Here is a 72089-nt window from a genome sequence, read left to right as displayed (position 1 = left end):
CTAACTTATAGTCAGCTCTTTTATTTTATGGACATTAGATCAACCTATTATGAAATGCTTGATACATGACTTCGAATTAGATGAGTCTTCACAAACCCCAAACCATATGTACAAAACCCATTTCTATTCTTAAGTACCGCTCTCTACGAGAATAAGTAACCTAATACATAATTATTGCTGAACCATGGTGCTTCATTTCTTAATGGGTTTAAGGTGGGCAACGTTCAATACATTCAGATCAAGGTGGCCTATAGAACGGTGGATCGGGCCTCCAATGGTGGGTTGGAGCTGGCGGCTTCAAGGGCAGAGCTGGCGGCTTCAATGGTGGAGCCAGCAGAATCAAGGGTGGAGCTCGTGGAATCAAAGGTGGAGCTCGCGGCCTCCGGTGTTCATAATCATCAAAACACTTTCGAGCATATGGATTATTACACCCACCTAAGATATGAGATAAAGCTATAAGAGTACAACCAAATTGAATAGATTAACAAGGAAAATTGTTTGTTCTGTTTAGACCCCTATAAATTAGATTCATTTAACCTAATTAATTAGCTAAGTAGTTACTTAGGTTAATTATTCAAATCTAGATTAAATTCATGCAATCATATTAATTTGTGTGGAAAAGTAAAGAAGACAGTAATATGATGATCTAAGATAACCAATGAAACCAACCGTTTTAAGGTAAAAAAATCTGGGGAAGATTTAACCTAGCTATCCTCAAGGTAAACAAATTCACTATGATAGAATGGAAGTTTACAATAGATTTTCTCCCTAAAATCTAAAGCTACCTCTTGTAGAACTTACTAACACGATCACATGTAGCTCCGACTCCATGAACTCTTCTATCTTGAATTTATTGAACACAAACACCCACGTTTTTTACTTTGAGATCCCACTCAAAAGTTTCAAATTACCATCAATAGTAGATCTTTATGTAGCAACTTGTTTTCACTAGTTCTTGATTGTAGATCTCATTCTGGTAGATGCTCGTAGGGTTAGAAGATTACAAAAACCTCACGGATCTCACAGGAATAACTCATAAGACTTTCAAAAGCACCTAAAACGTAATTAGAGTTTTCCTTTTATACCTAGTAGTGTTAGACTGAAACCCTAAACGTTTTCACAGGCTTGAGCCATATTTGAAATCTGTAGAACACAACTTTCGATCAGTCAAACTTCACAGTAGCTTGCTTCTTCTTTCTGCAGCTTGACTGTTCTTGAATCTTAATTTAAACAATCTTGAACAAAGCCTAACACCTAATCTAGATCGACACGTTTTTGTTTTCAGTTTGCCAACCTACATAAATTAAGAATCTAAACATTTAATCCTAAATATTTAGAACCTAACAAAATTAAGTTGCAGCAATGGGAACTAAATTCCATACGTTGAACTATGTGATAACTAACTAGTATTTGGTTAGAATTTATTAGAAACACACTAGCTTTTGGAGGTGAAAAAAATGATTAACTTTTAGTCCTTATTTCAATATTAGTATATAAAATTAATTAATTTTGAATTATTCATTCTAGACCAACAATTTAAAGCAAGCTTATATATATACAAAATATTTTCCAACATGAATGAGCAAATGCTAGTATGTAAAATCTTACTCAATGAATTGCTCTCAATGAAAAATGAGGAAGCCAAGAGAAGGCAAACAATCAGAATTGCCTTCATTTCAAGAGTTGATATTTCATACTGCTGACTTTCTATACCCAGATCTTATTTATAGACCATGCATCCAAGTAGGGGCATGTGTAATGGAGTAATATTAAATTCTTTGGTACAAGACAAACTGAGGAAGGATATGATGAAAGGAAAAAACTTATTTATAATTGAAAATGTTATTTAAAATCACGTTTTCAAGATATAAAAACACAGTCTGTGTAAAAACATAATATGCAAAACAAATGCCCTAATTGCAAAGTATTCAATAAGTTTAGAGTCACAAGACTCACAACAATTTTTATAAAATATTTCACAGTTGTTGAGGTAGCAAGTTATGAGTGGTAATTGATAGAGTAATTTTATTAGTGGATCCGTATAATAATTAATAAAAACTTGTCAACTAAAAAGTTGTAATATTGTGAACATTCTTAAATATATATCATTAGACTGAGTATATTGTGAAAGTGGGTGTGTAATTAGAATTATTGAAAGATAATTATAAGTGGAGGATGAAAAATGTAATTAAGGTAGAAGAATTATCAAATGACTTGGTCTTTGCTCTATTAAAAAAAAAAAAAAAAAAGACTTGGTCTTTACGTTCTTTCCTTCGTTTCTTTTCCTAATCAAGTATTATCTTTGAACCCTTATTCCGAATCCTCCTTGATTTAGACAGGCAATTTCAATTTTCTTTAGAAATTCCATTTGAGGACCACTAACACATATAGCAAATGGTTTGATTATAAACACACTATTGAATTAATGCGCACTAGTGTCGTATATATATCCTTTTTTCACGATTATGCTGAGAGATATTCGAGCACTTAAACCCCACCATGACCATCCCACACACTTGACACTACTTTAGTGGACTTTAGAATTTACAATCATCTATTATACGGAGGAAAATACAGCGAGATATACATGTCTATATATAAGAAGGGAAATGTTAATCAATACTTTAGTCAGCAAAGGATAGAGGGTATAAAGACCTTTCCATTATATATTAATCCAAAATGCAAGCCCGTCTCATTAAAGACTCCCTTTAACCAAACAAAATACACCATAACAAAATCCATATCATAAATTAATTATAAGGTGCACTAAAATGGCCAAATATTAACATATACATGTGGTTATTACTATATACTGTATTCACTATTATTGGGTCTAACAAATGCTCGTTGATATTAACTCCAACTAATTCAGATATTTATTAGATACACAAAAATGACTATGCAAGCCCACAACAAATAAATGCCAACAGTCCCAAGATGCTCGATCGTTAGAAGTTTCGAGTACTTTTTCATATTGACTTGGGATCGATCAACAGATTTAACACTCAATAAGTCAATATGTATGGATAAATATGGTGTGTCCTGTACCTCATACACCAAGAGAAAGAGAGAGAAAAAAAATAAATAAATAAATAAACTGTATATGATTTTTTGGAATGTCCATGTTTAATTTGTTGTAAATTATCTTAAAACAAACACCCTCTTCATTATAGTTTTATTCTATTTCAATAACCAAAAGATTAAGTAGAGTGCAAGGCTATGAAAGAAACTGCAAAAAAAATACAGATAGTTAATTGAAGTTATGCAAATTCATGTGCCCCTGATTGTTTTCTCTTATCGAACTCTTTGCTTTTGGGCAAAATAGACTCTGCTTCTATTGCAAGTCCGCAAAGCCCCTATTTGTTTTCTAAATAGAAATATATAATTTTTTTTTTTTTTTTTTTAGATTTTCGATTGATTTTACCATTAAGAGATAGTAGAGTTTCAAGTTAAATTCTAATATAAAATCTCAATCTCATCAAATTATTCCCTATGATCTAATCTAAAGTTGCATATATATTTGAAGATAAATATGAAAATAAAAATTTGTTGAAATTTTATACACAAAAAAAAAAAAAAAAAGACCAAACATTGCTGGAGAAAAAAAAATTGATAAGAACCTAACAAATGATATAAACATAGGAGATGAAATTATACAAAAATTAATAGTAAAAAATAAATTATCAAGTTTACGAAGAAGCATTGTATTAGAAAAAATTGTCTAATTTCTAACGTGAATTAATTGTTAATCTCTATCCACACTTTCTTAAAACAATATTGTGACTTAATAATTTTCTTTTTTTTAAGTGAAGGAAGAAGTTGATAAGAATAAATGAACGGCTGCTTCTATCTAAAAAGTTATTGCAATTTGGTTAAGGCACTCGATGCAATCACAGCTTTTAAGTCTAACTTTTACTATATAATATATAATATGATATGATATGATACAATACAATATGATATGATATAATAAAAGTTGGGCTTACAAATGGGAATGACTTGCTTGATATGCAACACGCAGGAATTCAACTAATTTATGACTAAAATTAGGCTTTTTTTTTTTTTAATACCAATCAACAATAATGCTTGTGATAATATTATCTTTGAATTTGGATAAAATAATTTATCAGCATTTTATTAGTAACATTATCACATGTTGAAAACCAAGATCCATTAATTAAATTGCATAAGGATGAGCTAAATTGCGTTTGAAATTTATTCAAGGTTTTGCTCTTTATTTTAGTTTATGATTTTAATCTTGAGAAATAATTGTGGTGTTCCAACAGAGGAATCAAGGCCAGCTTTATTGGTAGGCAATTTAGGCAATTATCTAAGGAACTTTAGTAGAAAAAGGCCCCTAAAATAGTTTGCAATAAAATTCTAGATTGCTTTCACCACAAAGGGAAAGAAAAGAAAAGAAAGATAGAGAGAGAGAGGTCCCATGTGTTATTTATAATAGATAGTGGCTATTTTATTAGTAAATATTTTCTAGTTATAACTATTGAGGATCAGGAAAAAAATATATATATATATATGAATGAATAAATGAAAAAAAAAAAAAATAAAGCCAGAGAGAATAAAAGAAAAAGGAAATAGTTTAGATACAAAATAACCTTACTCAATATCTTTTTATTAGAGATGAATTTTGAAATTCTACCATTGGATTACATCTTTTTCTTATATCCTCCATGCTTGCAAAATTTCTAGAAAATTAAAGATCAATAGCTATGCTATCAATAAATTATTTAAATTGCTAGTTTTTGTAGTTTAAAATTATGCATAAAATATAAGTTTATAGATCATATAATATATAATATCCGATTGACATAAAATTTGACATGTGTATTAAGAGTATAAAGAACATGCAATTCAATTGTTAGATTTTCAAAATATGTAATAATATTTATTTTATTGAGTAAGGTTGTAGGTTTAGGCTACAACCAATTTTGTAGCTAAATTTTGTCCAAAGAAAAATTAATTAAATCTGATATAGAATCTCTTGATAAGTTTTTCTTACTTGAAATAGGGGGAAGAATAAATAATAGAGATATCTTCTTAATCACGACTGTTTCTCAAACATAATATTTATTATTATATCAATATTTTATATTAATTTTCAGAGTCAATTTTTGACAAATAAAAAATAAAAAATAAAAAATAAAAAATAAAACACTCTAATTGAAGTATTAATTGACGTATTAAATTATAAGAAATGCTTTCTTTTTAAAAATATTTATGTATCAATTACTAAATATTACTGACAATACCTAATATAATTGCTTTTATAGTAAAAAAATCAAAATTAAAATAGATAAAGTCCTACTTATAATTAAACAAAAGATTTAGAATCATCCTCATTATCAATATATGTGTGTGTCTGTTTGTTAACAAAACTAGAAAACAAAAACTTAACAAATAAGAAATATCTAAAAAGTGAGAAGAAAGTTGTAGGGATGAAGGGCCCAGATAAGGATATTGGGCCGTGAGCCGTGCCTGAGGATGTCAAATAGCCCGAGGACATATAAGTACTAGCAAAGGCAGATAGATTATTGGGCCGAGAAAGAGATCTGGTCATAATGAGCAGGTGACGTTGTCCGAGGAGCAATCCCTCCTCGGCCAATAGAGTGGAGGCCTAAAGTCCGATCACCCATCAAGTACTGGACAGTAGGCAAACATGCTTGGGAGGATAAGCTTTAGAAAGAGATGAGTCAACAGAGAATTGAGAAATATCTGGGAAGAAAGATGCTATTACCACATTGAATGCTCTGCATCTAATCCCCTGGCCACATTAATGTGGAAGTGATACTTAAACAGTAACTTTCAGCCTTACAACTACCCACAAAGATTTCAGGAAGGTGCTAATGGGACAAGTATCAAGGAGATTAGTAATCTGATCTACACCTGGAGGGCTAAGATGAAAAAGGGGAAGGGAATATAAAAGGGAAGAACTCCCTTACAAAGAGGAGGAGGAGAAAAACCATGAAAAAAATCACTGTGTAACTAAGAACTGGAGTTTTGTATAAGTCTAAGAGAAATATATAAGAACATAGCTTTCTCGGACCTAACCGAGGAGTATTTTTCTTTTTCAAATTGTTTGTCTTGTTCATTCTAATACTAACTAGCCTATTGTGATCAATATTCTAACTCATTGAACGTTCAGTATCAAACTTACTCTCTAACAAATTCATTGTTTTGGGCTCATTGGGCCATTGTCCAAACCACTTAGGCTGTGGATCAAAACGTGTCCTTACAATTGGCACTGTCTGTGGGAAATTGAACATTCTTGAGCTTGTTCAATCATGGTGGGTTCAAGGCCAAGCCGTGAAGAATCTGTGGGATCCCAATGTCAAGATTATTTTTTTAATCTTGAACGAAGGAGAGACCATGAAGTTAGTGTGCACACAACTCATACCAGTAAGAGTCAGTCCAGAAGTGGGAGTCATGTATCTCATGGAGAAGATACCAAAAACTTGCAACTGGAGATAGATCATTTACGTAGGAAGCTACACCGTAAGCAAAGGAGAGGGACTCCTTTGAGCTCAAGGTCTCAGTCTGATGATAATGACAGTTATAAACCCAAATCAAGAACCCCTCCCATTGAGTCTTTCTCCTATAATGAAGAGCGTCATCATAGGCGAAGGAGTAAAAGCCCGACCTATAGAGGCTTGGGGAATAATGCTATGAGCAGGGCCTTGCGTCAAATTTTGAAATCATCGTTTACAAAGAGGATTGAGAGGGGAAAACTTCATTGGCGGTTCACCTAACCAACATTTACCATGTATAATGGTAGGACGGATCTAGTGGAGCATGTCAGTCATTTTAACTAGAGAATGGTTGTTCACTCAAAGAATGAGGCCTTGATGTGCAAGGTATTCCCATCTAGTTTGGGGCCAGTGGTGATGAGATAGTTTGATGGGTTGGAAGAAGGATCAATTAGCTCTTTTCAAGAGCTCACCAGGGCCTTTGGGGCCCGATTTGTCACTTGTAGTAGGATTCCTCGTCCCCTTGACTCCTTGCTGTCTATGGCTATGCGGGAGGGGGAGACTCTAAAGACATACTCAGATAGATACTGGGAGATGTTTAATGAGATAGATGGATATTTTGAGAATGTAGTAATAAGGACATTTAAGGTCGGTTTGCCCACTGAGCATGATTTGAGGAAGTCCTTGACTATGAAGCCTGCCCAAAGTATACATCAGCTAATGGACTGAATTGATGAGTATAAACGAGTTGAGGAGGATTAGCAACAAAGGAAGGGGAAGGTGAAGGTAATTCCCCATAACCGAAGAGATTTTAGGTCAGAGAGGTATAACAGCGATTGACCTAAGAGAGATTTTGCTAGACCTACTGGGCATGCTACTACCCAGGTAGTTAACACAGTGTTCAGGGAACCTGTACACCAAATCCTGGAAAAGATAAAGAATGAGCCATATTTCAAGTGGCCAAACAAGAAAGGAGGAGACCCCTTGAAGCGTAATCAAAGTCTTCATTGCCAGTACTATCAGGACTGAGGACACATTACAGAGGATTGTAGGACGTTACGTGACTACTGGAGCAGTTAGTCAAAGTTGGGAAGTTGAAGCAGTTTCTATATCAACCCATTGGGTAGGGGAGTTAGGTCGGGTCGGCACACCAGAGGGATGCTCCCTCAAGACCACCCCTGGGAACAATCAGTGTTATTTTTGCTATCCCAGGTCGGACTGGTTCATATCCATCAAGGGTTATATCCATAGCAAAGCCACATGCTAAGGATTCGATCCTTGATTCTAAACGGGGAAGAATGGAAGTCTGACCAGCTTTGAGCTACTTTGACGAGGATAAAGTTGGAACTTTTCAACTGCATGACGATGCCTTGGTGGTTACCCTCTAGATAGAGGGGTATGATGTGAAAAGAGTCTTGGTGGATCAGGACAGTAGGGCAAAGATCATGTACCCTGACCTGTACAAGGGACTTAAGTTAAAGCTTGAGGATTTGGTCAGCTATGATTCCCTTCTGGTGGGGTTTGATGGGAAGACAGTTATCCCAAGGGGCTAGATCAAACTACTTGTTCAAGCAGGGTCAGAAGTCGTTGAAGTAGATTTCATCGTGGTGGACATGTATTCCCTTGTATTTGCTATCATGGCAAGACCTTGGCTTCATGCCATGAGGGTTGTTTCTTCAACTTTGCACTTGAAAGTGAAGTATCCCTCAAGGGACCAGGTCAAGAAGTTGATTGGAAGTCAAGCTATGGCCAAGTAATGCCTAGTTGTGACAATTAGACATCAATCTGAGGGTGAATCCTCGACCACCACAAAAAAGGGCAACCAAAGGAAACAAAAACGTCCTTGAACGCTGCAGCTGAAGGGGCAAGATGCGAAGAGTTGGAAAAGATTACTATTAATAATGATGATGATAAGTATTTTCAAGTGGGAGTTCATCTACCTCCTTGGGAGAAGGAAGAGTTGGTTGCTTTCCTTAGAAAGAACGTTGATGTGTTTGCTTAGAGTGCTTATGAAGCTCCCAAGATGGATCCAAATTTCATTTGTCAGCACCTGAATATTAATCCATCTGTCACCCCTAAGAAACAACCACTTTGGCGCTCTTCTAAAGAATATTTCGATGCTGTCAAAAAAGAAGTGGTGAAGCTTAAGCGCGTATGGGCAATAAAAGAGGTTTTTTTTACCCAGAATGGTTGGCCAACACGATGGTGGTAAAAAAGAAGAATGGGAAATAGCAAGTGTGTGTGGATTTCATAGATCTAAACAAAGCTTGCACCAAGGACCTCTTCCCGATACCTCAGATAGACCAGTTAGTGGATGCGATGATTGGTCATCCTTGAATGAGCTTTTTGGATGCCTTTAAAGGGTACTATCAGATACCATTAGTTCTGGAGAAGACTTCTTTTGTAACGCCCACTAGGAATTATCATTACAAGGTGATGCCATTTGGATTAAAGAATACTGGGTCTACTTACCAGAGGATAATGACTAGAATGTTTGAACCCCAGCTTGGCAAGAATATTGAAGTCTACATTGATGACATGGGGGTGAAAAGTAAGGCAAAGGCTGAGCATGTGAGTGATTTAGGAAGTATTTTTAAGGTGTTGAGAAAGCATAAATTGCTCCATAATGCTTCTAAATGTTCCTTTGGTGTCAGTTCAGGTAAGTTTTTGGGTTACATGGCCACCCACCATGGGATTGAAGTTAACCCTAATCAGATTAAAGCAATCAATGATTTACAACCTACTTGGAATCCCAAAGAGGTCCAAAAGTTGACAGGATTAACTGCAGCCTTGAACAGATTTATCTCTCGATCCGCAAACAGATGTAGGCCATTCTTCCAACTCTTGCACAAGTGGAAAGGGTTTGAATGGAATGAAGAATGTGCCCTAGCTTTTCAGCGATTGAAAGATTACTTTTCTCGGCTACCCATTATGTCCAAACCCGAGAAGGAAGAAGTCTTTTTCGCCTACATTGTCGTGGCTTCTCATGCAATTAGTTTGGTATTGGTAAGGGTAGAGAATGGAGTACAAAGGCCAGTCTATTATGTGAGTAAGTCACTACACGAACCAGAAGTTTATTATTTACCCTTAGAGAAAGTCATTTTAGTAGTGGTGCATGCTACGTGAAAACTCTCCCATTACTTTCAAGCTCATACGGTTGTGGTTTTAACTCAACTCCCTCTACAGTCGTTACTACAAAAAACTGATTATACAGGGAGAATTGCCAAGTGGGGGACGATCATGGGGGCATTTGATATAAAGTACATGCCTCAGACCTCTATTAAAGGGTAAGTTCTTGCAAATTTGGTGGCAAAGTTTACCGAGTCTCCAATAGAGGTAGAGGACGAGGAACATAGCTCAGGGGGAAAACAAGTTCAGGCAATTTCTTTACAAGGGCCCTCACCCTAGAAGTTATATGCCTCAGACCTAGTTGGATGGATCCTTTGGTTCTATTTCTCAAAGAAGGTGTTTTGCCTAATGAGAAGGGAGAGGCAGAAAAGATACGGAGGAAAGTTCCTCGTTTTTGGTTGTCCAATGAGCAAAGGTTGTACAAATGTTCCTTCTCTAGACCATAGTTATTTTGTGTTCATCCTGGGCAGTAGGGCCACTTTTAGAAGAGTTGCATGAGGGGATACGTGGAAGTCATACAGGGGGTAGGTCGTTATCACATAGAGCCCTTACTCAAGGGTATCGGTGGCCAATTATGCAGAAAGAGACACAAGAGTATGTAAAAAAATGTGATCAATGCCAGAGATTTGTTCTGAACATTCATCAGCCTGAGGGTGTACTCAATCCTCTGTCCAGTCCATGGCCATTTACTTAGTAGGGCCTGGATATTGTAGGACCATTTCCTAAAGCTATGGGAAACCAAAGATGGCTTCTGGTCGGAACTAATAACTTCACAAAGTGGGTGGGGGCTGAGCCATTATCCAACATTAGGGACATAAATACAAAAAAGTTTGTTTGGAAAAACATTGTTACTCGATTTGGGATTCCTCACACCCTCATCTTGGATAATGGGCTCTAGTTTGATAGTAAAGCCTTCAGGAGATACTACTATGAATTGGACATTAGGAACAGATATTCAACTCCAGCTTATTCACAAGGAAATGGGCAAGCTAAAGCAATCAACAAAGTCATAGTGAATGGGCTTAAGAAGAGGTTAGACGAAGTAAAGGGTAGATGGGTGGAAAAGCTACCACATGACTTTTTAATTACCCATCATCCTTAAAACCTAAAAAATGCCTAAAATACCCTCTTAACCTAAAAAATGACTGAAATACCCTTAGAACATAAAGAAAATGACTGAACTGACATTATAACTGAAAAAGTGGTTGAAATACCCATAGAACACCTTGTTGAACTCTAGTTTTATAGGCTCAAGTTCTACTGATTTGTATATATTTTTATATTTATCCCAGTGGAATTGGAATTTATAGACTCAAGTTCTTTTTTTCTTTTTCTTTTTTTTAAGTTTTTGTTTAAACAGCCAATGTCTTAGTAAATCTCCTATAGCAACATTTTAAGATATAATATAGACCAAAAATTAATTGTTTCAATGGAAAGGTCATTCTTTTAACTTTTAACACACAGATGAAGTCTATGCATAAATGAATTAAGTTTTGCTATTGAATCAAGTTTCACCAATAATTTTTTTTTGGCAAAAACTCTATATTATCACATTAGAATCTATACCATTGTAGCTACATTTTTCCAAAAACTAATACTTTATAACAACTAAAAGTAATTTGCTCTTTCACAAGTTGTATATGCTTAACAACAGTCCGCAAATATCTTGCCGATGGATGGCATCCACCTTTTCCTTGAACGTTCCAGCTTTGGCAGATGTCTGGCTTCACTGTCCATTTACAAGTGTAGAAAATGTATTAGAAATCAATAACATGCCAATTAACATAATAGTTCAAAAACTAAGGCGTTAAAAAGCCAAGATTTTCAGGTGTACAACATATGGAGCAGTAAGATTCTGAGGGGGTAATATATTTAGCAAATTATAAAATTGGGGGTGAAAAATATTTGATGAATTAACTCTCCCAAGACTACAAATCTAAAATAATGAACCATGAATCAAGTTTTTAGTGTATGACAAATTACAATTACAAGGAAAAAAGAATTCATTTGTAGATAGGACCATCAAAGCACATAATAAGCTCATGAAAGGCTCTATTCCAGACCTTCACTCATCTAACCATTCACTCATCTTAACAACTTAATAAGTTTATTAGAAAGGGGAAGAATGGTAAAATAAGAATTTAAGTTTATATAACATTGTTAAGAGCCTTTCATGAGCTCTTGAACAATACTTCAACTCCCTATTTACTTCTTCTAATCCATCGGGCTTTGAAGAGATCTTGGATGGCATCCAACCTGCCATGACATATGAAGCAGCAAGCTTTCTAGCCCGTGACTTCCAGGCAGAAGAGGTGAGGCTTGCACTCAAACAAATGGCTCCACTTACTGCCCCAGGCCCCGATGGTATGTCTCCCATTTTCTATAAATCGTTTTGGCATATTGTAGGTAATGTTGTAATTGCAATTGTTCTTAAAGCACTTAACACAGGTGTTGTGCATGAATCCCTGAATACCACCTTTATTACTTTGATTCCAAAAATTAAACATCCAAAAAAGGTGGCTAATTTCCGGCTTATAAGCTTGTGCAATGTTATTTATAAACTCATTTCCAAAGTTGTGGTGAATCAACTAAAGAAATTCCTTGCTTAAGCTATTCGTGAATCTCAAAGTGCCTTTTTATCGGGGCGTCTAATTACTGATAACATCCTGGTGGCATTTGAAACATTGCATTATCTGAAGAGGAAAACCCAAGGGAAGTTGGAATATATGGCTCTTAAGTTGGATATGAGCAAAGCGTATGACCAGGTAGAGTGGTTGTTTTTGGAAAAAGTAATGAGACATTTGGGACTTGGGGAGAGGATGGTAAGTCTTATCATGTCTTATTTAAATTCTGTTTCCTACTCTGTTCTCCTTAATGGCCAACCTGTAGGAAATATCAAACCAAGTCGGGGTCTGAGACAAGGTGACCCACTGTCTCCCTACCTTTTCCTCATGTGTGTTATGGGACTCCAAAGCTTGATTCATAAAGCTAAAATGGAGGGGCATATCCAAGGGGTGTCAATTTGTAGAAATGGCCCAAGGGTATCACATCTATTTTTTGTTGATGATAGTGTGCTATTTTGTCGAGCCAAGGAGGAAGAATGTCAAAAAATCCTTGATATCCTAGCTATTTATGAGAGAGGTTCGAGGCAGAAAATTAACCGGGACAAGACAAACATTTTCTTCAGCTCAAATACCCTCCAAGCTACTTAGGTTCGGATCCAAAAATTTCTTGGTGTCCCAACTATTAGACAATATGAAAAATATTTGGGACTGCCTGCACTTGTTGGCCGTGCTAAAAGGCAAAGCTTTGCATTCTTAAAGGAGAGGGTGTGGAAAAAGCTCCAAGGATGGAAGGAAAATCTCTTATCTTAAGCCGGGAGGGAAGTCCTTATCAAATCAGTTATCCAAGCAATTCCCACATACACGATGAATTGTTTCAAGCTCCCTAAGGGACTTATAAAAGAATTGGAAGTCTTGATCCGGAAGTTTTGGTGGGGTTATAGTGGTGGAAGTAGAAAGGTGCATTGGGTGAAGTGGGAGAGATTGTGCGAAGCCAAAGAAGTTGGGGGATTAGGCTTCAAAGAAATTGAGAAGTTCAATGAAGCCCTATTAGCCAAGCAAGTATGGAGGATGATCAATAACCCGGACTCGTTGTGTTATCGAGTTTTCAAAGCTAGATTCTTCCCCGAATGCTTGATCCTAGAGGCGGAAGACTCAAAGGTTGGGTCCTATGCATGGAAGAGCATCCTTAGCGCAAGAGACGTGATTCGAAAAGGAATGGTATGGCGCATTGGCAATGGGGAATCAGTCCACATAAAACAGGACAAATGGCTGCCCTCACAACTGAGCAAGTCTGTTGCTTCCCCAATCCCTCTAATGTCACCTGATACTAAGGTGAGTGAACTCATAGACCAAGACAAAGCAGCATGGAAATCTGAAGTTGTGCAACAACTATTTCTGCCCCAAGAAGCCTCAGAAATTCTTGGCATTCCATTGAGTGAAAGGCTCCCTCCAGACAGAATCATTTGGGCCTGTACTCCTTCGGGTATGTTCACTACTAGTAGTGTCTACAAACTGATTATATCATGTGAATTAGCTCTTAGTGCAAGTCCTTCAAATCTTGAAGCTCAGAGACAATTCTGGAAGAGAATTTGGCAACTCCGGACCCCAAACAAAATCAAGCATTTCGTTTGGAAGGCGTGTAACAATGCTCTACCCACCTTAGCGAAGCTCCACCACCACCATATTGTCACATCAGAAATTTGTGAAGGCTGCCAGGATAGAACAGAGGACACACTACATGCCCTTTAGTTTTGCAAAGAAATTGCTTGTGTGTGGCATTCAATGGAGTGGTTTCACCAAGATGTAGCTGGGCAGCCCGTGTCATTTAGTGACCTCTTCTCCAGGTTCTTGCACTCTTAGGGCGACTTCAGGTTGGAACTTTTCTCAATCACAGCATGGCTGCTGTGGAATAGGCGTAACGCTAAACACTTTGGTCGACCTATTCATCCACTCACCAAGATTTGTAGTATGGCTGGTACCCTTCTCCAAGATTTTCTTGCAACTCAGTCCGAGCCACCAGCTATCCCTGATCCAATCATTTTGCAGCAATGGAGACCACCTGAAAATAATTCCTATAAAGTGAACTTTGATGCAGCCACATTCGGATCCACCAACTCAGCTAGCATTGGAGTTATTGTTCGTAATTGTGCTGGGGAGGTTATTGGTGCTCTTTCGCTGCTAATTTCGATGCCTCAATCTGTTGCAACAGCGGAAGCTCTAGCATGTCGCCAATCAATGAAGTTTGCTGCAGAAATTGGCTTGACTCGAGTGGTGATTGAAGGAGACTCAGCGGTGATCATCAACGTGCTTACCATGGCCAATGGCGATTAGACTAGCTATGGAAATATATTGGAGGACATTTATGCTCAAGCTTTGAGCTTTCAACTGATAGATTTTCATCATATTCCCCGAGTCTGTAATTCGGTTGCTGATGCACTAGCCAAAAAAGCTAGCACAGTGACAAGTCTTCAGGTCTGGTTGGAGGATTCTCCACCTGATATTAGTCCTTTTGTTTTAAGGGATGCTTTTGTTGTAAGGGATGTTCATTGAATTTTCAAGTTTTGAATAAATTCTCAGACTTTTTGGTCTAGTTTCTCAAAAAAAAAAAAAAAAAAAAAAAAAAAAAAAAAAAAACTAGCTTGACCACTCAATCCAAAAAAAAATCTCAAGTGTCAACAAATAAATATAGAAGGAGAGGCTTTCCATTGATAACTTTATTTTTATTTTTTTGAGAAAGCACTAATAACTAAGTAAATACTAATTGAAATGTGGTCTTACAAATTTCTTTAACCTTGATATCCTTGAATATAACTATATTATGAGGTTGATTCCCAATATCTTGTATTAGTTCAAAACATCAACAGTATTCATCATACCAATTTGGTGTAGATGTCACCTGACTATATTGAAAATAGAGCAAGTATAATGAGGTTTAAGTATATTTTCTTAAAAGTTAAAATGAATCAGACCTAATTATAGTAAGGTAAACAGTAAACTACTAAATATAAAATTAGAGACATTAACATATCTATTTAGTAGGTCATTCTATTGGCAAACAAAGCAACTAGGTTACCCACTTAAAAACACAACTTAAAGTGCTTCTTGCTATAGCTTTCTCAGTTTGGATGGTACAGTTTGAAGCATAGAACCCATTCTGATGACAATGACTACCAAGCCAACACAGTAGTGCAAATTACCTGCTAATTGACAATTATTCAATGAGCACCTAGCTTTAAAACCTTGAAAATGATTTCATCCAAAATAGTTCATCTGAGAAAGGCTTTGCAAAAATAATAACCTTGTCACCATGATCCTTATACAACATATGCTTACCCTTAAATCTTGAATCAATGGTACCAGCTAATCCTCTCCAAATGCTATCAAACATTTAGGAGCATGCCCAAGAAGTTGCAAATAGACTTCAAATTCACAACGCCAATTGACACACAAATTCCACACAAGCTAGTCAAATAAACAAGAAGGCTTCCTGTGTGCATCCCTAAACATTTTTTAGGGTACCTATCACAACAAAAAATACTATGTGTTGAAATTTTAATCGCCTCATTTTGCACCTCCATTCAAAGAAGTCCATTGTGAATATACATGCCTATTCTACTACTAAACTGTTCACATGCATACTCAAGACCCTTCAAACAGATCAAATAGCAACACAGTGAATGTACACATATCTTGTCACTTAATTGGACATGTCCTTATTCCAATTACTATTCAAAAATAAAAAGAAATTGAAGTTTGGCATACAAAAATTGTATATCACATTTAAGTAATTTTCTTTTTCTTTTATAGTATATCAAGTACCATAAAATGATTGGGTTATGAATATGTATGTTAATGACATAAGATCAATAATACAAATTAAAAGCAAGAAACATTATGTGATAAAAAAAGTTTATGATTGCTAATCATGTTTCTTTATTGCAATAATCAAGCAGAATCTTTATTAAGAAACACATACACACATTGGTTGTTGATCCTACAAATAACACAACAAACAAAATTTCTCTGCAACTTGTAATTGTTCCATGAAGGAAATATAAAAAAAATAAAATAAAAATAAATAAATAAAAAAATTAGTTCACAGCAACATAAAAAGACGATAGAACAAGAGAGATCAACAAAAAAATCCTAGACCTAATGAAAACCCACTGACCCACAGAAAACAGAAAGACCCATTGAATAACCACGGCTCATCAAAAAAATTAGATACCCAAAGACCCACTGAAAAGCCCTCTAAAATTCATAGCCATAAAAACCCAGGATAACACCTGAAGAACTCATTGAAATTGAACCCACAAATCGAAACAACACAAACATAGGGCGATAGAACCGAAGTGAATGAAATACAGAGAAAATACAATAAAACAATACAAACTGTATGAAGAAGATTGAGGATTCCTCCTCACCTAGCCCATACACAATAACCACAATAAAATCAATGAAATAAAGAGTTCATATATCTACGTTTTCAAATGGGTAATCCTATAAATAAAGAAAAAAGGAAACAAAACAACAACATTGAAATTAGAGTTTTATTGTTTTGATCCTTGCCTTTAAGATATCAAAACGATTTTCATCTTTGAAGAAACCTTCACCTGAGAATGCAAGAAGAAACAATCTAAGAGGAGTGGAGAACATGAGAGAGAAAAAAAGATGCAGAGAATGCGAGAGAAAAATTGAGAGAGGTCCCATCTGAATTATTTTTGGTTTATATACGCTAACTTGTTTTACTAGTAATCGGTATCCACTAAAACTAAATCAACGGTTAAGATCAAAACAACACAAAATTAATGGTTAGAATTTGTGTGGGTACCATACCTCCAAAAAATAAAGAGGGTACAGTAGAATGACCCTCATTTCCATGACCCAAATACATCCTATTCCATTATGATCCTTTCTATTCCTTTGTGATTTACTCATTCCATTCCATTCAATTCTTTTATGAAGTCCAAACGAAGGCGAGATGTCATACATTAGGTTTTTAATCAAATTCAAATTCATGATTATTGTACAAACCAATGTAACGCACACAATGTTATATTTCAGGAATAATAATAATAATAATAATAATATAGTTATGTGTTTGATTTTTTTTTTTTTTTTTTTTGAGAAAGAGTTATGTGTTTGATTTTGATTGAGAAACCAAATGTACAATATCTAAGAAATTATACCTAAGTTTTATTATTACAAATATATATATATATATTTATATATATATATATATAGATAACCCTTAAAACATTTATTAATAAACCATTTTAGAAAAGTTTTAATACGATTTTTTTTCTCATAAAAGGTTTCTTAAAATGTTTTTTAAATCAATGTCTTATAAGGTGTTTGTTAACTTTTTCTATATCTCAGGTAAACCTAGTGCAAGCCAACTTGTGGTGTTAATCCACATGATCAATCATGTATACCAAAAGGACATGAGAAGCAACAACTTGATCAGTTCTATGGTGGTAAGCACGGTCCGACTCCATACAACAACTATTACCCATACCCCGATTACACGCCACATTACCCTTGAGATAAGAAGAAATATATATGTTTCAACAATAAGCCAATATGCATCAGGTTGCTTACTTTCATGGAGAGCAATACTTAAGAATAAGTAGGTTTTGAGTCAAATTTATCATATGCATGGTTTGGGAATTGTTTGTGATGCCTCAAGCTTTGCAGTGTTGTAATATGCACTCAATAATTAAGATGCAGCTTTTTTTCTTTTTTGATAATGAAACCTAAAAACTATATAGTTTGACGTAATGTAATGTATGCAAAATAAATGAGCGACTGAAATATGTCTTTGACATTTTAATTTGAATGATATTCTTATTTGGCATTCTGAAGAGATCAAGTTAAAAGAATTATTTTGATGCTACAGTTATTGGGGAAATTAGACAAATAGTATTAAACAAATTTATATATATATAAGGACATTCGAGGTAAAGATCCATAATGTTAGACATGTTTTGGCTCAAGTTGCCCAAACCAATTGTAAGCTCATGTATCATATTAACCTTAAGTTAGTCTATAATTAACCTAGAGTTAGTCAAATATTCTAGAGTATATAAAATTCTATATTATGTTCATTATAACATAAGTGCTTAATATAATATGTAATCACTAAGGGTTTTCTCACTGTGTGGACTTAAACCTTTGTATGTGTGTACTCTCTCTTAACTTCATGCTTCCACCTATCATTTAATCATCACACACACAATAACTTTTGCATATAATAATGTTAATCTATGCCCACACCATTCCAATCATAAACCATCAATTAATATCTTCATAGCTAGTCATACTGTTTTCCCTTTGTAACTTTTTGTGTACATCCCTTGCCCCCGATCCCTAACAAATTCTTGATCCACTAATTAATATTCATAAATTTTTCTTCTCTAGGATCTTAATGCCCCCAGGCCCCCACAGCTCCCTCACCAATAAAGACCTTATCTTCATTCTCATTTTAACCATTAATTACCTGTGGCTTTGGCTTAGATTGTAGCCCTCCCTCTGAATACACAGGTCTCCCTCAAGTATGAGCTACTCCAGAATTTTTGCTACAGTTGTGGAAAGTTGAGCCATGCAAATTTTTACTTTTAATGGGTGTGCAAATACACTCGTTAAAGAAGAATCAAACAAGTCCAACTACATTGAAAAATAGCAAAATCAAATAAACAAAAACTTTTGTTAACAAATTTCTTAAGAGCGATGGTTAAGATGCATTTAATGTTCTATTAATTAATTATGTTTTTATACATTTTTAAAAAAATAAATTGAAAATGTACACATATATAGATTTTTTTTTTTTTTTTTAAAAGCACACTCAATCACGATGAATTTATCATATAAACCAATAAATAATTAACAAGTGCACTTTTTTTCATTGAAAAACATACATTACAATTTATAATTAAACATTTATTAATTTTTAATTTATACTCTTAAGACGCTCGTTAACATTACCCATAAACAAACAAGGAAAATGTCAACTTTAACTAAAATAAGGAAAATGTTAATTGATACCTTAAGAGCATTTTTTAATTAACCATTTTTAAAAACTTTTTATAGAAAAAAAAAAAAAAAAAAGTATTTGACTTGTTTGGCATCTATCTATATTTTCCATAAAAATAGTATTAAAATTTTTTAAAAAAATTATTCATTAATCAATACTCTAAGGACATTTGTTAACATGGTTCCCTAGTACGCATTCGTTTACTTAATCAATGAACTCGCACTGTTCCATGTTAAAATCATATCTTTATCTCTTGCCAAAAAAAAAAAAAAAAAAAATCGGTGTACTTTTGATCCCCTGCCACATACAGTGACATACTGAGCGGTTGAGAGCCGTTATAATATAATTTCAAACCGAACTAACCACGCAAACCCTGAAACCTCTCTTGTAATCTTTGCAATGCCGATAATCCCACTCCTCATCCTATTCTTGCTCTTTCCCACATCCCTGTCCATGGAATCCCAGAGATACACTGGTAATCCGCGCTTATTTTCAGGTCTCTCTCTCTCTCTCTCTAGAACTAAGTCTACACATTTTGTTTAGCAAAAAAAAAAAAGTCTACACATTTTTAGAAGGAACTCATTTGATCTTACTGGTGAAGCATAACGGGTTCTAATTTCCAATTCTTATAAGGAACCGATTTGATTTTTCTTGAAAAGAATAATGGGTTTTAATTTTCTGCCCAAGTTTTTCAAGTTTTATGGGTGTACAATACTTGGTTGAGTTTCGGTGAATTCTTTATGTTTCCCTTCTGTTTCCTTTTTTTTTCTTTTTTTCTTTTTGTATATTTTCTTTTGGAAATTCTAAGATAATAATTTTTGTTTCAGGTCAAGAGCCATCTAGAAGTTCTGGACACAGGCTTTCGAAACCTCTGGTTGGTGAAGATGGGAGGATTTATGCTTGTTCTGAGAAAGATTTATTTGCATTTGAAAGTAATGGTACCATTGCATGGACCATACATTTAGACTATACATGTAATGCTGCTATGGCTCCTGTTCAGGGTGGTCTAGGAAAGGTCAGCAATTTTTATTATTTTTTTTTGGTTTTATGTGTTTAGTATCAGATTCTATGTCACTGCGGCTACTAGTTTGCAACTTCCTTACTTCAATTGCAATGGTGTTGGATGAAAATTTTAAGTTTTGCTAGCTAAGAAGGGGAAAACGCCGATGTGAATTTATTGTCACTCTTTAATACCGAGCTTTTGATTGCTTAACATTTAAGTTCATTTGATGGGCGTTAATTTATATATGTTTAACCCTCATTTGCTTTGAAATTACATAGCATGTCAATGACTATACCATATGCAAACTGACTCAAGCTAATCAATGATCATAACTTATGCATATTCACTCAATTAAGTCTATGGTATGTATTTTTATAACTTCCACTCCCTCTCATGCTGATTTAGAATGAAAAATTTAGGCATGTCATGCTTTGAGATCAATGTTCTATTTGCTTTAAGTGGTGGAGCCTCTTGAATATGACATGTTAGGGAGATCTTGAATATGACATGTTAGGGAGATGCATCACTTGTCATTATTCCTTTCACTCTCATCTTTTGCATGTCCTGACTTCTTCTTTTTCAAGTTTATTATGTACTGCAAAACTTGTTCCAGCTAGACACATGTTGCAAATATATGGTAGCCTTTCGCTGAACCCTTGGAAATATTATCATTTTGTGCAACTTTTTATGTTCATAAATTCTTTCAATGTATTTCCAGATATATTTGGTTGCAGAAAACAGAGTACTGGAGATCAACTCTTTTAATATTGGCTCATCCAAACCTGCTGCAGAAGTTTTCTTTGGTCCAGTGCCAGGTCAAGAGGAACTAATTGAAATTATTGGGCTCTCAGTAAGCACACTTAGTTCATCTGTATTTATCAATATTAAGAATCGAGGGCTCTTTGCATATACGACACGTGGACAACTGCTCTGGAGTGTTGGACCTGTGATTTATCGATCTGGCTACCAACTAGGTTGCAGGAAAAATGTCACAGATTGTTATTTTACTTCTGTTCCTGTGATTGATCAATGTGAAGCTAGTATATATGTAATGTCCACACATCCCTTGTTTCCTTCATTCTTCTCTGACGTTTGGCTATAACTGTCAGATACATGTTGAATTTTGATCAGTCCTCTTCTCATATGCAAAGTAGCAGTGATTTAAATGAAATGATTTCTTTAAGGGGCATTTTTTGGAGCTTTAATTAAGTTTGAAATTGTCAATTCTTTCAGGACTAAACTCTTTTTCAATATACGCCTTCATGCTTATGGACTTGTATCTATGTTATGCATTGGCAGATCTCAAATACTGAAGGAGAATTATATAGTTTGTCAGTTCGTAGCCCTTATTTCAAATGGATCCAGGATTTTAGTTCCCTCGACAAATATTTCACCGTCTCCCCCGGAAACAATGGTCGTTTGTATGTCACTGTACCAGCTAGGGCCCTTGTGCTGGCTCTAGATGTCTCTATGGGTACTGTTTTATGGCAGAGATCTATTGGGCCATTGAGTACTACAGAATGTGCACCTGTTGTGGATTCTAATGGTAACTGTATGATCACAAATACTTGTAGTTGGTACATGTTGCTTTGCACCATAAATTTGTCATATCATATTGATTTAGACGTTCAAATTTTGGGATAACAATATTTGAGAAGCATTTGAGGGGACAAAAGTAGTGCCTGTCAATGTGCACAATGGGTGCACACAGCATCTTATTATTATGAAAATAATCAAATGGGAGCATCTCCCACTCAAGAACACAGTAGAGGGTGTACTCAAGTGTACAAAGCCCACCGGCTGCATGTTTAACTTGCTAAAAAAAACAATTGCATTATATAATAATTATGTTTGAACTGTTGAATTCACTTTAAATTGGGGATAAATGTGCTCAATTTAACTATAAAAAGCCTTAGGTCCCAACTAAATGTCACTACACAACTTTTTTCTTTTGGGTTATCTGACTCTATATACAGTCATATTCTCTATGGCATAAATTAAAATGGCTCCCATTCTGCATATGTATCAGTCTTAGTTGCTCATGGTTCATTTTTCCTTAACCAATGCCACCTCTAGTGTATCTTAATATGCCTTTCTCATTACATATTTTCTTATATTGCTATTATTCCATATCAACATCCTCAATTTTATTTTTTTTCACTCATTATGGTAGTACACGGTACAGCTGGCTTTATGATTGTCAATTATTTAATTTGAAATACACTCCATTATCTCATGATGCTCCAGATTTTTCTTCTCGTAAATCTGTAGGTCTTCACCATTTTTTTTGTGCACTGTCAATACTAGAATACGGTATTGTAAAACTTCTAGCACTTATTGGCCATCGATACACCTTAGACCTCTTTTTCTTTTTTTTCACCTGGTTTTATTATGTTCTTAATGTTGCTTACCATGAGAATGAAATTGCTGTAACAATTTGGGTTTTTTTTTTTTTTTTTTTTTTTTTTAAATCTTGTTCTGTGATTGCTAAGCTCCTTTAATCTTGTTACTTATTGATGTACCAGGTTGGGTATCTGTTGGTTCTTTGGATGGGTTCCTATACTCATTTTCACCAACTGGGATTCTTAAGAAATTTTCGAAGGCAGATACACTGAATTGTGTGATTCAAGTTACTCCACTGCTTGATTGCTCAGGCTATGCAATTTATTTTTCTCAGACAGAGATGGAGGGAAAGATTAGCCAAACAATTGATGAATATACTTATGTCTCGGCAATGAGACCAAAAACTGTAATCTTCACTTTGTTGGTTCCAGCAACTGGGTTCACCTATTGGTCAGAAAGATATCCTGGTAATTTCAGTTTTCAGTAATCTTTCCTCAAAGTTGAGGCTACATTCTTTGAATTCGTCTCTTTCTAAGTACAATATATTTTAACTTTACACTCAAAATGATTTTAGTGGATTGTATCAGATCAATTCTCATCCTCCTTGTCTGAGAGTGATCTGCGCCAATTCGTACTGGATGAGGGGATCCTTCTTGCTTTTGTGGCTGCTTCAAGTGAGATTCTCTTAATAAAGCATGTGTGCTAATTGCAGAGTGTAAAGTGAAATACACATTCTGTGACTTTAAAAATAATTTAGGCTTATTTCTCTCTCTCTCTCTCTCTCATACCATAATTAAGGCTTAGTTGAATAGTAGAGAGTGTCTAGTGGAATCCACACATGCTGTAAGAGAGAGGGGTATGATATCATCTCATAAGATACTTGTTCATTGAGTAGAATAGAATTTATGTCTATTATATCAAAGGATAGGGCATTCTGGAATATTTGTCTATGTCACATTCGACAAAAATTAAACCATTCTGAAGAAAATCACAGAATGGATGGCTAAGAATCATCTAATCATTATTATCTGTTACTATAAGAAATTACATGGTTGCATTTTTTTTTCTTTAAGCCAGATGAATAAAAATTGGGATAAGGATTTCTACCAACCATCTCTCCTAGACCCCGCAAAAGCGGGAAGCCTTGTGCAATGGATATGATCTTTTTACATGGACAAAAGTAAAGTCCCTGAGAAGATGCATGCTCAAATGAGGCTTTTCCAAAACTGGACATATTTTGTATTTTGATAATACCATTATATACACATTCTAAACAAAAACAATTGAATCTTTTACTCCTTTCAAGAAACTAAATTCACATTTTGATTTGAACTTTGTTTCTGAGTTTTAATATAGTTTTACTCACATCTTGACAATTGTAATTGATGCAGAGACTGGCAACCCACTGCAATGTCGTACCAAACGTAATCTTTGTTCTACTACCTTGTCCTTCACTTCATACTGTGCACTGTATCTAATTTGTGTTCATTAACAGGTCAGAAGTGTGCATCTAGCTGCTCACAAGCAAAGCCCAAGTATCTCAGCATCTACACAGGTACGTTGCAACCTTCTGCATATGTTAAAGAAGAACGTAGTGTTTATGAACTACCAATAATACTCTTTCTTTCAGGTAATGAAAGGGCAATAATACTCTTCCTGCTATTTGAATCTGCTGTGTTGGTCATGCTAGCTGGACTTGTACGGTTCTGTTGTATATTTTGGAGGAAAAAGAAGGTTCAAGGCCAAGACCTTCGAAGTTTCCTAGAAAAGCGAGTAAGCTTGAATCCTTATATTTTTGCTGAAATAACACTAGATAGTGGGGTAAGGGAGATGTCTATTGCTTCATTGGCAATTTACACTAGAGGGAGACATATCGTTCTCTTTACACTGGTACTGATTTCATCTAAATCAATTTCTTTATTTATTTTTTTATGATAATCAATTTCTTTATTTAAGAAAAGAAAGCTTAGAAGGCCATCCTACCATCAATAACCTGAGAATGTTTGTTGTCTTTTTGGCCTTTCAGCGCTCTCTCCAGCTCAAAAAGAAAGTATTTGATAGGACAATTACAGAGCTTGAGCAGAAAGCAGCAGAGCAGGCAGTGGCCAATGAAGTTTTTGAAAAATTGGGGGATATGGTACGAGAAAGGGAAGGAATAGAAAGGAAGTTGTCAACAACCTACAGTCTGGGCAGAGATAGGGCTGGCTCACAGTCTAAATCTATGCTTCCAGTATATGATGGGAAAACAAGGAGCTATTCTTTCCTAGGTTCAAAGAAAGAAAGTGCGACAGTATTTCACACGTTAAGTGATACATCTTCTGAAGAAAGTGGGAGTGAGAAAGATACCCACTGGGGTTTTCATGAAGAGGAGTTGGCAGCCAAGGCAAAAGCAAAGGCAAAGGCACCCATTGAAGTTGAGAGTTCAAGTGATGATGGGATCTATGAAACAGACTATCAGAGTAGTCCATCGGAGACCACATCAAGTTCAAGAGGATTTATCAATCCATTAAATGGGGTGCAAGAGTCGGGGGAAGTGAAATTGCATGATAAGGAAGTGAAATCCATGCAAACTGGTAGCAGATTAAGTTTAAAAAGAAGAAGGGCCTTGTCATCAACTAATTAGAGACTTGATAGGTGATTCATATCTTGTAATGCTAACCATGCAGTTCTGCAAATCTATTCACTTGATTGAAGTAGTCCAAAAATCTGTTTATTATCTTGGTTCATGCAGTTTGAAGAACAGCTTAATTAGTAAATACATTCCCAACGCAGAATGACACAATTTTGAGGTTCTTAAACGGAAGGCCTTATCTATTTGCTAAGGCTATACCATGATGATATGAAAGCTAGTGCAGATATCCGGCCATTCAGCAAGTTTTTCCAACTTTTGACAAAGTCCTTCCTCCTTAACATCTCACCAGCAGCCACTAGTTAGCTGAAAATTTTGGTTCTTAGGTCCTTTTATTCAAAACCAGATCGTACTTATCACAAAGCTTGACATATATGATATATGCATATATGTGTATGTATATATATATATTGGTATGATTTTTATGATATTACCAACAAAAACAATTTTGATTTTCCTTGAGGTATTTGGAATTGGATTTCAGCCAAACATTCCACACAATCACTAGGTGAGACTGCTACGCCTACCATCCTGACAAAAGACCTATGCTTATCTGCATATGTATTCAGTTCATAATTACAAAGATGAGATTTCACTATAAATGGAACCACACGAATTTGAGAATAAGGGAGTAAGATCCTCTTCATTTGCTTTATCCGGTATCACATACAGTATTTGGTTAGTATAGTCGAAAGTCAAAGTAAGTTCCTTGTTTTTAGAAGCAAACATGCAAAACAATAATTTTGATAAACAAAAACCTATCATTGCTGTGCTTGCATGAGGATTGAGGACCACATATATAACTTATAAACTCAAAGACATGAATAATTAATAAAAAGGAAAAAGGGGGCATTATAAGTCAAAGACATCATTGTATTTCTAATTTTTAATGTATTTGGACAATCTTAAACTTAAAATGTAATGTCTAGAAACTGGGTTTTGACGTGAAAGGTTCCCATTTTAATCAACATTTCTATTATAGTGTAGTCATGTAATTAATGTAAGTGTAGAAAATCTTTTCCAAATAAAGACAAGACAAAAAAGAAAACCAAAATCAACTGCACAGTTTTTTTTTTTTTTTTTTTTTTTTTTTTAGAAAATAGAAAACCACTATAAAATCCCATCTTAATTTTACATTGCTTTTTTTTTTTTTCTAAGTTTTGTGTTTGATCATTAATTTAATACCAACTTTAAAGGGTCAAAAGACTCAAAAGTAGCAATTAAAATATCAATGAAATGAGTTTCCTATTCTCTGCCCCCAACCTCTTCTCATCTTTACTTAGAAGATGGTATTTTTTTTCTTGCTCGTTCCCGCTACCTGTGAATACTAGTGCGCTCAATAATTTTTTTTTTTTTTTTTTTTTTTTTTGAGAAAGAACTCATAAATCAAGTTTAACATTATAAAACAATCTTAAAGTGTAGCAATACAACAATTAAAATTCATAATCAATTCAAACTAAAAACATAAACACTTACATTTTAACAATGTACAACACTAAGGGACATCAAAAATAAAAAATTTAAGACTAAAGAACATATACACATACACATATAGGAACCCTATAAAATATATAACATTTTTAACATAAACAAGTTGAATGTAGCTCAAAGGCAATGATCCCCAACCAGCACCCATTTACTACACAAGACAGGTAAAACCCACCACATTTGGACAAGTCGGATAAGATGCCCATATGGTAGCTTCAAGCCTTGAATTGTCATCCCTACGACTAAATTGGGATATAGCAAAATCATAAATGGGTAAAGTGTAATTTATCCTATTAGAAAAGTGAGGGGTAAGGTTGTCCACAAAATGCAAAATCTATTAACTTGAAAAACTTTAATGATTTCTGTAAAGACCAAAAGATCTTACGGTCCAAGTCTACTTAAAACAGTAAGTTGTACAATTCAAATTTGGCCTAAATCAATAAAATTTGTAAGAGAGGGAAACGAACAATAAGAGGGGGCTCTGCCCAAGGATGAAGATAGAGAAGAAAAAATTGATTTCATAGAATAGAAGAGCATATATCCCTCCACATGCTTGCCCGAGGAGGCTAAGATTGTACAAAAAGTTACACTGTTTACTCTCCTCTTTCTATGTGTCTTCTTGTTTATCTTTAGTACTTCTGTTTTTTGATACTTGTGTTTTTTATCCCTTTTTCTGTAAACCCCCATTTTTTTATATACTTCTTCCTTCTTTATATCTCAACCATTCTTCCCTACTTAACTAGCTTTCTCTCATGACACTTGTCTTTTTCTATATCTGAAGAAGATGATGGAAGGAGCTTGCTTAGCTGTGACTTGCACTATTCAGGTTACTTCCTCATTAATGCAGCTGCTAAAGCTGTTGCCCACCATTTAATGCGAAGACGACATGCTACTCCAAGCTAGAAACTTCCCCTATAAACACTGACTCTCTCTCTCTCTTCAGACTCTCGCTCCCACTTGGAATCCCTTAGAGTGCTTTGACTCATCTCCTCCTTTGCTCGAGCATCTTTCCTTCTCGAGCCCGTGGACTGTGACATCCCCACAGTCATATTGCAACTCTTCAAATCCATCCTCGGTCCTCGAGCACCCACAATTTCATTTAAATGATCCAAACTTACAATTTACCTTAATAGAAGATCAAGAGGCGAAATCGAGCACAAATTGCAAATTTTATTTATTTGTACACAATCTTAATAGTTTTATTTTAATCCAAATTTGTCAGATCAATTATTACCATTGAAAGATCATTACTTAAATGTAATATGAAGCCAAGAGCCTTGCGTTTATCAAAACTAAAAGTAAAATGTAAAAGAAGCCAAGAGTCTTATAACAGTTAACATAAAGAGGTCCAAGATTTAAATTCCTCACACACAACTATTGACGTAATAAAAATATATATAATATAAAAAAATGGGTAAAATATTATGTTGGTCCCTAAATTTTACATAATAAAAATAAATGTTTTTCGTCACCAAACTTTAAAAGATTTGTTTTTTGTCCCTAAATTATAGATTTTTTTTTTCTTTTCTATTTTTGTCTTTAAACTATTAGAAAGGGCTTGTTACAAAATTTAAAGATAAAAAAAGAACTAATTAAAGTTTAGAGTTGAAAATCAAACTTTTGGTAGAATTTAGAAACCAAAATAATATTTCATCTTAAAAAAAAAAAAAATGAGAGAGTAAAATTTAACCTCAAATTCATAGAATTAGAAGAATCACCTAATTAAAAAGGAATTCAAAAAGAGGAGGGAAAAATAAATAAATAAAAAAATTTATTAATTTTTTTCATAATCATCAGAATACAAAAGCGTTAATCATTGGTGATTGGAATCACGCCACCCATCCCACATTGCCACACAGATCTTTCTCCGAATCTGCTGACAAAAAAGAAAAAGAAAAGTCAAAGTCAGGAACGCAATTGGACGCCGACAAAGATCCTACCCTAATCTCACCGCACCCAATCTATCTCTCTGCGACGCTTCGAATCACCTTTCTCTCACTCAAAGACACAGAGGGAGATAGATCCACACTTCTTCTTCAAGCTTCAGCTTGTGGAGTATAAATATTCTCCCCCGGATTCTTTTCCCCAGTTGGACAAATCACTTTCTCATACTGATTTCTTTGCTTTTTCATTCACTCTCCTCTATTAAGGTAATTCATTCCTTCCTTCCTTCCTTCCCCCACTTTTATGCCAAAACCCTAACTTTCTCTTCTCCGTTTGGTTCCCCAGAAAGCTCCGGAAAATTCAATATTAATAGAGACAAAATTAAGTTGAGGATTCTTTTTCCCCGACTATTAGGTTAGGTCTATTTTGGACTTGTGATTCTCGTCTTTATTGTATTTTCCTGCGTTTTCTCGGCAACCAAACGGAACATTATCGGCATAGTTGTTTTATTGTTTTATTGTCATTGCTGTTTCTACTTGTTTTATATATCTTTGTTTTCAAAGTAGAGAGCTTTTAGATTGAAATTACTGATTATGTGCTTGTTTATGTCTTTGTGGAGGTTTTAGATTCAAATTTCTGTTTTACCTTTAAGTTTTAGTAGCTTGTGGATATGTTTGCTTGTGTGGAGGTATTAGATTGAAATATGTGTTTTTAATTTTATCTTAAATTTTGGATTAAAATTTCCCTATGTGGTTTGGCATGTAAGAAATAGGTTACAAATTGCTTTGGTAGTCTTTTCAGCTTGTTTTTAAGACATTGGGATGAAACTATTTCATTCTTATGTAGAAATAGAATATCAAGTTATTATTGTAAAATTTTGAAACATGTAGGGCTGCAAAAGAGACAAGCAGAGCAGTGTATTGAAGTTCAGGATTGATCATTTAATTTTGTTTCGAACATGAGTTGAGTTCAAGCTCATGACCAAACTAGATCATATGTTCAAACTAGTCCGTGAACAAGCTTGGTTTAAGCTTGTTCACGGATTATTTGATTAACTTATTATTTTCCAACATATAGTAAACACTACAACTTAAATTTTTACCCTTTCACAAATATATGCTAATAATTAATACTTGAAGTATAGTCTAGTTTTTTTTTTTTGGTCATGGAACCTCACTGAGGCTCCCTTTTGACCCATCCCTAGGGAGTAAACCATGGATACACGACCCCACCCACCAGAAACGGTAATCCAAGAGAGCTCCTAGTGGGGATTGAACCCAAGTATAGTTTAAATTATATTATTTCAATTACTTATAAAAAATAAAAATAAAAATTATTTCAGTTAATTAGATAGAATGATTTTTGTTTATGTACTTATAAAAATTTGATTCACTAACTTTGCATTAAAAGTTATATATAATTATTACCACAAAAAGGGGCTATTTATATTATCAATAAATTACAAATAATAATTCGAACAATGACGCTATGGCAGTGCACAAAACTCATGGTTGTAGCTTATGGAAGAGTATTAGGCTGGGATGGGATAGGTTTGTCAGCATTGTGCACTTTGAAGTAGGGATTGGAGATTGAGTGCAACTTTGCAATTTTGGCATGAAGGAGTTGTACTGGTCTTGTACTCTGTAGTAGCTGACTCGGATCCTTCAGATATCTTCCTGCTTGGAATGTGGTACTGACGGGGGTTAGAAGCATCAGATTGTCTGCTTACTCATACAGTAATGATTTGGGATTGGATTCTATTGCATCTGTGTTTGGAATATTGTATTCAAATAGGGCCAAGGAGTGAGAGTCCTGATGGACTGAGCTAGCAATTGAGTGGTACTAGGGTGTTTGACGTTCAGTCTTACTATGGTGTGTTGGAAGCCCCAAGGGAAGTCTGTTTCCCATTGAGAGTAATTTGGTCTGCCAACTGCTAAAGCCCCAAACCAGGTTGCTTTTTTTGGATGGACAGCATTGTGGGGGAAGATTTTGACTAATGATAATCTTAGAAAGAGGGCAATCATATTAGTAGAGTGGTGTAGCTTGTGTAGGTGCAGTGGGGAGACAATGGATCATTTGTTAATTAATTGTGATTATGTGTATGCATGTGGAGCTATGTGGAATTTAGCTCCTTTGTGTCTGATGGGAATTTTGTGGAGGGAGCAAAGTTACCATACTTTTAAAGATGTGCAAGGCTCGGAAATACAGTTGAAGACTTATTTTCTTGGATTAATCTGTGAATGGTGGATGGTCCTGGGTTGGTCTCAATGACAGCTGTACTATTACAGGTTTTACTGAATTGCTTTCAATTACTTGTAATTCTTTGTTTGTGATTCTTTAGGCTGTCTTGTGTTTTCTATAGTTGATGAGGGAGGTTTTTTTTTTTTGCTCTTTTTTTGTGTTTGTTTTGTTTTTCTTTTTTTTGCCATAGTAAAGTCTACTTGAATCAAGCTTCATACTCACAAATTTGTTCATGAACACATTATTATGTTTGAACTTGGCTTGTTTAGTAGTGCAGTGTAAATTTAGGCTTGAACTTGGCTCGTGTGCTAAATAAACGATTTAAACAAGCTTTTCTTGAGCTGAGCCAGCATCGACTTTCTTTTTTGGTAAGTAATAATTAGTTATATTAAAAATTGAGGAACCTCGTGTGCACATAGTTTAAAAAAAGCACCCTTAAAAGAATTTTTATTATTATATATAATCAAACCTCATTACTTTCTACAACCTATCTAGAGTAAAGTAAATCCATGAGCACATTCTCCCCAAATGTCTTTCCACGTGCTACAGCCATGGTCCATGAGGAACATATATACACATACATGCATACACATGTAGATATATACACGTATAGATGTGTGGATTATTGACTTTGATTTTGTGTTTCACTAATAATAATTCCTCTCATGCAGAATAAATTATTCAATTTGCTCACTGGAGCCAATAAAACAAAAGTTGGTTCATTAAATATGGAAGCTGGGGAATTGGGTGGCCTACCCACTTCTGATGATTATGGAAATGGAAGTGAGAACAATGAACTTTGTAATTCTAATTATGGGACAATTGATCATATGCCTACTAAATCTGAGCGTAAAGAAGACCAGCCATGTAGAGAGCACAGTTTGCATGAGGGTGATGCTCAATATGAAGATAATCCTTTCATAGCAGAAGCCAACCTAAAAAAGGATTTGGTTGACAATAGTTCGGATATGGAAACTGAAGATTTGACTAGCCTCCCTGCTTCTAACATTTCTGGTAGTGGAATCAAGAACGGAATTCGTACTTCTAGTTATAGTCCCAATGACTCTAATTCTCAACCTAATAATGAGTTGGTTGACAATCCATCTATTGTGCAAGTGAGTGTTGAATTGACTGGGACCATTATGGTTGCTGAGGAGTTGAATAACGTCAGCTCTAAAGTGCATGCTGAGAACAGTTGCCTTGCTGTTCGAGATGAATGTCTCATTGGAAGTGACAAGATGGATGGCCATCGTATCCTTTCATAGTTGATTTCCTACAGTTGTTTCTTCACAATTCTTCACTCCTCTATTGACTAAGTGAGTTGAAAAGTAACGCATGCAAATTTTTACAGTGCAATAATTCCTTAATGAAATAATACAAATTTATTGCCTTTTGTGTCTGTAGTAAAATTAGTTCTCTGTAATTTATGATATGATCCTGGAATCTCTGTTCTCCATAATTCAGTATGCAAGATATATCAGGTGTTAAGAGAGCCCGAATGACAGTTGATGAACAGAAACCCTCTGTGCGTGTCATGTATAATTCCTTAACAAGGTTGGTTTGAAGTAATCGTCGGTGCAGGACATATTAAAAAGTCTTGCTTGCATATTTAAAACAGTCTAGACACAGACATACCAAAAAATCAAGGAAAAAAAAATATTCTAAAAAACTAATATTGCTGATCTAAGAAAAATATTCTTTTAATGAAATTATAATGGTCTGATGTTAGTAGATTCTTGTACTTTTTCCAGAGCTAGTAAACAGAAGCTTGAGGAACTATTACAGCAATGGTCACAGTGGCATGCTCAACATGGTTCTTCGACCCAAGTAATTATCACTAGTCTTTAAATGATGAATATTCGGTTTCTGATTATATTTCTTCATCCTTGCGGTGTTCTCTTCTTCACTAATTAGATTGCTGTCTTCTCCTGAATGGTGCATGTTTTCACTCCTTTCTTTCCTCAATTTAACTCAATGTGCCTTTGCCAATTAATAATGAATTGCACAGAGTTTGTTGCCAGGCCTTAAATCATTTATACTAAAAGCTAGTCTGAATTATTTATCTGTTCAGGATCCTAAGGAATTCTTTGAATCTGGTGAAGAAATGTTCTTTCCTGCTCTACATGTTGGCTTGGAGAAGACGTCTGCTGTGGTGAGTTTCCTGTTTTTATTTCAGATCCTGCATAGATCCAGATTGTGTCAAAAGCTTTAGTTATATATCTTGTGTGAGTGAGAATTCCTCTTTTGGGGGGCAATGTTAAAGTTGGTTTTGGATTCTTGGGTGCTTTTTTTCATTGATGTTCATACCTACTTATGTTTATCAATATATAAAGAATGAGTGGAATATGATGAACTTCCTCAACTATTCATTCAACATTTTTTTCTGGGTGATATTTGCTAACTTCATTGAAATACATGGCTTCACAACAGTTACACAGGACTTATCAAAATAAATAATAGCATATATGCAAGCCAAAAGCATCCTGCATTTTATAATGTAGGAATTAACAGGTTGACCTTGCACATGTTTAACTATGTTCTAGCCAATTATAGCCATCAAGATTCAATCTTATCAAGCTCGAGTTCCCACCTTTAAACATTATACCTCATTCCTTCCTAACTGTTAGCTGCCCAAATCTGTTAAGAATAGAACTTAATAGTATTTGGCAGCTGCTGTCCTACGTCATCTAAGTTAGTGCATGGGAAAAAAGGGAGTTGGATACTGACATCTTTAATAATGTCTTACCTGGAAACATAAAAGTGTGTGACGGAAGGTAAGGTTTAAAGCACCTACCAATGTGCTGAAATTGGTAGTGTACAATAGTGCTGAAATTGTTCAGTACTTCCAGACTAGTGCTCTGGGTTCTCACATAGACAATGGGACTACAGTATTTGAGAGCTTAGAGCAATGTTACAGGAGTGCTGAATAATTTCTCATGACTGTCATTACTGACTAATGTTCAACTTCTTAAAATGAAGCTCTAGACACGCTCATGCTTCAGTGTGCTTGACATGGAAAAAAATGGATGTAAGAACTCTATGTTATGCTCATATGTTAAGATTCCTCTTTTTTTTATTTTAATCATAATTTTGTAACAGCAGTAAGACCTGTTGTCTCTATCACATCATCCATGCTAGTGTGTCTTTACAAACTTCACGGTTTATGTATGGATTGATGTACTTATAAATAATGTTAAGTGTGTTCGTTTGCCTTAGTAAGTAGCCATGTTGATGCAAGACAAATTTTTATTAGTTTGAAAGGATTTTGAATATTAATAGTGATCTTTAATTGTATTAGTGTCATAGAATTCATGCTAGGTTAGTGTCTACATTTTCTTTGGTTTATTTTCAACTAAAATGTTACGAATAGGAAAAACTCATATGATGTTGGCACTTGGCAATCCAACTTTAGGGGTGATTATTGGTAATATCAGAAACACTAGCAGGGCCCTTTGATATATATAGGTACCTACCACACAAATTTTAGGGTGATAGATGCATTTGAATGTTAATTTCAACTATATCTAGCTTTTGTATCTGTGGTTAAGTTTGTTTCCTAATTTATCTCATTAATCAGTATGTGATAACTTAATACTTTGGGATTTAGGGTTTGTTTGGATACTACTTATTCCTGAAAACTGAAAACTTATTGCTGAAAACATTGTAACAAAATAATTTTTAAAGGTGTGAATAGTGTCGTGGGACCCAGTTTTAAAGTGACATTTGCGTTTTTTTTTGTACTTGTGGGTTCTGTGAACAGTGCACAGGACCCAGGGAAAAATGCAAACGCAGCTCCGCGTTTGCCATCCAAACTCACACTTATTAGAACTTTTTTTTTTTTTTTGATAAGTAGGGATTTATTAGAACTTAATGGATATTGTGAATAAATTGCTTCATGACTAACTTGTTAGGGTGCAACCTAGTGGTTGGTGGCTTGGAATGAGCTTTAGACCCAGACATCTTGGGTTCAATCCCTAGTACGAGTTCACCTAGATAATCTACACGGTTCTAGCAAGTGGGGTCGTGTATCCATGCTTTACTCCCAAGGGTGGGTCCAAAGGTCCCTGCCTTGGTGAGGTTCAATGTCATTTAAAAAAAAAAAAGCTTCATGACTAATGTAAACAAAATCTTTGTTTGATTTTTCTAATTTATTTGATGGTTCTGTTTTCTTTAGCCATCCTCAGACTGTTGTAGTTTTACAAATTACTCATTCTAGGGAAATCTCCTGGTTTTTAGCCCAATAGAGGAGATGCCCCATGCTCTTACCTTTGTACTACAATTCGAATGACATCTAGTATATGCGTACAGCATTACTCATAAGTATTTATATTTCTTATGACATCGGATAAAAAGTGTTGTTTGTGAGCTTCAGTTGTTTAATGTACGTGCAGTCTTTCTGGTTGGACAACCAAACAGGGAAGCAGCAGGACAAGTTCATTCCTTTGGATTGTAACTCTGTGCCTCTTTATGATCGTGGATATGCATTGGGTTTGACTTCAGCTGAAGGTTCAAGTAATGTGGAGGGGTAAGTTCTCTTTACTTTTTGTGTTGTTTATAAATGAAAGCTTACCATTGGTTTGTTAATAAGCTCTTCTAAGAGCAAGGTGAAGGGTGAGGTCATGAGTTCAAAACTAATAGGTATGTTTGTAATTACCAATAAAAATAATGATAACAATAAAATAAATTTTGGACATGTAATAGTTTTTGTGACTGGTTGAAAGAATGCTAATTTGTTATATATTTTGAGCTTCCTTGTAAGATTAGGATAAAGATCAATGAGATTCATGGTCTTCCTGAAATATTGCATAGGCTGGCTAATGGTGCCTTGGCAAGTGTAAACAACTAGGAAGAGAATTATAGTTTTATTAGAGGTCAAAAAGATTTGAAATTATCTTGTGTTCAATGGATTACAGCCTTGCTGCATCGCAATCCCTGATACATATAGATTGTGCAGAATGAAGGTCACCCTGCTTAATAATGCATTGGTGCAATATTCGGATCTCTTTGGGTCTGTTTCATTGGCAAAATTCCCATGGAGATGGTTTTCCTTTAGTAACTATTATCCTAGTTTATCTTTTGGTGACAATTAAAATAGTGTGCTTTTTTCATGTTTGATTAAAGAATTGCTTCTCAACAACTGGAAAGGATGATAGATATAATCTCTATATTTCTTAGTTCTCTCTTTTCTTTTTCTTTTTCTTTTTTTTCTTTTTTTTTTTTTTTTTTTTTTTTTTTTTTTTTTTTTTTTTTCCTATCTTAGTACACGTCCTGTGTGCTTTGGCCTTTTGTATAGTTTCTTTCAATAAAGTTTATTGCTTATCCAAAAAAAAAAAAAAAAAAATCTGGAAAGGATAGAAGAAAAAAAATCACTTTTGACATTTACATGAAATTTGTTTTGTTAGACTAGCTTATGAATTTTTTCCCTCTTTTTCCCTTTATTGTGAAAATTGTAGAGGCTTGGAGAGATTAGATGCTGCAAGTCGTTGTTTCAATTGTGCTTCTTACAATCATTCTCTGAAAGAATGCCCAAAGCCTCGTAACAATGCTGCTGTCAATAATGCACGCAAACAGCATATGTCCAAACGCAATCAAAATGCCGGTTCGCGCAATCCAACTCGATATTATCAGAATACCCCTGGTGGGAAGTATGATGGTTTAAGGCCAGGTGCTCTTGATGCTGAAACACGGAAACTTTTGGGCCTTGGGGTATGGTTTTCATGATGGTACTCTATATATTATTCATAGTGATGTTTTCATACTAGATAAAGTCTTGCAGCAAAGTTACTACTAAATATGTAATACTGAGTTCTTATTGGATGCTATGATTACCAAGGAAGATGGTATATAAGTTAATTTCATTCTCATGTCCTTAAAATAGTGAAGCACAAAGGTAAGCAAAAACATTCATATAACCCGACCTAAGTGATTGTGTTATAAACTAGGTTGACTTAAGTTGCATTTCCTTGAAAAATTTTGCACTGCTGAATTAGTTATCTCTGTGGGGGCAATTTTACCCATAAACAGAGATTTCAATTCAATGAATCCCAGTTTACACCATTGTCAGCATACCAGTATTTGTCAGAGGCATGCAAAATTCAGCAGATCTGGTGATTCAATATGCAACTAATGAAATCTCGCATACACCAGTATTAAAATTTGATCATCCATCCATATTTAATGCACTATTTTTTTAGTTAATTCATATATAAAAGATCTTGTGCAGATTTTGACAAAGGATACTAAAAAAATGCTTAGTTTTCTATTTTCCAAATATTTAGGAATCTAAGTGACTCTCTTCATCATCTTACCACCCAATCCTACTACCACCAGTGACTGGGTATGGAAATCATGTATTTGTATTCAGGACACATTCCATGTATGAATGATGGACTTCAGTTTTAGCTGAAGGAAAGGTGAAATAGAATTTACAAAGCCTAACTCAAGTGGTTAGGCTTGAAGGTTGTCTTGTTGTCATTTCATTTTTAAACAATTCTCTTGACATATCAACCCTTGCAATGTTTTAGGTTATGATGGACCTGAGTCAGTGTTGTTTTGCACTTCCAATTTCATTTAACATCTATTAATTTTTGTTTTTGAATACTCAGTTTGTTTCTTATTTCACTTAAAATAGGCTTTTAGGGTTACATTCTCAAGTATTCTAGGCATGAATCTGTAAATATGGACCTAAGTGAGTTGTGTCAAAGCTGCTATCAAATATGGATGTTGGATTTGAATCTATTCAGCGTGTCATATCAAATACGTATTATCATGATCACTTTTCTTTTGTTCTTATAATGGAGATGACATGGTTGTCAATTATTCTTGCTGGAATATAACTTAGTATAGATGAAACTTTGCAGGTTATTGTAGTTTGGCTTCTTTTCAGGGATTTAAAACTATTATTTTATGCAGGAGCTTGACCCACCCCCTTGGCTCAACAGAATGCGAGAACTAGGATACCCACCAGGATATCTAGGTATTTGATTATGTTTTGCTTACTTTCTGTGATATTAAGTTTTTTGGCTAGAAAGTTCAAAATTGCAACAATTAAATTCTGAAATGCTAGATTTACAGGAATATTTAATCTTACCCTTCTGCTACCTATCCCCTTACTCCTGCTTCATTTAATTGATATTAGTCGATCAGTCAGACAGGAAAGGGAGAGATCAATATTGTCTACAATCACTGCAAGCCAATGGCTAGCTCAAACAAAATGATTATTATAGTTCATTATTTCTGAGGTTTTGTGCTTTTTAATCAGGCTGATTTCACTGCGTTAGAAATCTAGAAGATACTAGTTTGATGTCCAAGGAGGCTCAAAAATGATAATGAGATCTTTATTTTTAGAAAATGTCACTCTTGTGAATATACTTCATCAGTGAGTATTTTGATATGCAAGAACGTCAATAGGAGGCAATATAATTTATGAATTTTTTGGATACTCTTGGCGATAATTACTTAGGATATGGGAAAGAGAATTCCTACTGAGATTATTCTTCTCATTTAATGAGGTTTGGGATTATGTTATGTTTCTGAAGGCATGGGGTTCTGGGAAGTACACTCCCATACAAAAGAGGAAAAGAAAAGGGGATGGAGATAACAAGAGGGGCAGGGGCGGGGGAAGAGTTCTCAAACTTTGAACTGTAGGCTAATTATCCTAGCATAATGTCTGTATGACTGGCAGATCTTTAATTTATTCTACTGCTAGTCATCTTTGTGGTTTTTCCTTTTGTGTTTTCACATTTGATTTTGATTCTCTGTAATGTATATCTTTGCTTTTTTAGATGCAGATACTGAGGATCAGCCATCAGGGATTACAATATATGCTGATGGAGAAAATAAGGAAGAACAGGAGGATGGCGAAATTGTTGAAGCAGGATATCCTGAACCTCAGAGGAAAATGAGTGTCCCATTTCCTGGAGTAAATGGGCCAATTCCAGAAAATGCTAATGAAAGACTTTGGGCAGATGGATCTTCGAGTTCAGATCTTTCCAGGAATAGAGTGCATCACAGATTGGGCCACTATTCAGAACCTGTGAGCAGAGGCCATCATCGTGAGCAAAGTAGGTTCAGGGATTTCACAGATGAAGGGCCTCCTGGCTGTGAACCAGGATTTAGCCCTTCCATGTCTAGTTACCCTCCAAGGTATGGCGCTTATGATTCTAGTTACAATTCTTACAGTTCAAGAAGTAATTATTCGAGATCAAGAAGCCCTTCCTTTGGGAGGTCCTTGTCAGACAGAGGTAGAGATCCTTTACGAAGGGATTATGGCTCAGGCAGATATGAAAATTATATTGAAGAAGGCACGAATGACTATTTCCAGGATTTTTCATCTCACAGTCGGGATACACAAGACCGGCATTACCATAGGAGATATTAATGTGATTGTAGCAGTAACCTGTGAACATGATTATCCTGACATATATAAGAGGGAGAGGATTTGTACAAAATTTAGATGGGTCTTTGTTGAGTTTAGATGGTGTTTACCATGCAGCTTGTGATTCTCCAATTGTTTTACAGGTCCCCTTACTCTCAGTTGGACATAGGCTCCTTCCCTTGTTCAACGTGTTAAAGTATTTAACATTTATTTGATTAATTAGCAAATTGTATGCAAGTTCTATAAACTATTATGTATTCTCATGTAAAAAGCGCATGCAACGGCGTTGCCCATGCTCTAGCTAGGAAGGCTACTCATATTGTATTGAAAGACTATTCTCGTTCGAGACTCTGTTTTAGTCTCTTTGTAACGGATTGTTAATCCAGTTTCTCCACACACACAAGTGTGGGCGCGCACAAAAAAAAAAAAAACTAGATTTAAAGATGATCCATCTATAAAATCCGTAACAAACGAATACTATAGTATCAAAAGTAACAAATTAAAACACATCCGATTTAAGTACAATGGTATCGTGTTTGCGATTTAATATGGTTGAAGGATTTTTTTTTATTATTAATTTTTGAAATCTTAAGGTTTAATTCATGGATAAAACTTAGATACAGTATTTTAGGTATTGTTCTTTAAGTTCCCTTTTTAAGATTCAGTTATGTGACTGTTTAATTAAAAAATACAATTCTATCTTATAAGAAAAATTTATATGGCATAATCTTAGGAGAAGAATTTAAGGAACAGTACATAAATACTGTATGTAAGTCTTGCCCTTAATTTATTATGTTTAGACTATAAGGTTTTATTTGTTACACCCCTAAAAGGCTAAAATATTGAATTTAAAATATAATTTTCCAGAAAAAAACTTAAGCATAAATAAATTGAGGTTAAAAAATAAATCTGCTGGATACTGTCAGAAATATATTGCTCTTTTCATACTGTCAGAAATATATTGCTCTTTTCCGTATCTATGCAGTGTGAAAATATGCTTTCAAAAAAAGAAAAAAAGATGTGTGAAAATATGATTGGGAATACCATGCCATGTTAATGGGGTCACACACCTTTTATGAATCGTATAATATATAGATTTTTTTTAGAGACACTTTTAATTTATGGGTTTCGCTTCTGATGATTCCTCTTTATTATTAGACAAAGATATTAATTGGTTTTTGGGCATTTCAACTTATGACTTTTACTCTCAATGATTGTTTTTTTATCATCAGACCAAAACACCAACTGGTTTTTGATGTAGGCAGAAATTGATTACAAAAAAATTTACCTGTTAAGTTAACTGGAACCCACAATATTATATAAACTTAACCATTAATAGATCTATAAAGATTATGAAAGATGCACTTATTGATTGGTTTAAATTATAACAATATTTCATCCAGATCCCGTTTGGCACCAATTAAGCTAAAAACCTAAAGAGAAAATCCATATGATAACTCATCCATTATATATATATATATATATATATATATATATATTTATATTAATTTCACAAATATTTAGTTATTTTAACTTATTTAAATACTCAACTATTTTCTTATATTCTTTCTTTCTTTTGATAGAAGGGAGTTAAGGATTTTTTTTTTTTTTTTTTAAATTCTTAATTACACATGCCATTTTTACATTTGCTTTTACTTTTTGATAGATTCTTATTGCTATCATCAAAGTCATATAATAGTCGGTTATGAATCCATCTCCAACATAAGGACGGCAAAATCCAACATGACCCGCAAACACAATACAACATGAAGTTTACAGGTTATGAATTGAGGCTTAATGAGTTCGTGTCAAATTCGAGTTTATGCAGCTAACCCGTTTATTAAACATACTATGTTCTAAGTCCAACTTAAAGAACTTGTTTGACTTGCCTGACTTATTTAACTAAATGTCATTTTACCAATATTCCCTTCAAAATCCTAGATATATTCATTTTCTTTCACAATTGCATTATCCTAAGCCCCATAACTGCCTCTCACTCTTAGACCTCGATCTCACCTCACTTCTCCTCACCTTGTTTTCTTATCCATTGTAACCCTTTTGTCACTAAGGTGCCAAGCTATTGTCACCCTCGTCCTTCGCTTCTCTCTATCACATGAAACCTTAGTCGCCGTCATCCTTTGTTTTCATTTTTGAACTCTTTGTCACTATTGCATCATCGCCAACATCCTTTACTTTTACCTTTACCTTTATCTATTTTTCTTAAATTAATTGTTGGAATCTGATATTAGTTGTGATTTATTTTGTTTGATATATTGTGCTTGATTATTTATGATATTGAGATATGATTTTGTTTTGAATGATATTTGTGATGCAGTTACCATGTTAGTTTTAAATTTCATATTAAAATCTATTTATTTGGATTTTCATAATTTAGATCAATTAAATTAATATTAAAAATTGTATTTTTTTTTTCTCTTTGATAAAATACGATAATGGGTTGATATGAGTAACCAGTTTAATGAACAAGTTGTGTTAGAGTTGAGAAATCCTGACCTGTTTAATAAACATGTCAAGTTAATATCGACTCATATAGTCAAATACTTATGAGTGACAACACGAACGTGATATGCGAACACGAATTGCCACCCCTACTCCAACACAATCTATATAAATGAATCGTGAGCATTTTTGAAATTTAATATATATATATATATAATAACTCACCCCCCCCCCGCCCCACACACACACACACACATATATATCACAAATATTTGGTTATTTTAACTTATTTAAATGTGCAATTATTTTCTTATATTCTTTCTTTTTTTGATTGAAAGAAGTTAGGAAATCTTTTTTTTTTTTTACACATGCCATTTTTACATTTGCTTTTTCCTTTTGATAGATTCTTATTGCTATCGTCAAAGTCGTATAAAAGTTGGTTGCGAAACTATCTCCAACATAGGGGTAGCAAAATCTTACATGACTCGTGAACATGACATGAATTTGGAAGGTTATGAATTGAGGTTTAATGAGTTTGTGTCATATTCGGTTTCAAACAACTGACTCGTTTAATAAATGTGTTGTGTTCGTGTCTAACCCATGAAACCCGTTTGACCCATCTGACTCATTTAACTAAATGTCATTTTACCAATATGCTCTTCAAAATTGTAGGTATATAAATTTATTTTCTTTCCTAGTTGCATTCTCCTAAACCCCATGATTGCCTCTCACTCTTAGATCATAATCTCCCTTACCTCACCTTATTTTCTTAGACACTGTCACCCTTTTGTAACTACGGTGCCAAGCTGTTGACATCGCCCTTGTCCTTCATTTCTCTCTACCACTCAAAACCTTAGTAGTTATCGTCATCATTTACTTTCATCTTTGAACTCTTGGCCACCATCGCATCATCGCTGATGTCCTTTACTTTTACCTTTGCATTTATCTGTTTTCCTTAAATTAATTGTTGGAATTTGACATTAGTTGTTGTGATTTATTTTGTTTGATATATTGTGATTTATTATTTGTGATATTGAGATATGATTTAGTTTTGAATTATTATTTGTGATGTTACTATGTTAGTTTTGAATTTCTTATTAAAAAAATCTATTTGTTTGGTTTTTCATAATTTAGATAAATTAAATTAACACTAATTTTTTTTTAGCTTTGATAAAATATGATAAGCGGGTTGACATGAGTGACCCGTTTAATAAACAAGTCATATTAGGATTGATGAATTTTGACCTATTTAATAAATATGTCAGATTAGTATCGACCCATATAGTCCCCAATATATGAACATGAATTACCCGTACCACTCCAACTCCAACACAATCTATACACATGAATCGTTAGCATCTTTGAAATTTAATGCTCCAAATTGGCTTTAATAGATTTTTATATTACAATCAAACATCAAAATATTAATTTATTTCACGTCAAAGTATTGCCTTTTATATTTCAAAAAAAAAAATATATATATATAAATATATATATATTATTTTAAGAGGTTTGTTCAAAGAAATATCTGTTTTCCTCAAAAAAAGGAAAAGAAAAAAGAAATATCCGTGGTGTCTTAATATGGAAACAATAGTCAATGTTAGTATGACAACTTGCCATCTAAATTTTGTTGTAAAATTATTGTGAAACTATTGTAACTATAACACTGCACTTATTTAAATAGGAGCTAATAGTAGTTTGCTAATAATAGTTTGTCACTTCAGTTTTGCTTGTGACATTAGCACTAACTTATCAACTAGCTTTTCTAAAAACAAAAAACCTTATCAACTAGCTTAACTGACCCTACTTTATTATATATCTATGACCTTAATTTGAGTATGAGTTAATTAAGTGTCACATAAAAAAATTAGGTAAACTACATATTTGATTCCTATCATTTACACCATATTTCAATTACTCTCTAACCTTTCAATTGTGTGAATTTGGTTTCTAATTTTTTAGTGATGTGTCAATTTAGTCTCTGCTGTTATCTTTTAGATGGAAACTACTGACGTGATAAACGGTTAAAATAAAAAATTAATTTATTGCCACGTCAACAAACACCTATACCGCCACATCATTTATAATATATATATATATATATATATATATATATATATAACAAATGAAATCTTTTTTGTTTGATACGAAAGTTTGCTTGTTTGGGCAGACCCATATTAAATCTAAAACACTAGCTCCCTCAAATCCAAAATCCTAACGGTGAGGTTTGTGTATTTCGTACTTTTCTGCTCTACAACGCGATTTTTTTTGCTTGTATATTACTTGTATTTTCTACTCTATCTAGCATCAGTGGAGATTGGCCTTGTGGTTTCTGCAATGTATAAACTCTTTCTTTTTACCCTTTCACCTCGTTAGTCCACTGTGAAATGTGAATGTGTTTGAGACCATGTCTACCTTAAATGGTTGGATCCAACTTGTAGTAATAGACACATACAAACAAACACCTTCAAATGGAACTTTGCCTGATAAAGTCATATGGCGAAAATTGGGGCTCTCTATCTTCTTGTATCCAAAAATCTGCACAATTAAAAGGGAACCTTAAAGGTGAACAAAAAGGAAAACAAAAAATAAAAAAGGTTTTCTTGGAAGACATATCAGTAGAAGTTGGAGAGGCAAATTGTAGAAGTTGGAGAAGCAATCGTGAGTTAGGGATTTTGATCCTAAATGTTACTCACTTATCCGTTGCTATTATTATTTTTTTAAAATAAATAAATAAAATTAAGATTATGCTGACATGTTAGTCTAGGTGGCAGTTGATATGGAAATAAATTAAAATTATTTTTTGGCCATTTGCCATGTGGTTAGAGACTAAATTGAAATATAGTGTAAAGGATAGAGATCAAATATATAATTTATCCAAAAAATTTCTTAAATCCTTTTCTCTTTCTTTTTCATTTAGGATTAGGGTTCGATAAGGGTGACAATTTCCTTTTATGAAGAATTATTAGTTTCTTTCAATATCCAATAGTGGTACTCGTTGAACACTACTTTGCAATGCCATCAATTTGATATATATATTTTTTTTCACAACTTTAGCCTCAAATGAATTTGTTTCTTTGTACTAATGCCACTATGATCATGCCAAAATAATGAAATATTAACTATGATATTGGCATATTAAATGAATTTCATGCAAAAAAGGGCACATTGCTATGAAGATTTTTCATATGCATAGAGTATTTTAAATATAAAATAGAAAGTTTAAAAATTTATAAATTCTAATGAATACCTCAATTTAGTTTTGAACATAATCTAGGGCACACTGAATACATTTTAGAGCTATACACAAATGTAAAATGTATTATTACTTAATATTTTATAAGCAATACATGAATTAAAAATAATAATCCAACATTTTTATATAATTTAATACATTAGTTGGACTATTTTCATATATTTATAAAATTTATTTTAAAACTTTTAATTCTAAAAATATCAAAGGTAATGTATTAAAATAAATATCATATTATAGATGGTCACTATCTCTCTTAACAATGTTGGACTTCAATGATTAAACAATGGATTTCAGTAATGAATTTGTTTAAAAAACTATTAATTCTAATTTTAATTTTGTTTAAAGAGAGAAATGAAGAGTAAATTTTTGGGGAGATTAATTTTTTTACACTCTTAAACTACTGCAAATATAATAAAACTTATTAATAAGATCTTGAACATTTGAAAAGAGAATAATATTTTAAAAATATTATTTATTTATTATATTTTTGGGCCTTAATTAAAAAATTTATATGGTAAGACAGATAAATAAGACATTCCATCACCAATAGAAGATGTCTTTTTTATAATATAAAAATTTAAGTTAAACGCCTTACTTTTTTATTATAGTATTATTTTTGTGCAATACTATAAGACAAATAGATATAATATATTATATTTTAGGAGGCCGAGCCTTAGATGGTTAAGCCATCCCTGGGGTTAGGGTTAGTGCCAAGGTTGACTTTGAACGATATTTGTTTCTTAATTCACTTTCACAATAAATCATCATCATTAATGATTCTCTGATGGCTCTACCCCAAAACGTCAACGTTTTGGGTGTGTATGCTACTATTGAAACTCGAAAATTTGAAATCATTTTTTATTTTTTTGGCTTAGTTCTTTGGTTCCTTAGGGTTAGAACTTTGAAAACATTGACGTTTTGGGTTTGGCATAGTGAAACCCTAAATGGCATTATTGAGAATTTAGCTTTTCCTCTTAGGAATTAATTCAATTAAGCTGTAAGTGATGAGCTCAAATAAAAATTAGTAACAATTTACAGCTTAGACTTTAAATTTTCGTCCAACTGATGAGAACATTTGGACACTTGGTTTTGTTGTGAAACGTAAAAAATTGTTGTAAACTGTAAAACCTATAAGATAAGAATTTGCTTGACTTTGTTGTGAAAGTGTTGTGGCGGAAGTGTACCACTAACTTAAGTGAACTCTACTACTTCACTGTATATATAAAAGGAGTAGTACCAAAATTCCGAGTTTGTGCTAAATTAATGAGAGTCGGATTAAAAAATCCAAAGAAAAGAACTATCGTGCGGGCCCACCGACAGAGAAAGAGAAAGTCTTTTAAGGTTCTTTTCTTTAAACCTTTTCTCTTTCTTTTCCTTTTTAGGGTTAGGGTTAGGGTTTATTATTTTCTTAATTCTCTTTCACAATAATAAATCACCATTACTAATGGTTCTCTGATGGCTTTACTTTTTTTGAATCCCAAAACGTCGACGTTTTTCGGGGGTGCTGGGACTGTCAAAATCAAAAACCCTAATTTGTATCTCACTTCCGAAACTTCAAAATTTGGGGATTTTTTTTATTCCATAATTATGTTCTTCGAAATTAAAATTGAGACTAGTTAAGGTTCTTACTGATTCTCTGGTTGCGTAGGGTTTTAGAGCTTGAAACGTTGACGTTTTGGGTTGGGACAGTGGAAACCCTAATTCCAATCATTGAGAATTTAGCTTCTGCTTCTAGGAATTAATTCCATTAAGTTAGTCAATAAGTGACTATTTTATGACTCTGGTTTTTGGTTTAACTAGAATTGTAATTTTTCATATAAAAGTTTAACAAGAGAAGAATTTTTTTTTTTTTTTTAATAGACTTATTTTAATCACTTTTTTTTCCCATGATTGGCAAGTTATGCGTGCACATGTTAGGGCTGTGGACCCATAGCTTCACCCTTCCTCCTTACTTTTATAAGGGGGAGTGGTGCCAGTTGAGCTGGAGCTCCTTGAAATATTGATGTTGAGGTGGATGAGTGGGCAGGACAAAAAACAAAAAAACAAAACCAAGATATAAGAAAACAGGAAACCTTAAATGCAATTGGGTAAATTCTGATTTGGATTAGATGGAATTGTGTGTGCTGGGATTGTAAACCGTTACTTTTAGTGGGTTTCCTTTGCTGAAAAATGAAATATTTCTTGGTTTTGTCCTTTTGGTGTATTTTTATTTTTTTATTTTTAAATTCTGTTGCATGTAACAATTTTTTTGAGTATAGATTTAGGTTCAATAATATTATAAGTTTTTTAAATTTGTGGAATCATACAGATTTTAACCTGGTGTTTGGCATGAAGAAATGAGAAACAATGTTTGATGTTGCTAGTTTTTGGGCAGAGTACACTACTTTGCAAGTGTAGACAACCATTGGACTGACACTTATATTGTGGGTGATGTTTGGTTGTGCAACTTTTGTTGGGTCTGATTTTGTTGGCTACAGTTGAAGCCTCCTATGGTTTTCAGCTGTATGCCTCTTGTCAGGTCTGATTATGGTGGCTGCAGGCAAAGCCTTGTAGACATTTCCAACCAATTTTTCATATTACGGAGCTTTGTTACATGTTGGATTAGACCTATTCATATGACCTAATAACCACCTATTCTATTCCCATCCACTAGTTGCTAAAACCAAAATTATATTGTGTTCCTAGAAAATATTACCAAGGTGAAGGATGCTTCTCTGCTTTTTAAAGAAGAATGTGTTTATAAAGTATTCTGCTAGCATCATAATTTGCCAGTAGTTTATTAGCACATATCCTTTTTATAAATCCAAAAATCTGGTTTCATCTGCACCAACTATTGGAATTTTCTTGTGGAAGGACCAAGTATTCTTCAATGTTCCTTTCCCAGGAAATAGAGTTCTGAGGCTTCACATAAAATCCTTCAGTTTGACATCTTCCTATGTGCTTCACACAGACACATTTGCTTTTTGTTTTGGATAATTTATTTATATTTAAATCATTTCTGATTTAAGGTGTTTTATGAGTTATTTTAAAATTATCATTATTATGATTGGACTCTATCAAATTATGCTTCTAATATAATCTCTCTCTCTCTCTCAATATATATACACACGTGTGTGTGTATGTTTGTATTTATGCATGTAATTCATCTACTTTTTTCAATGCTTTGCAGATTGATTGAAACAACAAGATGATGAATGCTAAGCAATACATTTTTGGCCAGACCCTTGGTCAGATACCAAACCTTTCAATCCCGAATTTCCAGAGTCTATCCCAGCTGGGAGAGAATGGCTTAGGTTGTAAACAAGAAGGCTCTGCAAGTTGGTGGCAGGATCCTTTACCCCAATACAACATTTATGATGCAAACTCCTATCAACAAGTAGCCAAGGATCTTCCTTCCTTGCCAATTCCCTTATCTGAGATTACACCAGCTTTGAGCTTGCAACATGGCTACTGCAACTCAGATGCACCTAAGCCTCCTTGTGATTTTTTTGATGTTGCTAGCACTGACTTTACCGAGCATAACATGGTCATTACAAAAAACACTGATCAATTGCACTTCATGAAAGGTGAGCCACTTAGCCCGTCCAATGCTACCTTTGTTAAACAATTCTGTACAGTTTCTAGCTCTTGGTCTAATCATATTTTTCTATAGGAAATGAATGGGAATATGCCAATATGCTTATGTCTTGTGATATGGAGGAGTTGCATCCACCAATGATTCTTTCTCCTAAGGAGACTTCAAACATCACTATGTTTTCCAACGAGGATGAACTTTCTGATGCTGGATTTTTTAATGGAGGACCAGGCTCTCTTCAGGGCAGTCAAAATTATGATTCTGAGGCATCTGTCAAATGCCATTTTCAACAGCAACGACTTGATCATGGTATGTTTTGTAAGTTTTTGCGTGTTCCAAATACTATTGTTCACTGAGCCCATGTGATTGGGTAAATGTTTTCTCAGACTTATTATCATGAAATTTGTGATTTTATCCGTGCAATGGACTATCAATGCCATTTGTGAAATTTGATTTTTTTGGTATATTATTATTTCCTGTTTATATTATACTATAGAGAAACATACCCAATTTTATTTCTGGATATCATCTTATATATTCATTTATTTTTCCCTGTTTTGGTGCTTTTTGTTTCTTACTCATAGTAATGCTGTCCCAACTGGATCCGATAAATTTTCAAGGCTGTGTGGAAAATAACCTTTTAACTCAATCAATGGTGCTTCCATCTGCATTTAGAGAACATCCTTCAGATTTTCTGATTCCTCAACATGGTACATACCAAGTTCCTGTACCTGCTTTGCCTAGCATGATCTCCCATGGAAAGATCTCAACTCTGGAGGATATAGTGCAATCTTACTCCCTGAAGTCTGAAAATAGCCAACACCAATCCCATCAGTCATATGTGCAGTTTGATAAGTCATCTACGGCACGGTCAGAACGCTACTTGGTTGATCAATATGAACTTTGCCATCAAAATGAATGTGAGGAACCTCAGTTTTGTTCAGAAAAGTTAGATGGGGTTCAAAACTCGGCTTCAGGAATTTCCACACGAACTGGTTTGCAGTCAAAAAGAACTGCAAATAGCCTTCTAATAGATTTTTATTTTAGAGGCCCTGATGGGCCCAATTCTGGCAACTATTTTGATGTGCTGCCTCCTTTAAAACGTCAGAAGATGGGAAATACTTTATGTACCTCTCCAAATGAATATGACACTTCTCATCAATTGGCTCCATTGTTGGTTCAACCATGCACTCCTGAAGGACTTCTAGACTTGACCCGAAAGTTTGATTCTTCTCCGTCTATTAATTCTGAAGTTCCCATGGCGGATATGGAAGACAATGTCAATGCAAATTCCAGTAAATTGGGGTCCAGCACTGTGCCTGTTCTTCCTATTCACTCCCAGAAGAAGTCTGAAAAGAGCCAACACCAATCCCATCAAAATGAATGTGAGCAAACTCAGTTTCTTTCAGAAGAGTTAGATGGGGTTCAACACTTGGCTTCAGGAATGTCCACGCGAATTGGTTTTCAGTCAAAAAGAACTGCAAATAGCCTTTTAATGGATTTTTATCGTAGAGGTCCTGATGGGCCCAATTCTGGCACCTATTTTGATGTGCTGCCTCCTTTAAAATGTCAGAAGATGGAAAATCCTTTATGTAGCTCTCCAAATGAAAATGAAACTTCTCATCAATCGGCTTCATCGTTGGTTCAACCATGCACTCCTGAAGGACTTGTAAACTTGAAGCAAAAGTCTGATTCTTCTCCGTCTATTAATTCTGAGGTTCCCATGGTGGATATGGAAGACGATGTCAATGCAAATTCCAGTAAATTGGGGTCCAGGAGTGTGCCTGTTCTTCCTAAAGAGCTCAGCTTTGATCATAAAGAGAAGGAGGTAAAGGTCAGGAGTGAGATGTATCAGACAGATCCAGAAATAGAAAATAAATCTACTGCACCAGAAACTAATTTTGCGGAAGAAGTTCAGTCAGGGAATACAAAGATATGGGGTGTCTCCTTAACTGATTTTTTCACAGTAGAGCAATTAAAGGAACATATATTGAGTTTTAGGAAGTGGGTTGGCAAGGTGAGTACATTATACCACTGCTTTGGTTATGCTGTTGGGTGTCTCCTTTCTGCCCTTTCCTGCATGGTAATATATATTTCTGTTATTTTTTTTGTGACATCCATAATCTTAGACAACATTTCTTTTCTAGCGTCCCTTTTGTCCTTTTAGCTCCTCTTACTTGAACAACATGGCTCATGCCTATAATTCTTATATTGATGTCTGATGTGGTGGTTCTGATCTAGTAAACAGCTTGATTTTGAGGGCCATTCTGTTCTACTTTTTTTAAAAGGTTAAATTACTAATTTGGTCCTTCAACTATTGGGCACAGTTCAATTTGGTCTTTCAAATATTAACTCTCTCACTTTAGTCCCTCATGCATTAATTGTATCATTTTTGTCCCTCAAGCATTAATTGTATCAATCTGGCCCCTCAACTTTCAAAATCAAGTCAATTTCATCTTTGGATCTTATCTCCATTTTAATTTTAACAAAATTACTTGATGAGGTAAATGAAGCACACTATAAAAGGTTGTTATGGAAAGTGTAAAAAAAAAAAAAAAAATCAAAATCAAGTCAATTTCAACAGCAAGAATAACCAAGGATGACAAGGACTTGATTTTGAAAGTTGAAAGACTAATTGAAACAATTAATAGTTTAGGAACCAAATTGAACTTTACTTAGTAGTTGGAGGACCAGATTAATAGTCTGACTTTTTGTTAATGATTTAACTACTTGTTTTTCATTTAATAGATTCAGTTCATACGAGCATTAATATGCATATGTATCCTTTTCTAAACAGACAATACCAAAGGAAGAAAGGGGAAATAGTGAAAATGTATGTCAGTTGTGTGCATCAGGAAATCAATTTTTTGCCCCTGTACCAATATATTGTTCACGTTGTGGTGCTCGTATCAAGCGCGGTGTAATTTACTACTCCACAACAGATGAAAATGGTACACGAAATTGCTTTTGTAACTCATGCTTTAAGCACTCTCGAGGTGGGAATATCATATTCCAGGGTATTTCTGTTTCCAAGGCAGCACTTGTTAAAAAAAAGAATGATGAGGAAGCTGAAGAACCGGTAAGCTACGTCATAATTTGTTTTGTTTTTCCAAAAAAGAAAATCATGAAAGACTCACATCCTATTTGCTTGCAGTGGGTTCAATGTGATAAATGTGACCGATGGCAACATCAGATATGTGCTCTTTATAATGAAAAAAGAGATTTGGAAAAAAAAGCTGAGTACATATGCCCCAAATGCTTCATAAAAGAAATAGAAACTGGGAAATGTGTACCCTTGCCAAAGAATGGTGTTCTGGGGGCAAAGGATCTGCCTAGTACCGTGCTTAGTGATCACATAGAGCAAAGACTCTTTAGGAGTCTGACACGAGAGAAAGAAGAGAGAGCAAAGTTTGAAGGAAAAAATCTTGACGAGGTATATATACAAACTCCATATGAGGATAAATCTTTTTTAGCAATCATACATGCTTGGTTATGCTTATATTGCCATCTGTGTGCATACATTTATGTTTCCAACTATCTGTTAGCAAGTATTAGATTAGAGAAAAGAAGATTAATTACTATATATTCTTCATAATGCTAATTAGGTGCTAGGAGCAGAAGATCTTGTTGTCAGAGTGGTTTCATCTGTTGACAAACATTTGAAAGTGAAGAAGCAGTTTTTGGATATCTTTGATGATGAAGAGTACTCTGCTGAATTCCAATACAAATCAAAGGTGGGAAAGAGATTTCACTTGGGGGATTTTTTTTAAGTTAATTGATTTACTTTTTATCATGTCGAATCATATTGCAGATCTTTCATTGTCATGACCAGTTAATATTATTCCAATAAAATCTGACTACACTCTTTCTCCATTTTAGGTGATTCTTTTGTTTCAAAAGATTGAAGGAGTAGATGTATGCCTTTTTGGTATGTACGTCCAGGAGTTTGGCTCAGAATGCAGTCCTCCAAATCAACGATGTGTTTATCTTGCATATCTTGATTCTGTCAAGCACTTCAAGCCTGAGATAAAAACTATTACTGGAGAATGTCTTCGTACCTTTGTTTACCATGAAATAATGGTAAGTTACTTTGTTTCTTTCGCTACTTGTTTCCTTCCTCTGGTTGTGACTGATACAATTAAAATATAATGTGTCATTTTATTTTTCTCATCATCAGTTAGGATACCTTGATTTTTGTAAGAATCGAGGTTTTGCATCCTGCTACATTTGGGCCTGCCCACCTTCTGAGGGAGAAGATTATATATTATATTGCCATCCAGAGATTCAGAAAACGCCAAAGTCTGATAAGCTGCGGCACTGGTATCTCCGTCCCCCTCTCTCTCTCTCTCTCGCTCTCTCTCTGTGTCTTGAACAAGTGTTTTCCTCCCCAAATTTGCAGGTATCAGTTGATGCTGAGGAAAGCAGCCAAAGAAAATATTGTGATCAATTCTACTAATTTATATGATAACTTCTTTGTTCCTACTGGAGAATGCAAGTACAAGGTTACAGCAGTTCGTTTACCTTACTTTGATGGTGACTATTGGTCTGGTGCTGTTGAGGATGTGATCAGGCGTCTTGAAGAAAATAACCCTGGAGAGTCTCAGAGGAAATTGAAGAAAGTAATGACAAATAGAGCTTTAAAAGCCATGGGACATGCAAATCCTTCTGGGAGCACTACAAAAGATATTCTAATCATGCAAGAAGTAAATCTCTTACTCAACTTGATTAAATTAGTTTGTATAGTCAATGCAAGCTAAGCCTAAGTTAATGTTTTGACTTTTGAGAGCCATTAAAGAATTCCACTGATCAACTAACCTAGGTCTGCATGGCATTTACTTTATAAATAGGAAACATTACCATGGAATTGGAAATAGGTAGAGTATAAGTATTTATTTTGGAGATGAGGTGGCAGACACTGAGATACAACACATATTCTAGACACAGGGTGATGGTTATATGATTATCAGTTTGCATCCATAAGAACTAGATATATTAGGTTTTGTGAAAAATTAACTATCTCATTAACACATAATTCTGCACTATTCTAAGTAAAGGAATCAATTTTTTTTAATATTATTTTTGAAACAAGTGTCAGGCATACATTGACACAAATTTTAATGGTAGTGTTTAACACACCATAATTTTTATTGTAGAAGTTTCCGATAAATGATATTGAAACCAATAATTGAGGGTTAAAAAAATGCTCATATCTATGATTGAGTTACACACAACCTTGTCTTGGTAACTTGATTATTTGATACTTATACTTTCCTAGGACCTTACACAGTTCCAGGTGCCATGGCATGCCAGCGCAACTTATCAGTGCCATTACAAAACACCACTAGGTTGGCAAAAACAGTCATGACCACAACTAGGGATGCTTAACTAGATTTAACTATGAAGATATTTTTTTGGTGCTTTCCTTTAATATCATTTTCTAAAAGTTGATCTGCTTACATTAAGAAGCCATTTCTGAAGTTGTTTTTCATTTTGTAGTTTTTGTAAAAAGAGTCTTCTTATCAGGAAACTTTTGGTGCAAGTAGGAGTCGCTAAAAAAGTCTTTTCTTTTGAAGGATTTGACAAGATTAGAACTTAAAAACTTTTCACCTTTCTTGTGCATTAACCAAATAACAGCTTGATACTTTTGATAGGTGAGGGGAAACCTAAATCAGGTTACATGAACCATGCCTGATATTTGATGTCTTGGGACCTAAGAAAAGGAATGGAGTAGGTTCCCTCTATAGGTTCTGATATCATCTTAATCCATTTAGGGTCAGAAGGATACTGCTCAGGATTTATTTTATGCTTTTCATATAATCATTAGTTTTTTTTTTTTTTTTTCTAATAATAATAAAAAAAAATCGTCAAGGGGCATCTTAGGGGTTTGCTGCTCTTCCATGAATTTTAACATTCTGCTTATTTTTGTGAGAACATTGGAGATTGTAGAAGGTTAACATTTAATTCAATGTTAGAACTTCCAGAAATTCAGTAAACTTGCACATTTTCAACTAGCATTAGGACAATAAGCTCAAAGGATGAATGAATTGTTTTCTTTCTATATGATTGCATTAGTTACTAATTCTTTTTCTTTCTCGCTTTACAGGTTGGGAAAACTATCTTACCCAATAAGGAGAACTTCATAATTGTCCACTTTCAGTTTATTTGCACACACTGCTGTGAAGTGATATTATCTGGTCACCGATGGGTTTGCAACCAGTGCAAAAATTTTCAGCTGTGTGAAAGGTAACAACTTTATTTAAAACCACACTTTCTTTAGAATTTTTGCCTCTGCTTGTCAAGGATTATCATTTATAGCGGCTTCAGTGCACTATAAGCATTTATTTTCTTCTATATTCATATAAGTTATGACATTTGTTGTGTAGCCATACTATGCTATTTTATTTCAATGGCTCTTCCATCCTCTCAAGAAATAATTAGACGATACAAGAAATGTAGAAGTGTGGTGCAAGCTGAATATTCATCAAATGTGGTCTATGTAGATAAGATCTCAACTATGTAATATGGTGGTTATTTTCTGTAATGAAAAGTGGGTAATAATTTCTCACTGCGAAGCATTTGATATAGCCATTTCATAAGTAATGTTATACACATTTGTCTAGACAACTATTTAATTGGTAACCACACACCAAAGGAGTTTTTGTGCAAGAGAAGTTCGTTAGTATATGGGAGTGATGTTCCTAGGCCATACATATCTAATCTAACTGTAACGTGGCCCACACACAGCAACCGTCTTGTTGACAATGAAATCAATGTAATGCAAAGGAACTTCAGCCTTATAACTCATTGCTGGAAAAAGCTCAATCTCTGCCAGAAAATGGAATTGATGGATGACATAATAACAATAACTTAACAAAATTATACAAAATCTTTATTACTTAATAAAAAAATTTAGTGAAATTAGAACTTTCCCATTTAGAACTAAATTCCAGTAGTCATAGTTACATAGTCATATTAATTAATCATATATTTAGTTATTGCTCTGTAGTTGTAGGTGAAACTGCATATCTTTCTGCCTTCGTTTATTGACTTACTAATTTGAAGATTTGATGAACTTTTTATTCTCAATAATAAGCAAGATAATCAACCAGTTATGAATATGCTTGTGTTGCTGACTCATTGAAGGATATATAACTGAAATGAATTACTTTTTGTTCCAATCATATGCTGCAGATGCCATGATGAGAAGAAAAACCTCTACGGGATGGACACACATACTTCTATGAGCAAGGATAAGCATTTACTCTCTCAGGTGAATTTCAAGCCTTTAGATTTTAATCGATAGTTTTGTGATTACAAGGTGCCAATATTTGGTATATATTCACCTCCATCCAGTCTATTAATATGGCTTTCTTGCCCCTTTCAGGTTATGGTTGATGATGTGCCTTCAGTTACCAAGGATGAAGATCTTACTTTAGATACTGGATTATTTGAAAATAGGCATACTTTCTTGAGCTTTTGTCAAGGCAACCATTATCAATTTGACACACTTCGGCGGGCTAAGCATTCATCAATGATGATTCTGCATCATCTCCACAATCCAACACTGGAAACCACTGAAGCCAACTGCAGCAACTGCCTTAAGGATTCTGCAGTTGACAAGAACAGAGGATGTGGGATCTGCCCAGAGTTAGTCATCAGTGCTGCATGTGATCAAGAGAAAGGACGTTCTTGTCATAATCATGAGTTGATTCAACGGCTTCCCACAACTTTTCATGGGGTAGAGGCTAAAGAAGCAAAGCAAAAGACATCACATGTTCATTCTTCAATAAGAAAAGCGATTAAAGAGGCAAGCCAAAAGGCATCGCATGTCCATTCTTCAACAAAAAAAGAGATCTGTGTAAGAAGTCTCTATCATTTATTATCAGTTTTAAAGTGATGACTTAATCACGAAGTTCAGATTCCTCTTGAACAGATTTTGATCTTGTCAATGTTTCCATAGTTTGTTCTTATAAGAAGATATTTAGGGTTTGCAATTGGTTTACGAAGGATTACATGTATTCTAACTTGTAATGGTAGGCAACTGATGCAGTGATGCTCAGTACTTTTCCTTTTGTCATTAAAACTTAGTGAGTAATCTTGTAAATTGGTGTTGCAGAAAAGAAAATTGCTGGCTGTTTTAGCACATGCATTTCAATGTAAAGCATGTCCCTGCTCCGACCAAAACTGTCTTAAAATCAGAAGGGTGTTCCAGCATGCAAAGAAGTGCACTTCTTGGGTTCGTGGGGACTGTCAACAGTGCACGAAGGGACGGGCATTACTGATATTGCACTCAAGAAATTGTACAGAACCAGATTGTCGCATACCACATTGCATGTGTGTTATTACGTTCATTTTTAAGTCATTCACTTGATTCATATGCCATAACTCTAATGATTTTAGAACATTCTCATTATTTAAATCTGTTTACTTCAATTTCCAGGGATTTGAAGAAACATGCAGAAGCTCAAGCATTGCAAACTGATACTTGGTGCAGGGATGCCACTTAAATTTTGTCAGTTAGCAAAGCATTGAAGGCGGCAGAGAACAGTTGATTCTCCCAAGTGTACAGATAGAGCAGGAGGGTTAACAAAAGCAGCATAAGTGTACAATTGTGAAGAAACTTCAACCATACAGTTAGCTAGCATCTGCATAGTGGTACAAATATATGTAAATCAAAATGTTTACAGTTACTAATTATGCAGTTGGTTCAGGAAATTCATTCATGCAATTAGATAGCAGCTTCATTTTTGTCTTACAATTATGGGTAAACAAAAGCTTTCTAATTCATACCAAAAAAAGAAAAAAAAGAAGTTTTCTTAGTGTATTGCTTGATATTTCCCAAAATCAAGTGTGAATTTGCTATTTTAGTAGCCTTTCATACAAAGCATATCTGTTATTATGTTGTCACTAAAATCAATCCTGTTTTTACAACATCCTTTTTACTTTCTCGATTCTTTTAGGAAATATACAAGTAAAGGTGATCATATTACTACTTAGAAAATAAGCAATTTGTTTTATTTCCTTCCTTCGAATTTTGGGTCTCAATCAAAAAGTAAGAAAGAGAAATTTACCAGCATAACAAAATTCGGTGCAGTAGACACATAGCAGGTAGAACATCAAAATAGGAGCGTATGTAAATTTCAAATTAAGCCTTACACTTTCTTTCTCAAAAAAAAAACCTTACACTTTCAAAAACTACCACCGCACACCCTTGATACAATAGTCACTTTACAAGTATAAGCGTTTGTGTGGTATAAGAGGCTAAGGCCGGGGTTTGAGCTTCTAGGAGGGACCTTTCATATGCATATACACTTAGATTAGGTTAGAGTAGAATTTCTATCTTGTATAAAAATAATAATAATAATAATAATAATAATAATAATAATAAAAGGGTTTCAACTCAAACCATCTATCTATTTATGGTGACACCCAAAGAAAATGCTTAAACAAACCCTATATCTATTTTCAGAAAATGTTATTACCCTATAAGATTTGGAATTCTGCGTTAGAAAATGCACACGAGATCTTCATCATCACGAATCAATATCTCTTTTTTTTTTTTGGTTACAACTAGTAATGTTTTACGCTCTCATATATGATTGGAAGAATCCATTAAACAAAAATTTTGGGAGTACATGGATGAATTGATTCAAGGGTTACCAAATGATGAAAAATGTATTTATCGGAGGAGACCTGAATGTTTATATTGGAAAAGAAGTAGAAACTTTGAAAGAGTTCATGGAGGTTAGGGATATGGAGTAAGGAATGAATCAAGGGCGGCTTGATGCATTTGGGAGCCTAAGGCGAAAATTGATTATTTTGTATTAGATGCAAAATTACTACTGATTAATATAAATTACGTAGAATTTTTTCTTTTTTTAGAAATTTTATAGACAAAAAAAGTTTGACAAAATTTTTCATATTTGTTGATGTGGCAGATTGATAGTGGTAAGTAAAAAAACGGTATTAGTGGTAGACTTAGATGAGAACTAGTAAAAGTTTACTAACTCAACTCTTATTATTATTATTATTATTTTTTTTTTTTTTAGAAGTGTAACATTCATAATATTTTTACAGCAAATCCTAGGTTTTAAGTTGTTTTTTGTTTTCTATTTGAAAATATCACTATAATTTTTTTTTTGCCATCAATAACAATCTACTACTTAACATTAGTTGTAAAAGTGTTGTGAAAAATATTGTGGACGTTGCATTTTTCTCTCTTTTTTATTTTTTTTTCATCTGGTAAAAAAATATTATTTTATTTATTAATTATAAATAACCCTATTGGTTAAAATTTGGGAGCTATTTTTTTACTTGGGGCCTTAGGCGACCGCATTTCTTGCTCTAGCATTCAGCCAGCTCTAGAATGAATCATGAGATGCTATCCTAGATTTTGCAACAGCTTATGTTTGATATAAGCAAATACATGGTTCAACAAGAGAGAATCATACTTAATCTATATATTATTACTAAAAGCTGAAGCATGGCATTTATTGCTGCTGAGCTCCTGTTACGCCACCTCATCACCACGTCATTAGCCACATAATTATTATTTATTCCTATTTTTTTTACAAATAAATAAATAAATATATATAAATAGATTATTGGCTTTACATATTCATTTTTGTCGGTTTTAACATCTATATATATATTTCTTTTTTATTTCTAATTTTCCTATAATTTTTTTTACATTCACTTATTTTTTAAATATTTACACTTTCTTCAACCTTTCTTCTTTCCTTACCTTTTCATCTCTCCACTACCCTCTACTTTAATATTGCTATTCATCTTTCCCTTCATCTTCCTTTATTTGTCTCTTCTTATCCATTCTCTCTTACTATAAATTTGTCACTCTTTTCCATTCTTTACATAGTTTTCTCTCACAAAAAGGTTCTCTCTCTCAATGTTTTGGTGAATTTTTATTTTTTATTGCATCTCCGCTTTAGATTGATAAATTTTTGTGTTTTTAAGAACTCTAATTTAGGTTCATACAATTTAGTTTCGTGTTTTAAGTTATTATTATTATTATTATTATTTTGCTATTTGGTTGTTAAATTTTATCCGATTACATTATAAAAAATTAAAGATAGTCGATAAAAATAAAATAGTATTCCATTACATACCATAATTTGGATAATTTAGTGTTTGTTGCTATATCTTTTAATTTTTCTTATTTTTTTTCTTCTCTTTTATTTTTCTCAATATTGAAATTCAACCACATCCTCCTTATCATTAAATTATTTATATTTTCTCTCTCTCTTTTTGTTTTAAAAAATAAAAAATGTAATTTTTTATTGTGCTCAACAAATTGTACTCATTTTTTTTAACATTTACTGTAAGGACACGATTCGTAACGAACCGTAACAGTGTTGGGTTCGCACATAAAATGGCCCAAACAATATCATTTGTAAAGCGTGGGTTTGAAAGGCTAGGCCGCGTGGGTTTGAAAGGCTAGGCCTTGGTCACCAAGCGATGGGTTTTTCGTGGTGTTCATATATGATTAAGTTGTTTTCACCCCTGGAGTCTTTCTCCTGGAGGTGGGTTGGGAGGCTCTGGTTTTTGGCCATTTTTCCCAGCCCCTTTTTCAGCGCACCTACCTTTTCATTATATAGTCCTTCTTAGTTAATCCTAGCCCTCCACTTGTTGGTCAGGCAGGTGCTTACTGCTGTATCCATCCCATCAACCATCCCTTCTTGCTTTCTACTAGTTGCGAAGATCGAAGTTACACCGTCCAAACGTCTTTTCTCATTAACTGGATCTGGACGTTGGCAGGTGCATTTAATGCGGAGAGGACTCATTTTCCTTGATCCAATTTTACACCCTGCTTCCCTGTGGGCCCCATTCCACTCACATCCCCTTCAGGGGGCTATTTGAGGATAGCCCTCACCTAGACGTTGATCTTCCCATTGAAGTTTTGGAGTATCTAAGACAGGGTAGTTTCTCAGCCGTTCCCCTTGACACCCCAGCCATCGATCATTCGTCCTTGTCAAAAGACCTCCTCGGCACGGGCCCTGGGCCCAGATAGAGTTTGGGCTGGATTGTAAACTTCCCGGACCCACATTTACACTTTCTCCAACCTTTCTCCTTCTCTTTACTTTTTCATCTCCCCAAACATTCTACCTTGATATCACTCTTCCTCTTTCCTTTTATCTTCCTTCATTTTGTTTCTTTTTATTATCATATTCTTAGTATAAATTTGTCATTCACTTTTCCATTCTTTACATAATTTTCTCTCACAAAAAGGTGGTTATTTCCTACTCTTTCTCCCTCAATTTTTTGGTTGATTTTTATTTTTATTTTTCTTGCATCTCTATTTTAGCTTGATAAAGTTTTGTATTCTTTAGAACTCTATTTTGGTTTATGGGATTTAGTTTTGTGTTTTAAGTTTTTTAATTTTTATTTTATGACTTTGATTGTTATATATTATCATATTGCATTATAAATAATTAAAAATAGTATATAAGAATGTACTATTATTATATTACATAGAATTATTTGGATAAGTTAGTGTTTATTGTTATGTATTTTTTTTTTCTCATATCATTTTATTTAACATTTAAATTCAGCCACATCCCCCATTACAAAAACCTTTGACATACCACTAACATAACTACATCTATAACTATTTAAGCCATCCATGATATCTATTTCTTATTAATAACCATAAAATTTGCAACTAGCAAGGGAACATACAAAGTAATAAAGAATAAATGAAGGAAGAAAAAAAGAAATGAAATCAAATGTCAATTAATAACTGTTATTTGGAAGCCAAAGGCCTTATAGTTGAATTGACATCTTCCCATGCACAAAGTGCTTGGGGGTCTAGGGGGGAAAGGGTTCGAACTGCGGGGTTTGCAGCATGTTGTAATTATCTCTCAAAAAAAAAAAAACTGTTATTTGGAAAATAAAATGGTGGTAAAGAGGAGTAACAAATAAAATAAAGATGGTTATACATAGGACATTAAAAATTTTATAGTGCAATAAAATCAACAATTAAATATAATAATACAAAAAAAAAAAAAAACGACTAGTTATCTTTAAAAGTGGGACAAATGTTAGTCAAATAGATTTCATCCTTACACAAAAAGTGGATAGTAAATATTGTAAAGATTACAAGATAATACCAACTACCAAGAAAGAGTGTAACCCTATATCATTGAAGGCAAATGAAATTTAAATGGAATGAAATGGCTAACTAATTGTAGTAGAAGAGTGGCTAAATATGTACTTGGAGAATCTAAAGAATGTGGGTGACGAACTATGGAAACTTGGTGGTGGAATACAGATGTTCAAGCATCAATTAAATTAAAGAGCGAGTTATAGAAAAGCCTACCTATCTGTAGAGACAATGTTGCTTATGAAAATTATAAAGCAGCAAAGAGGGAGGCAAAAAAGGTTGTCCCTGGGCCCACAAAAATCCTATCTCCTCAATTTGGGGAAAAAATAGGAAAGAGAAGAGTAGTTGCAATCAAATAATTGAACTACCCCTCCTCTCACGTTTTGGTTGTATCTTTTTTTTTTTTTTTTTTTTCCTAGGCGTGATACAACTGCTTCTTCTTTTTCTTTTTTTGGTTTAGTTCTTTTTAAACGGGATGTTTTGCTCTTCTTCTTCTTTCTTTTCTTTTTTTTTTTTTTTTTGGGAAAAGGGGGGGGGGGGTGTTCAAGTAGCATGATTTTTCTTTTTTAATAAACTTTGGCGATTGCCTTTTATTTTTAATTTTTGGTTGGTTGTTTGCCTTTTCTTTTTTAATTGACCATCTTTTTCTATAAGGGTATATGAGTAAATTTATAAAACCCTATTTTCTATCCTCCCGTTTTTCTTCTCAACCAAATAAAAAAGTTTTCAATCCCTCCACTTTTCCACCCCCTTTCTACAACCAAACACAAATGTGGTAAACTAAAATATCTTTTATTCTCACACTTTTCTATTCCTTCCTCATTTACTATCCTCCGACATTTCCATCCACAACCAAATGAAGCCTTAAATTCCTATATGTGGAGAGGTTGAAGTAGCAAAGTTTTGGATTGTCTGTGTGTTGGTGTAAATGAAAGAAATGGGGGATTTTTGTGTGGTTTTTGGAGTTATGCAAAGAAAAGTTTCTTGAGGTAGCCAAAAGCTGGGTAAAGGACTATATATTTGCTATGGCTAGGTGTAGAAAATGGAGGTTTTTATTTGGGATTGTTGGGTTTAGACCCCTTTCAAAAATAGTAATTGACCATTTTTAAGGCCAGGTTGATTATTAGATCTATTATGAAAGCCTTGGTTAATAAAAAAATCGCCAATATTGTGGAGAATAGTAAAAGCAGCGAAAATAACATAAAACACAGATATGGTGACCCAGGAAAACCAATGAAACAAACTTGTTCCACAGTAAAAACCTGGAGGGACTTAACCTTATCAATCCCAAGGTGAACAGATTCACTATCAAATAGAAGTTCACAAACTGAATAGCCATATTCTTCTTAAACTTAACTACAGTTACTCAACTGAGCTCTAAGATCCATAGACGTGAACCTCCAATCCACGACTCCAAGACCACCATTGAAGTTTTAGATCTCCAGCACCTTTGATGACTGATATGAGGCAGTAGTTTTTACAACACCAGATCTTGATTTTCTTCAAGAAATATCATCAGTAAAAGATATGAGAGAGCTTTGGATACATTAATCCTAGATACAGAATAGGAGGCATTGGAGGCACTTCTCTCTTTCTTAAAAAAGCTCTCTAGGGAACATGAATTGGGCTTGAAACGGACAAGTTATAGGCTCTTCATGTTTCCTAATTTTGGTTGACTTTGTGATTTTCAACTGATCGAACAAGAATTGAGTAGCAATCAAAAAATCCAAATTCAAATCTCTCTCTATTCTGGATTTCTGTCTTTGTCTTGGACTTGAAAGTACACATTCTAACTTAAAAAGACTTACAATATGCCATGCCAATGCTACAAACTCAAAACCAAACATCTCCCCCTTTAGCAATCCTTGAGAAAACTTACAAATATAATGAAATACCTATATACAATCGAATTCCCAATTACAAATCTCCACCAAAATATCAATTATCCTAGAAGTTGCAAGAAGAGAGAGTCGAACTTGATCAAAAATGTCTTTCCTGAAACACTCAAAAAAGTACATCAACGCATGTGTGGAAATAGAGACAAATAAACATGTATGAATCACAATGCTATAACATAAAGATAAAATCAATATAAGCAGTAAAGCATGTGAACCACAAAGTAAATAGTACAAACATCCCAAATCACATAAACTAGTAAAGGCTATTGAAATAGCATATGTGCAACAAAAGTTCATTCATATGCAAACTAACTCCCCTTGAGTTATATACATCAAAAACTTATCTTTTCTCCCCCTTTCAAAACAATTTCATCCCCCCCTAAATAAAAACAATTAAAAAATAACAAACAATTTAAAACCTTTTGAAAAAAATTAAAAAGAATTTTCAAATTTCTCAAATTCTCTTCCCCTTTTTGTCACGTATTGACAAAGAAATCAGAGTGTAAACAGAAAATAGACACAAGAGATGTCAAGAGTAAAAAAAAAAAAAAAGACACATTCAAGGGAACACAAAATAAATAAGCTCTATAGAAAACAGAGACAACTCCCTCTGTGAAGAGCATGAGTTTTAGAAAATAGCTTTCTCCTAAAAAATGTAGGAATGATAAAAATAATTTTGGAAAAACAGTGGGGAATATTTAGGAGGTGTGGAAAAACTAAAGAGACACAAACCAACAAAAGAAAATAAATAAATAAGGATTCATATGAAATACTTATATTCTCTCTTTCAATATACACAAACTTGACACTATGTGATCCATGTACAGATGCATGTAGACATTTCCAAGCACAGTCAATTTAGACTATACAATATAAATCTAAATTATATAAAAAATCAGCATGCAAGGTGTCTTGAACTCAAATCAAAACCTAAAGAGTAGAGAAAAAGTTATGAACACAAACATAATCATCAAAATTCCAAGATTTTCAAGTCATTCAAAGATTTTTGAACTTGGATTCATTTTTTTTTTTTTCACTTTTCTCTCAACGCACAATTTTTTCTAAAGAGATTTTATTTGCATTTGCACATTTATTATTTACCTTATCTCTCCAAAAAAAAATTTAGCAATTCACACATCAAGATTTAGCCTGTACTAACTTATACAGAACTCAAGATATAATCAGTTAGTTGAAGAATCAAGTTCAGTACCCAGTGTAGCAAAGTGTATGCATGTTGTGTGTGAAACCAGTGAGTGAGCAAGTGTTAAAAACTGTGAGAGATATGACTACAAAAAAATACAATATAGTCATTTGAGTTATATCATAATGGCTTGATGGGGACTATCACCTTCAAGGTACATCCTATGACTCCCACATCTCCTAAATGGCCGTTTGCAATCATAAAGACATGTGCATAAAAAATAGAGCTTTTAGCTACAAGCACAGTCAAGGGCATACATTTTTGTATTAAAATTTTCAATTCAAGCCCAGAATTTATTTATTTATTTATTTTTACCCTTACTTTTTCTAAAGTGCTGTGCATCCCTTAATTTTGCACGGGTTTTCTTACTAGCACTAGGGTAATTTGATTGACGGACACAAGTGGTGAGATAGTCATTTATGCCTTTCTCTCCGGATTTTTTAGTCCTTACCATCAAACAAAGTGATATTTAACTCAAGTAATTCAATCATAAATTTTTAGTCATAAATCACACAAATAACAACACTTGGTTAACTAACTTAGTAAGTGCATAAAAAATGCTCCACTAAGCTATAAAGGGTACATATACAAGAAAGATCAACTTCTTAATTAACCCATGAATACATGTATGAGTAAATAATCATACAAAAACAGAGATAGTCATTTCCACTATATTTTCAACAAGTGTGAAGGATACATAACTTTTTCAAAACTCATATCAATGCTTGACTTAAAAAATCAAAGTTCTTAATAAATTTTTATTTCATAAAATTAACATACAAGTGATTTTAACAATCAATAACAAGTGTGCATGTGCTAAAGCAAAAAATAGAATGCACACATGACTTTTATACAATTGACACCACAAATTGCATTTATCTCAAAATACTCATTCACTAAGTTATACAATACACACTTTCCAAGTTTCTCCACAATGTCAAGTATTTTCTAATTCAAGAGAGAGATACTAGAATTCATGTAATACAACTCAAGAAAAACAAAACAAGACACAAAATAAAATATTTTTGGATTTTTTTTAATAATCAAAACAAATTAAAGAAAACAAAAACAAACCAAAAACATAAAGTAACATGTCCACAAATAATTGAAAAGATTAAATCAAGGACAAAATAAACAACGCTCATTTTAGAAAATCTTTTCTCACCCACACAGCACGTGTCTTTGGCTTTGTAGGTGAAAAACCATGAAAAAAAGAGTGTATTTGGGGTTCAACAAAATTCTTTTGTGAGAGGCAAAAATCTTGAAATTTTCTATCACAAGCCAACAATCTTAAATTTTTCAAAAGCTCACCAAACAATTTTTCTCGACTTGTGATAGGGGGTATATGATATCTTGTCCTAGACTGAAACATAGAATGCTTAAATTTTAATTTATGACAGTTAGGACGAATGTGACCGGAAACACCACAAAAATCACAAACATGAACAAATTTAGGAATATTAGTATTCCTAGAAGGAGATTTAGCCACATGTTTTGGTTCTTGCCTTAGCAAAGAACAATTTGGTCTAATATGACCAACAACACCACAATGGTGACACGTAGGAACAAAATCAAATTTATGAGGGTGTTTAGACACAAGTTTTGAAACTTCAGCACCAACATCATATTTTTTACCTTTGTCTAACCTAGCAAAATTAACATTTTCTTTATGATTCCTCTTAAGAGGAGGAACATGCACTTTGTCATCTTTAAGCTCAATGGGAGCAGATTCAAATTCGGGTTCTAAAACAGGCATGGCACTAGAAAATTTTTCTAGTTTATCTTTAGATTCAACTAGATCTTCTTCTAAGCCTTTAACCTTAACCTTGAGGGATTGATTTTCAGTTTTTATCTCATCTACCAACTTGTTAGTCTTTTCAAGATTTACTCCCAAGTCCTCTTTGACATGTTCAATCTCATTCAATTTTTCTAAGGACTTTCCAACAATTTTCTTATATTTTTCAACTAACTTGTTGGATTCCTCAAGTTTGGCCTCTAATCTTTTAGATCTTTTATCACATTTTACAAAATCTTCATAAAGCTTCTTATAGGCTTCTTGAAGCTTACCAAATTCAACTGAATCAACAAGATTGTGCATATCAAGAAAATTAACAATATCCATGACAGCAAGGGTCAAGAATCACACTTAGGACGTTAATCCAAACAGAGTGTACACGCTTTGATACCACTTGATGGGTTTAGACCCCTGTCAAAAGGGTTTAGACCCTTGTCAAAACCAATAACTAAACAATTTTTAGGACAAGTAGATTATTAGATCTATTATGAAAGAACTATTTAATCAAACAATCACCAATATTGTGCAGAATAGTAAAAGCATTGGAAATAACAGAACACACAAATGTGGCAACTTAGGAAAACCAATGAAACAAACTAGTACCACAGTAAAAACCTAAAGGGACTTGACCTTATCAATCTCAAGGTGAACAAATTCACTATCAAATAGAAGGTCACAGACTAAATAATCATATTCTTTGTAAACTTAACTGCAGTTACCCAACTAAACTCTGAGATCCACAGACATCTTTGATATGGATGTATTCCAACGTGAACCTCCAATCCACGACTTCAAGACCACCCTTGAAGGTTTAGATATCCAGAACTGGATCAAGATTTGTTTCAAGGAATATCATCGATCGAAGATATGAGAAAACTTTGGGTGCAGAAACCCTAGATACAAAATAGGAGGCACATGAGGCACTTCTCTCTCTCTCTCTCTCTCTCGATAAAGCTCTCTAGGGATAGCTTATAATGTCCTTTATTGCAACAAATAAATCATGAATTAGGCTTGAAAAGGACAAGTTGTGGGAACTTTCATGTTTTGCTGACTTTTGTTGATTCTGAGATTTTTAACAAGTCAAACAGGAATTGAGTAGCAATTGAATGGTTTCGACAGGTCGAGTAGCAATCAAAAAAATCTAGATTCGTGTCTTTCTTTATCCTGGACTTGTGCCTTTGTCTTGGACTTGAGAGTACACATTCTAACTCAACAAAACTTACAATTTCATGGTTTGCCAACACTACTAACTTAAAATCTAATAGACATGTTGGCAGTTGGGGTTTTTAGGTAAAGGCTAACAATGAAAACCAAAAAGAATGGTAAGGGCGAAGTCAAGCTGTGGAAGTGGAGAAATTTTCTAGGATTTTTGTGCCTAAAAAAGACTACTCCTTGTTGGCAATGAATAGGATAGGAAAAAAAAGGGGCGGGGGGGGGGGGGTGTTTTAAAAATGGGATCCTAAAATTTTAAGAAGAGATAAGAATTGATGACACTACTCATTGGAAAAGAATTTGTGACACCACATGAGTGAGTGAGACCAATGTCATACTAGTGGACACCCTTAATTTACCCATGCAATGGATTAAAACCTAGATTGCGGTGCACTTAAAGAACTGTGATATGGACCTTAAATAAAAAATTAATAAATCACAATAAATCTTGACATGCCCACTCATTAAAAGAAATTAACTTGACTTCTAAATAAATCACATGTATGACCTGATAAAAATAAAAAGACCATATATGACAAATACTTTAAAAGCAATGGACCCAAATAAAAACATGACAAAAAATCCTTAGGGTTTGTTTGTTTGGAGGTGAAACAGGGTGGATGGAAAACTTTGGAGAGAAAATAGGAAGGAAAATTTTTTTAGAGTGTGTTTGGTTGGATGGGGAGGAAGGAAAATAAATGGTAAGGCCTAGGTGTTTTCTCCCAGGGCCCACCAAAAAGTTTTTTCTCCAAAATGGAGAGAAAACTGAGTAGGGATGAATTTTTTCTTGATTGACAAAAATGCCCATATACATGTGCACATGGACTTCTTCAAGTTGCCTCTATTTTTTTTCTTCTTCTCCTAGCAGTAATGTTGCCTTGTTGCCCTTTTTTTTTTTTTCTTTCTAGGGTTTGGGTGTGATACTTTTTTTTTTTTTTTTTTTTTTTAAACTAGACGTGAATTTTTTTTTTATAATAAATTTGGGTGATTTCTCTTTTTTGTGGTTCTTTGTCACTTTTTTGTTTTAATTGGACATCATTCTTTAACAAGGGTATATGAGTAAATTTATTCAAACTCATTTTTTTCATCCCTCCACTTTTCCAATCTCAACCAAGCAAATAGGAGAGAAAATAAATTTTTTCCTATCCTCCCAATTTTCCATCCTCCCACTGTTTCCTATCCTCTCACTTTTCTACTCCTTAAACCAAACGGACCCTTAGGTGCATGTTTAATAGAAAAAACAAAAAATGGTACACTAAGTACCCATTTTCCATGAAAATCACCTAAATGTTTTTTAATGGAATTTTAGCAAGTTTTTCATAGAAAATCATGTACTTTTTTACTCTAATTGCAAAACGAGTAATTTCTTTAATTAAGTGACATCTCACTTGATTTAAACTTTATCTTTGCCCATGAGCAATCAAATTACATGGAATGTCATGGTTTTAAAAATAGCACAAAAGTTAATCCCTATCCAATCACATGGTTAGATTTCAATTAAAACTTAACTAAAACTAACCAAAAAAAAAAAGGCTAATTATTACAACCATAAAATCCTTTAATTTTAGGCTAAATTTTCTATCAAAATTCAAAGCCGAACAAAATACAGTATCAATAAATTGTGTATCTAATTGAGCTACAGAATGATGATCAACTCCTCAGTAAAGTTTTATTATTATTAAGTTAGTTGAGATCCTAATGTGGAGGATTTAGATGTTCTAATTTGGTAAACAACCTAATAAAATATATACTTTTGTGCGTGATCATATCTAGCAAAATAATAGAGCATGCATATATTTGAAAGTCAAACTAAGTGCATGTTGGTGTAAAAAAAAGACTTACCTAAAACCTATGGCTTGTTTGGAAGTTTAAAAAAGGAAGGGGAGTAGAGTAGAGGGAGGGAGAGTAATTCAATTACTTTGTTTGGAAGTTTTTTAAGGAAGGAGGGGGAGGAGTTTGGAGGGGTTTCAACCACCTCTAACTCCTCATTTTTAATTCCCCCAAATTGGAGAGATTTGGAGGGAGAGTAGAATAGATAAATTATTGACTAAATAAATTTCTCAATTTATCATTTCTAAATTAATAATAGACCAATGTTGCAAGTCCATTTTCAAATAGGGGTAAATTTGTCTATTTTAATCATTTTCTCTCCTCTCCATCCTAATTTTTAAAACATCCAAACAAGAGGAAGGGCTAATTACTCCCTTTCCCCTTACTAATTTTAAAAATATCCAAACAAGGTGAAGGGGAACCATTCCCCTCTACTCTCCTCCCTCTCCAAACTTCCAAACAGGCCATTAGTGGTGGTGAGATACTCATCTACGTGGTTGTGGAAAAGTAAGTACTGCCTTTACTTTTAATCAAAAACACCTACTAAAATGAAGTAAAATCTAGATGTGGAAATGTAAGCATGGCCAAGCAAGTGAGTGAGTTTAAAGTTAAACTTTAAACTTTAAAGCCGAGCCTATATAATGTTTTCCAGCCAAATGGAAGCTAATAAAAGATCAGCATCAAGCTAGGGCAAGAACCCTCCAAACAAGAAAGGCCTCAAAAGTGCTTATGTTTTATTTATTTATTTATTTTTTACTTTTTAGTGAGAAGCACGTTTATTCACTAAATTTAGATATAAATTTTTTGTCCCATTTTTTTATGTTCCGATCCATTTTATGTTCATTAATCATAACTTATTATGTATTTGTCTGACATTTTTTTTAAAAATAAAAACTTAGCTGGTAATTTTACATCTCAAAAAAAATAAAAAAATATATATTTAAATATAAGAAAGGCAACGTTTAAAGTTTTGGCTTTAGACCCCAAAATTCATTGAGCCAGGAAAAATTCCTATAGTGCCACTGCACGTCCTAGGTTCTTTACCTATTTCTATATTTAGGACAGGGCATGTGACATATTAGCAGCCCTAATCCATATTTAGCTATTTATCTATTATTCCAGGAACATAATAAGTTAAGCAAAATGATTATCTTCACATATGTAATCGTGACTTCACTAAGTGTTTTGTAACTTGACTGACATTTCCAACTAAAACGTCAAAGATTCAAATACCTTATTTTCCAATGTAAACCATCAAATTTTAAAAAATAAATGAATAAGACTTCATGCACTAACCTAAGAGATGTACTAAAATATTAGTAAATTCAAATGGTTCTTGCAATATTTACTTAACCGATGTCTAAAATTTCAGTACATGCATGTCGGAGGAATTGCATCTAAAATCTCATCTTGAACAAATTAAAACACATCAAGTAGTTTGAATATTTTTTGTTTTCTTAAATTTTTACATCTGAGAATAGAATTGATGCTAACATTCCTCTCTTTTTCACCAAGTATAGACATTTCCTTCACTTCAAAAAAACTATTATTTCTGCTTCAATTTCTTAGTTCTTTCTTATTTTAGGAAAAAAAAAATTCTTAGTGTATGAACTATTCAGCATCGTTATCCAAACACCATGTTTTCTATTCCTTGAATTGTTCTCTCTTTCTTTTTGACCATTTCTTTTTCTTTCAAAACCAAAGAAGCAAAAATAAAAAACACATGGCAGAGCGAACAGCACATCTCCATTACTGAACAAATAACATAAAAAAATTTAAAAAAAAAAAATCTCTGCAAAAAATTAAAATAATTTTGCACCCTTTAAGTTTGAATAAAATTAATTTTAGTTCTCTAATTTTACTTTTGTTTAATTGAGTCCTCTAAGTCTTTTGTCCAATTTCTTTAAAATTTTGTCATTAAAAAAAATTTGTCTCACATGAAAAAAAAAAATCTATAAAAAAAAAAGAAAAACATTTTATAAATTTTTTTATGTGAGAATTTTTTTCAAATTTTTTTTTTTCATATATTGAATACTTAACGTCAATTTTTTTAATGTAATTGGACGAAATTTCTGAATTGAAAAAATTTGAAAGTTAGATCTAGACTCAATTTAATGAAAATAAAATTAGCAACTTGAAATGAATTTCAATCAAATTTAAAAGGAGTAATTTACATATTAGCTTTATTTTTTTTATTATATATTATATGAGTCCTATTAACGAGTGCCCTATTTAAGAAAGTTTTAATACAACTTTAATGGAAAATATAAATAGCTGTTTAAAAAAAAATTAACTTACCACAAGTATTTTTTTTTTAACTGGACATCTCCTTTTATTTTAAATAATAATAACAAGTAGTAGTGAATTTTAATCTCCACATTTTATTTAATTAGTGGGTAATATGACAATTTCTCATTAAAACAATAGGAAATTTCAATTAAAAAAATACTGGAGGTCATGGACAGAGTCATGGTTTCAATTTTTTTAAAAAAAATATATTATTATATTTGTGGTATTAATTTTAGCAATTTTGTTTTATATAATTCCACTTTTGCCTCCTTAATAATATCATT

At 33.7% G+C, this 72089-nt stretch overlaps 3 protein-coding genes across 9 annotated transcripts; all 3 read left to right on the top strand.

Annotated features, from left to right (window-relative positions):
* The first annotated feature begins 19546 nt into the window (after nucleotides 1-19546).
* On the top strand, nucleotides 19547-25280 carry LOC115975840 (protein GAMETE EXPRESSED 3-like). The gene is made up of 10 exons (XM_031096860.1): nucleotides 19547-19704; nucleotides 20036-20223; nucleotides 20930-21259; nucleotides 21511-21757; nucleotides 22737-23021; nucleotides 23142-23228; nucleotides 23946-23978; nucleotides 24050-24109; nucleotides 24185-24444; nucleotides 24581-25280. The coding sequence occupies exons 1-10, from the start codon at nucleotides 19608-19610 to the stop codon at nucleotides 25175-25177; spliced, it is 2184 nt and encodes a 727-aa protein (XP_030952720.1). The 5' UTR covers nucleotides 19547-19607; the 3' UTR covers nucleotides 25178-25280.
* A 3223-nt stretch (nucleotides 25281-28503) lies between these two features.
* LOC115975839 lies at nucleotides 28504-39524 on the top strand. 6 transcript variants are annotated; one of them, XM_031096855.1, is made up of 10 exons: nucleotides 28504-28821; nucleotides 31074-31164; nucleotides 31468-32047; nucleotides 32269-32350; nucleotides 32548-32623; nucleotides 32868-32948; nucleotides 35188-35321; nucleotides 36250-36502; nucleotides 37709-37772; nucleotides 38581-39524. In XM_031096855.1, exons 3-10 carry the CDS (start codon nucleotides 31525-31527, stop codon nucleotides 39174-39176), a joined length of 1809 nt encoding a protein of 602 aa, XP_030952715.1. In that variant the 5' UTR covers nucleotides 28504-28821; nucleotides 31074-31164; nucleotides 31468-31524; the 3' UTR covers nucleotides 39177-39524. The 6 variants fall into 6 exon arrangements, with proteins under 6 accessions (XP_030952715.1, XP_030952717.1, XP_030952714.1 ...); XM_031096857.1 differs by having other exon boundaries at nucleotides 31069-31164; XM_031096854.1 differs by having other exon boundaries at nucleotides 31066-31164.
* A 6593-nt stretch (nucleotides 39525-46117) lies between these two features.
* On the top strand, nucleotides 46118-57291 carry LOC115975837 (histone acetyltransferase HAC1-like). 2 transcript variants are annotated; one of them, XM_031096852.1, is made up of 15 exons: nucleotides 46118-46230; nucleotides 48059-48455; nucleotides 48542-48772; nucleotides 49048-50480; nucleotides 51261-51542; nucleotides 51618-51896; nucleotides 52069-52197; nucleotides 52343-52543; nucleotides 52641-52783; nucleotides 52863-53166; nucleotides 54567-54706; nucleotides 55655-55733; nucleotides 55848-56321; nucleotides 56580-56797; nucleotides 56904-57291. In XM_031096852.1, the coding sequence occupies exons 2-15, from the start codon at nucleotides 48077-48079 to the stop codon at nucleotides 56968-56970; spliced, it is 4359 nt and encodes a 1452-aa protein (XP_030952712.1). In that variant the 5' UTR covers nucleotides 46118-46230; nucleotides 48059-48076; the 3' UTR covers nucleotides 56971-57291. The 2 variants fall into 2 exon arrangements, with proteins under 2 accessions (XP_030952712.1, XP_030952711.1); XM_031096851.1 differs by having other exon boundaries at nucleotides 49048-50546.
* The last annotated feature ends 14798 nt before the right edge of the window (nucleotides 57292-72089 follow it).

Source organism: Quercus lobata, chromosome 2, assembly GCF_001633185.2.
Source record: "Quercus lobata isolate SW786 chromosome 2, ValleyOak3.0 Primary Assembly, whole genome shotgun sequence".
NCBI lineage: Eukaryota > Viridiplantae > Streptophyta > Magnoliopsida > Fagales > Fagaceae > Quercus > Quercus lobata.
This window is presented reverse-complemented; position numbering and strand designations above follow the sequence as displayed.

Excerpts from the sequence above, each read along its gene's own strand:
- LOC115975840 (XM_031096860.1), top strand. The coding sequence starts at position 19,608 with ATGCCGATAATCCCACTCCTCATCCTATTCTTGCTCTTTCCCACATCC. Across the intron at positions 19,705-20,035 it reads TAATCCGCGCTTATTTTCAG|GTCAAGAGCCATCTAGAAGT; the intron begins GTCTCTCTCTCT and ends TTTTTGTTTCAG. Across the intron at positions 20,224-20,929 it reads TTCAGGGTGGTCTAGGAAAG|ATATATTTGGTTGCAGAAAA; the intron begins GTCAGCAATTTT and ends ATGTATTTCCAG.
- LOC115975839 (XM_031096853.1), top strand. The coding sequence starts at position 31,525 with ATGGAAGCTGGGGAATTGGGTGGCCTACCCACTTCTGATGATTATGGA. Across the intron at positions 35,322-36,249 it reads GGTTCAAGTAATGTGGAGGG|AGGCTTGGAGAGATTAGATG; the intron begins GTAAGTTCTCTT and ends TGAAAATTGTAG. Across the intron at positions 37,773-38,580 it reads ATACCCACCAGGATATCTAG|ATGCAGATACTGAGGATCAG; the intron begins GTATTTGATTAT and ends TTGCTTTTTTAG.
- LOC115975837 (XM_031096851.1), top strand. The coding sequence starts at position 48,077 with ATGATGAATGCTAAGCAATACATTTTTGGCCAGACCCTTGGTCAGATA. Across the intron at positions 51,897-52,068 it reads AAGGAAAAAATCTTGACGAG|GTGCTAGGAGCAGAAGATCT; the intron begins GTATATATACAA and ends AATGCTAATTAG. Across the intron at positions 55,734-55,847 it reads ATAAGCATTTACTCTCTCAG|GTTATGGTTGATGATGTGCC; the intron begins GTGAATTTCAAG and ends TGCCCCTTTCAG.